Source organism: Hyaena hyaena, unplaced genomic scaffold (assembly GCF_003009895.1).
Source record: "Hyaena hyaena isolate Hyena2069 unplaced genomic scaffold, ASM300989v1 scaffold_192, whole genome shotgun sequence".
In the NCBI taxonomy this organism is placed as follows: Eukaryota; Metazoa; Chordata; class Mammalia; order Carnivora; family Hyaenidae; genus Hyaena; species Hyaena hyaena.
The window spans coordinates 2,486,303-2,549,115 of NW_024080825.1; the positions used below are offsets into that span (position 1 = coordinate 2,486,303).

General features: G+C 55.3%; 4 protein-coding genes across 8 annotated transcripts in view; all 4 read left to right on the forward strand.

Annotated features, from left to right (window-relative positions):
- Positions 1-651, forward strand: part of TAMALIN (trafficking regulator and scaffold protein tamalin) — a 6,946-nt gene extending 6,295 nt beyond the window's left edge. Inside the window, exon 8 of the mRNA XM_039241404.1 lies at positions 152-651. Coding sequence (XP_039097335.1) covers positions 152-651 — 500 coding nt within the window. The remainder of the gene's footprint in view (positions 1-151) is intronic.
- Positions 652-23,905: 23,254 nt separating this feature from the next.
- On the forward strand, positions 23,906-45,114 carry NR4A1 (nuclear receptor subfamily 4 group A member 1). Of its 4 annotated transcripts, XM_039241418.1 has the most exons (9): positions 23,906-24,025; positions 28,155-28,276; positions 30,242-30,348; positions 39,925-40,802; positions 41,614-41,743; positions 42,026-42,177; positions 42,521-42,723; positions 42,824-43,002; positions 44,315-45,114. In XM_039241418.1, the coding sequence occupies exons 4-9, from the start codon at positions 39,927-39,929 to the stop codon at positions 44,569-44,571; spliced, it is 1,797 nt and encodes a 598-aa protein (XP_039097349.1). In that variant the 5' UTR covers positions 23,906-24,025; positions 28,155-28,276; positions 30,242-30,348; positions 39,925-39,926; the 3' UTR covers positions 44,572-45,114. The 4 variants fall into 4 exon arrangements, with proteins under 4 accessions (XP_039097349.1, XP_039097351.1, XP_039097350.1 ...); XM_039241420.1 differs by lacking the exon at positions 30,242-30,348; XM_039241419.1 differs by lacking the exons at positions 23,906-24,025; positions 28,155-28,276; positions 30,242-30,348 and adding an exon at positions 36,132-36,234.
- Positions 45,115-53,804: 8,690 nt separating this feature from the next.
- Positions 53,805-59,198, forward strand: ATG101 (autophagy related 101). 2 transcript variants are annotated; one of them, XM_039241406.1, is made up of 4 exons: positions 53,805-53,907; positions 54,190-54,315; positions 56,988-57,315; positions 58,510-59,198. In XM_039241406.1, the coding sequence occupies exons 3-4, from the start codon at positions 57,064-57,066 to the stop codon at positions 58,912-58,914; spliced, it is 657 nt and encodes a 218-aa protein (XP_039097337.1). In that variant the 5' UTR covers positions 53,805-53,907; positions 54,190-54,315; positions 56,988-57,063; the 3' UTR covers positions 58,915-59,198. The 2 variants fall into 2 exon arrangements, with proteins under 2 accessions (XP_039097337.1, XP_039097338.1); XM_039241407.1 differs by lacking the exon at positions 53,805-53,907 and adding an exon at positions 54,034-54,094.
- Positions 59,199-61,119: 1,921 nt separating this feature from the next.
- The window catches only part of SMIM41 (small integral membrane protein 41), a 4,140-nt gene continuing 2,446 nt past the window's right edge, over positions 61,120-62,813 (forward strand). Inside the window, exon 1 of the mRNA XM_039241408.1 lies at positions 61,120-61,503. Coding sequence (XP_039097339.1) covers positions 61,120-61,386 — 267 coding nt within the window. The 3' untranslated portion in view covers positions 61,387-61,503. The remainder of the gene's footprint in view (positions 61,504-62,813) is intronic.

Sequence of the window (62,813 nt, forward strand, 5' to 3'; positions counted from 1 at the left end):
GCGGTCCTCGTGAGGACTGTAAAATTCCTGTTTTACAGAGGAGGGAAGGGGGGCCGAGGCCAGGGCCCACACGGATGGTCAGGAGGAAGGAGCTGAGGTCCCCGCTCCAGTCCCTCTGACGGCTCTTGCTCGTTGTCTTCTGCCCCCGCAGGCCTGGTGGTGAAGGACCCGAGCATTTATGATACACTGGAGTCGGTGCGCTCCTGCCTGTACGGCGCGGGCCTGCTTCCAGGCTCGCTGCCCTTCGGACCCCTGCTGTCCGCGCCCGGGGGTCCCCGCGGGGGCGCGCGGCGGGCGGGGGGCGACGCGGATGACGCCGTCTACCACACGTGCTTCTTCGGGGGCGCGGAGCCGCCCGCGCCGCTGCCGCCGCCGCCGCCCCCAGCCCGCGCGCCAGGCCCCGGCCCCGCCAAGGCCCTGGCGTCCGCGTCCCGGGCCGCCCTGAGCCGCAGCGCCAGCGTGCGGTGCGCGGGCCCCGGGGGCGGAGGCGGCGGCGGCGGGGCGCCGGGCGCGCTCTGGACTGAGGCCCGCGAGCAGGCCCTGTGCGGCCCCGGCCTGCGCAAAGCCAAGTACCGCAGCTTCCGCCGGCGGCTGCTCAAGTTCATCCCCGGACTCAACCGCTCCCTGGAGGAGGAGGAGAGCCAGCTGTAGGGGCGGGGCGGGCGGGGGAGGTATTTATTTATTTATTCGTTCCTGCCAGTGCAAAAAGGGGGCGGGGGGGGCGGGTGCCGGGTCCGAGGGGACCTCAGGAGCCCTGCGCGGCAGCGGGAGAGGGTCTTTGCCGGCCCCAGTCGGCCTGCCGGTGCCTGGCTGCCTCTGCGGACCGCTGACCCCAGGCCCCGGTACCCTTTACTCCTCCTCCCCTACACCACAGTGGGAGGCGGGGCAGGGAGAACCAGGCGGGCTTGGGTTGGGAGAGGTTTGGGGGCGTTCATCCTACATCCGGGTCAGTAGTGCCTTGTGGGGTGTTCAGGAAAACAACTCCCTTGGAGGGGAGGAACCCTGTCCCACGAAGCCCTCTCCTCAGCTTTACTTGCTCCTCACCCTTGGCTGGGGAGGCAGTGGCCTGCGGCCGGTCGTTCCCCACCCTCCACCCTCCACACACACACACTTCCAGTTAACTGGTCTGTGGCCGGTCGTTCCCCACCCTACACACACACACACACACACACACACACACACACACACACACTCACTCACTCACTCAGTTAACCGGTGGGCCCCTGAAGGGGACTAAGGTGCTGGTCCCCCTCCTTCCCGGCCTTGACCCCTAAGGGCTTGGCCCCCTCCCAGGGGTCTATAACTAAGTTGGGTCCTGCCGGCAGGGGTCCTGGGTTCTCTAACCCTTGGGGGACAGGAATGGGCACGTCCTGCTGGGTGGGGGCAGCACAGACTGTTCAGCATTTTGCATACTGTTGCTTCTGAACCACAAACTGTATAAAATTGATGGTTTTTTGCATCTGTGTCAGCGTGGTGACTGCCTGGTGGGGGGCAGGATTGGGGTCCAGCATGCTCTGACTCAAACAAGCACCCTGCCCCCCAACACCCCCCCCACACACACACACTATATTTTACATCTTATTTGCTTGGAGCCTGCAGCCAGGGAAAGAGTCTGGTGGATTTCAGTTTACATGTATGAACCTGAACTAGAGGCCCCACACCCTCTTCAGAGCTTGGGCCTTTTGTTTAAGTGCATCTTGAACCTCCCTTCCCAAATAGGCACAACAGGTGGTGGCCAAGGCTGTCTAAAGTCCTTCACTATCCCTGTGCAAATAACTGCCTGGAACCTTCTACCCCCAGGGCCCGAGTTGGCCACGGAGAAGACCTTAGATACCAGCCACCCAACCTGTGACAGGCCTACTCACGGCCGACTCCACTGTTCAAGGACACTTCAGCGGGTCCCCAGCACTCCTACAGTAGGGTTATGTGACCCCTGCCCGCCTCATTTTCTTGTTTCCCTTCTTGCTTCCTGCTCTGGCCCCGTTGCTGTACCTGGTACATTTCAGACCCCATCCACCCGAGTCCTCTGCGTTGGCTCTTCTCATAAGTGGCCCCTTCAGTACTCAGCCCTGCCTCCCAAAGGCCTCCACACCCAGTCCAAAATACAGTCACACCTTCCACTGTGGCAGAGCCCTGGCTGTTTCTGTCATACTCCTCACCATCTGCAAGTGTCTTGACTGAAGTGGATTTTGGTGTTTGCCTGGCTCCCCTCCCTGTTAGGACCCACACTCCTCGTAGCAGAGCCCAGAGGCCTTTCCTGTCTTCTCCGCTGCTTTATTTCATGCCTGATGCCAGCTGGTGGAAGATACTAGCTCAAAAGCTATAGTGTGTGCCCACAGCATCCACCAAGAGGTGGACACCACCTTTCTTTGAAGTGACCCAGGGCAAGTGACCTGTCTAGGGTCCTACAGAAAGTAAGCAGCAGAGCTAGGCCTGAGACTGAGGCTCTGTGCCAGTGCCCCTCCCTGGCAGTAACCAGCATGCAGGGGTCTAAGTGGCACCCTCCCCCAGCCAGGCAACCTCCTCCCCTCCCTCTCCTGCACTACTGCACTTGAATGGGCTCCCTGCTTCCCCTCTTGCCCCTGGACCATCCCTTCACATGGTATTAGGGTGAGCTTTCCAGAAAGGAAATCAGATCACAATCCTCCCCACTTCAAATCCATTATGGCTTCCCCCTGGAATAAAAGAATAAAATCCAAACTATTTCCTATGCTTACGCATGATACGTTGTCCCTCTGGGCAGACAAATTACAACAAGGCGTCCCTTCCTCTGAGCTGACAGCAGCCACACAGGTCCCAGAATCTGGCAACTGGGAGCCTTTGTGCAGTGCACAACCTCTGCAATCGTATTGGGATGCCTTGTAGGAGGCCCTCTGGGGTCAGGTCCCTATCTCTCTCTTCAAGCTCAAATTGTTTCTCTTTCCATGTCACTTGTCGTGTTTAAGCCACACTATTCTTCCTAGTCCTAATCTTCAAATATGCCAAGCTCTTTCTTGTCTCTGCCCTTTGCCTCTGCTGTGCTCTCTGCCTGGACCACTCTTCTCTTCTTCAGCCTGAGTCCTCCGTCCTCTGCCATTAGCTTAAACACTTCCTCAGAGAGCTCTCCCAGATCAGCAGTTCTGTGTCCTCAATATTCTTTATCTTGATCCCTCTAGTTATTTATTTATTTATTTATTTTCTTTACAGCACTTACTCCCCATGGGTAACCACACTGACTTCTTTTGGATAGATCTTTGCCTTCCTAAGGCAGGAAGCTCAGCCTTGTTGACTTTGTGCCTCCAGGGCCTAACACTGCTGTGGTACACAGCAGGTGCTCAATAAACAGGAATGCTTCCTTAGGGCCAGGCCAGCAGAGAGTGGACGGCCACTTCCCCAGCTCTCAGCCCTGGGGCAGGGGCAGTGAGGAGGCCCCACCTCTGCTCCAGCTGATGCTGGCAACTACCCTGATATCCCCTTGGGGCTGGGTGTCAGCCCCAGCCAGGGTCCCTGCACCTCCCTCGTTCTTTGATTAAGAAAATGGAGCCTCCCCCAAGCTCCCTGTTTGAACAGCTGCTCTGCAGCCATGACAAACAGCAGCTCCTAGAGGCTCAGGGCTAAGCGAGGGGCCCTCTCATACCTTTGTTCCCAGAGCCTGCAACCGCAGGGAGACCAGCTGCCTGGGCACCTAACTGGGGGTGGGGTCTGCAGGCGCCTCCCTGGACTTTCGCCTCCTGGACTACCCAGCTCCTCTCTGACCAGCCCGTTCCTCCCCTCCTCCCCTGCGGCTGGTCTTGGGGGTGATGTGGGTACCCCTCATCCAGGCCGAAGGGGCTCCCGGAGGAGGCTGAGGGGGTGCCCAGAGCGGGGCTGGATCCCACCTCACAGATGATGGGATGACGGCACCAGCACAGCAGCCTCCTGCCGTGTAGGTGGGTGACAGGGAGTGACTAATGTACGAGCTGCGATGCTAAAAATTAACCCAGGGATCGTGTTTGGTGGAGGGCGGGGGTGGATGGGAAGGGGGCAGGGACAGGGATGGGGAATAGTGTGTGGTTGGTATTCCCCTGCCCTGCCTCCCCTCCTTCATCTCCCATCACCCTTCTGGTCCTCTCAGTGCCTCAGGGGACTCTGTGGGAGCTCTTCCCCGTCCCCAGGCCAGAAGGGGGCCCGAATAACCCCAGGGACGAGAGTGGACGCCATTCTAGGTTGCGACACAGCCCTGCAGATGGAGAGCTGGTCTGAGGTCCCCGCAGAGTTCTGCTTCTGCCCCCATCTCAGCAAGGTGGCGGCAGGCCCCTGAGCCCCCTAGCTCTCCCCGCCCCCCTTTGCCCGGGCTGCGGCTCTGCTCAGAAGTGGGGGGAGGGGCAGAAGTAGCCAGTGCAGAGACAAGGGCAGGTTTCCATTGGCAGGTGGAGTTGGGGTGGGGGGGCAGTGGAGGTAGCAGCTGTACCTGTAGGAAAGGACGAGGGACCATATCCCAGAACACCTCTACACACTGGTACTGTGCTAAATACCTCCAAAGCCATCAACTGCTTAGGCCTCACCGCATATCCAAGAGCCATTTGCTACTGTCCCTATTTTACAGATGAAGAAACTAAGGACTGGAGAGGTTAAGGTAGCATAGCTGGTACCTGGCAGAGCCAGCATTCACTCATATATGTCTGTCTCTAGAGCTTGGATCGGGCAGAGGGAAGGCTTCCTGGAGGAAGGAGTGTGAGGACAGGATGTCAAGTTGGTAAGGAAGCAGGGGGCCCTGGTGGCTCAGTCGGTTAAGCGTCTGACATCTGATGTCGGCTCAGGTCATGATCTCACAGTTCAGTTGGTGAGTTCAAGCCCTGCATCAGGCCCTCAGCTATCAGCATGGTGCTTGCTTCAGATCCTCTGTGCCCCTCTCTCTGCTCCTCCCCTGCACTCTCTCTCTCTCTCTCAAAAATAAACACTAAAAAAAAAAAAAAGATGGTAAGAAACCATTTAGAAGAACTGAACCTCTAAGGCTGTGCAACTCATGTGTGGGCAGGGAAAGTGGGAGCAGGGAGGGCGGATGAAACGTGGGACCTGAGGGAGCAGCGTCTGATATATACCCGAGAGCAAAAGGAGATCAGGTCCAGAGGGATCAAGGCTCCATGGATGTGGGTGCTATGCTGGAGTGAGGTGAGAACGTTCCCATCAAAAGATGGAGGGGTTCTTGACACTGGGTTCTGGGGGCCACAAGAGGGGCTTGGGCTTGGAGAAGAGCTTTGCTGACACACATAAGAAAATGCGTTAGAAGGAGTAATCCATAAGGGTGCCTGGGTGGCTCAGTCAGTTAGGTGTCTGACTTCAGCTCTGGTCATGATCTCACTGTTTGTCAGTTCGAGCCCCATGTTGGGCTCTGTGCTGACAGCTCAGAGGCTGGAGCCTGCTTCAGATTCTGTGTCTCCCTCTCTCTCTGCCGCTCCCTAGCTCACGTGTCCTCTCTCTCTCTCTCTCTCTCAAAAAATAAATAAAACATTAAAAAAAATTTTTTTAAAGGGAGTAATCCATAAACATTCCCATTTTGCTTGGAGACAAAACCAGAGAACTCAAGCTGAATGGCGGCAGGAGAAGAGATAGGATAGTAGAGTGAGCACTTTCTGCTCACCAGTCAGTCCTAAAACTGGGGGGAAGTGAGAGGCTGTGGGAGTCCCCACGGGTCAGGAGAAATGCCAAGCTGTCTAGTTGGGAGGCTGCTTGGCCCTGCAATGATGCCTGGATGGGATGGCCTACAGGAAGGAGGGTGGGCTGAAAGAGTGAAAGAGAAAGGACCCTGAGGCTGAGGAGAAGGCAGGGGACCAAGGAGTCCTCCCTGCAAGGAAATAGCCAGAGTAGAGCAGGTGCGCCTGACCCCTGGTGGTGGCCTCAGGACACTGCATCTCTCTCAGCCCTGACCTTAACAGGCAGCAGATGTGGCAGAAGTGGGGTGCCCCATCAGCCTGGTGCCCGGCCCCATACCCTCACAAAGTGGAGTCTCCTCCAAACCACACAACCCATCTGAAGCTCTCTGACGTCTGAATTTGCCCAGTACTGAGGGGACGTTCAGTCCACTGAAGGACTGAACAACATCGACTGAAGGCAGGTGTGTCTGAATGAATGAACAATGCATTTGGAACTTATAAATGATCAAACTTAATTTATTTCAACCAACACACCTTCTCTGCATGGACCCCCACTTAGTCTGAAGGCTTAGAGACCGGGCTGGAGAGGGGGAGTCGCACCCACTAAACTGCAAGACACAGAATTTTTGCCATAAAGGAGACCTCCTAGACTTCAGTGACTGTTTCGTTCCTGGAGTTTACAGAACACACAAATGTATGCAAAAAGTAAAAATTATGGAAAAGAAGGGGTGCTAATTAGTAACAAGAAAACACATCAGAATACATCTCATTGGAAAAGTAAATATATAGTAAAGGTAGTAGATTAATTATAAAGTTAATATGAAGGTTAAAGTACAAAAGTAGTAAAAATAACTATGATTACAATAATCAGTTAAGGGACACAGATGTAAAAAGATGTAAAATGTGGCATCAAAAACAAAGTGTAGGTAGGGGGAGAGTAAAAATTTTGAGCTTTAGAATGGGATGAGACTTAAGTTATTGATTTAAAATGTTATGATATGTAAGCCTAATGGTAACCACAATGCAAAAACTATAGTAAATACACAAAAAATAAAGAGAAGGGTAAGTCATCAAACCACAAAGAATAAGAGCAAGAGGAGAAGAAAGGAACCGAGAGGAAATACAAAAACAGCCAGAAAACAATTAGCAAAATGGCAATAAGCACATATCTATAGATAATGACTTTAAATGTAAATGGACTAAATTCTTCAATCAAAAGACATACAGTGGCTGAATGAATTTTTTAAAAAAACACAAGACCCATCTATATGCTGCCCACAAGACAGACTTTCATTTATTTTAAAATGTTTGAGAGAGAGCATGCTTGTCCCTGCAAGTGGGGGAGGGGCTCAGGGAGAGGGAGAGAGAGAATCTTAAGCAGGCTCCACACTCAGTGGGGTGCCTGACACTGGCTCAATCCCAAGATCTTGGGATCATGATGTGAGCTGAAATCAAGAGTTAGACGCTCAACTGACTGAGCCACCCAAGCACCCCAAGAGACACATTTTAGATGTAAGGACACACACAGACTGAAAGTGAAGGAATGGAAAAAATATATTTCAGTCAAATGGAGACCAAAAGAAAGCTGGAGTAGCTATGCTTATATAAGACAAAATAGGCTTTATTTTTTTATTAAAATTTTAAAATGTTTTATGTATTTTTGAGAGAAAGAAAGAAAGACAGAGTATGAGCAGGGGAGGGGCAGAGAAAGAGACACACAGAATCTGAAACAGGCTCCAGGCTCTGAGCTGTCAGAACCTGATATGGGTCTCGAACTTGTGAACTGCAAGATCATGACCTGGGCCGAAGTCGGATGCTTAACTGACTGAACCACCCAGGTGCCCCCAAAATAGACTTTAAAACAAAGACTATAATAAGACATAAAGAAGGCTGTTACACAATGATAAAGGAAGGGGTCAGTCCCACACGAGGATGTAACAATTGTAAATATTTACACACCCAACATAGAAGCAGCTAAATGTGGGGCGTCTGGGTGGCTCAGTCGGTTAAGCATCCGACTTCGGCTCAGGTCATGATCTCACGGTTCGTCGGTTTGAGCCCCGCGTCAGGCTCTGTGCTGACGGCCAGCTCAGAGCCTGGAGCCTGCTTCAGATTCTGTGTCTCCCTCTCTCTCTGACCCTCCCCTGTTTACACACTCTCTCTCTCTCAGAAATTAATAAAAAAATTAAAAGGAAAAAAAAAAGAAGCAGCTAAATGTATAAAGCAAATACTAATAGACCTAAAAGGAGAAATTGACAGCAATATAATAATAGTAAGAGATTTTAATACCTCTTTTACATCAATGGGTAGATAATCCAAATAGCAAATCACTACGGAAACATTGGCCTTAAATGACATGTTAGTCCAGATGGCCTTAATGGATATTTACAGAACATTCCACCCTAAAGCAACAGAGTACACATCTTCTCAAATGCACAAGAAACAGTCTCTAGGGTAGATGATATGTTAGACCACAAAACAAACCCGAGTAACTTGAAGAGAACTGAAATCATATCAAGCATCTTTTCTGACCACAATGGTATGAAACTAAGAACTAATTACATTAAGAAAGCTGGGAAATTCACAAAAGTGTAAAGATTCAACAACATGCTACTGAATAACCAGTGGGCCACAGAAGAAACCAAGGAGAATAGGGGCACCTAGCTGGCTCACTTGAAGAGTGTGCAACTCTTCATCTTGGGGATCATGGGTTTGAGCCCCAGGTTGGGTGCAGAGATCACTAAATAAACAAACAAACAAACCTAAAAAAGGAGAAATAAAAAAATACCTTGAGCGGCAGCTAGCTGGCTCATTTGAGGAGCTTGTGACTCATGATCCTGGGGTCATGAGTTCAAGCCTCACATTGGGTGTGGAGCTTACTTTAAAAAAAAAAAAAAAAACCTTGAGACAAATGAAAATGGAAATAGAACATACCAAAACTTATGGATGCAGCAAAAGCAATTCTAAGAGGGAAGTTCATAGTGATAAGTGCCTGCGTCAGGAAACAAGAAAAGCCTCAAACAACCTAACTGTATGCCTCAAGGACCTAAAAAAGGAGAAGCCCAAATTTAGTAAAGAAAGGAAGCAACAAAGAGTAGAGAAGAAATAAACGAAATAGAGACAAAAAAGCCAATAGAAGAGATCAAGAGCTAGTTCTTTGAAAAGATAAACAATATTGACAGGGGTGCCTGGGTGGCTCAGTTCCTTAAGTTTCTGACTGTGGCTCAGGTCACAGGTTCATGGTTCATGGGTTTGAGCCTCACACTGGGCTCTCTGCTGTCATCGCGGAGCTCGCTTCAGATCTTCTGTCTCCTTATCTCTGTGCCCCTCCCCAATTTGCTCATGTTCCCTCTCTCTCAAAAATAAAGAAACATTTAAAAAAAAAACAATTTTGGGGTGCCAGGGTGGCTCAGCTGGTTAAGCGTCCGACTCTAGCTCTTGACTCGGGTCATGATCTCCCGGTTCATGAACTTGAGTCCCGCATCGGGCTCTGTGCTGACAGTGCACAGCCTGCTTAGGATTTTCTCTCTCTCCCTCTCTCTCAGCCCCTCTCCTGCTCACACTTTCTCTCTCTCTAAAAAACAAATAAATAAATAAATAATTTTGACAAACCTTTAGCTAGACTCACCAAGACAATAAAAAGAGAGGAGTCCAATAAACGGAATCGGAAATGAAAGAAGAGACGTTACAAGGGACCCCGGCCAAGGTCAAGGCTCAGAAGGAACTACCATGAACAATTCTATGCAACGAACTAGACAACCCAGAAGAAGTGGTCACTTTCCTAGAAACTCACTACCTACCACAACTGAGTCATGATGAAATAGAAAATCTGAACACACCGATTACCAGCGAAGAGATTAAACCAGTTGTCAAAAACCTCCCAACAAACAAGAGTCCAGGACCAGAAACCCTCACTGGTGAATTCTACCCAGCATTTGAAGAATTAAGAGAAATCCTTCTCAGATGCCTGCAAAGAATACAAGAGGGGAATTCTAAACAAGGTTTACAAGGTCAGCCTTACCCTGATACCAAACCAGACACAAATGCCACAAAACAAGGAAATTCCAGGCTGATATCCCTGATGAATACAGAGGCAAAAATCCCCAACAACATATCAGCAAACTGAATCCAACAGTACATTAAAAGTGTCATACACCATGGTCACGTGGGATTAATTCCAGGGATGCAAGGGGCGCTCCGCACACCACACAAACAGAGTGGGGGGTAGAACTCATGTGATTGTCTCAACAGATAGAGGCAGAAAGAGCATTTGACAAAGTTCAACAACGATTTGTGATAAAAACCGTGGACACAGTGAGTACCTCAAAGGCCACACATGAAAAACCCACAGGTAACATCACACTCAACAGTGAAAAGCCGAAAGCTTTTCCCCTAAGATCAGGAATATGACAAAAATATCTACTCTTGCCACTTTTATTTAACATAATATTAGAAGTCCTCGTCTAAGCAATTCAGCAAGATAAAGAAAAACAGGTATCCAGTTGGAAACGAAAGGGTGAAACGGGCAGTATCTGCGGATCACATGATGTTTATTATATATAGAAACCCAAAAACTCCATCCCCAAACTGTTAGAACTAATAAACAGATTCAGTGAAGTTGCAGGATACAAAATCAATACCCCAAAATTTGTTGCTTCTAAACACTAATGAACTATCAGAAAGAGAAGTTAAGAAAATAATCCCATTTACAATTTCATCAAAAAGAATAAAATACTGGGGGTACCTGGGTGGCTCAGTCGGTTAAACGTCTGACTTCGGCTCAGGTCATGATCTCATGGTTTGTGAGCTCGAGCCCTGCGTCGGGCTCTGTGCTGATAGCTCAGAGCCTGGAGCCTGCTTCAGATTCTGTGTCTCCCTCTCTCTGCCCTTCCTCTGCCTGTGCTCTCTCTCTCTCTCTCTCAAAAATAAATAAATATTTTTTTAAAAAAGAATAAAACACTTAAGAATAAATTTAACCAAGGAAGTGAAAGATCTGTATATTGAAACCCACAAGACATTAATGAAAGAAATTGAAAAAGACAAATACATGGAAAGATAGTCCATGCTCATGGATTCGAAGAATTATATTGGTAAAAGGTCTGTACTACCCAAAGCAAACTACAGATTCAATGCGTTATCAAAATTCCAATGGTGTTTTTCATGGAAATAGAACACTCCTAAAATTTGTGTGGAATCTCAAAAGACCCTAAACAGCCAAAGCAACTTTGAGAAAGAACAAGGTTGGAGGCATCACACTTCCTGATTTCAAACTATATTATCAAGCGATAGTAATCAAAACAATATGGTATTGGCATAAAAACAGACACATGGGTCAAGAGAATGGAATAGAGAGCCCGAGGCATAAGTCCATGCATATAAGGTGAATTAATTTACTACAAAGAAGCCAAGAATATTATTCAACAGAAATAAAAGGTGTTGGGCAAACTGGACAGCCACATGTAAAACATTAAAAATGGACCACTCTCTTACACCATACACAAACACCACCTCAGAATGGATTAAAAATATGAATTGAAGACCTGAAATCACAACACCCCTAGAAGAAAGCTTAGGCACTAAGCCCCTGACATAGCTCTTGGCGACAATCTGACACCAAAACCAAAAGCGACAAAAGTAAAAATAAACAAGTGGGGTGGACCACATCAAACTGAAAAGCTTCTGCGCACTAAGGAAACCATTAACATAAAAGGCAACCTGTGGAATGGAAGAAAATAGCTGCAAATCACATATCTAATAGGGGGCTAATATCCAAACTATATAAAGAACTCATACAATTCAATAGCAAAACAAAACAATCCAGTTTATAAATGGGCAGAGGATCTGAACAGACATTTTTCTGAAAGAGACACACAGATGGCCTACACACGCAGAGACCCTCAACAGCACGAATCATCAGGGAAAGACAAATCAAAACCGCAACGAGCTATCTCTACACACCTGTCAGAATGGCGAGTATTAAAAAAACAAGAAACAAGTGCTGGTGAGGATGTGGAGAAAAGGGAACTCTCACACACTGTTGGTGGGAATGTAAACTGGTGCAGCCACTGTGGAACCCAGTATGGATGTTCCTCAAAAAAATTAAAACCAGAAATACCATATGACCCAGTAATTCTACTACCGGGTATTTATCCAAAGAAAATGAAAACAGTAATTCAAAAAGCTATCTGCACCCCCGTGTTCCCTGAAGCATTATTTACAATGGCCAAGATATGGAAACACTCTAAGTGTCCATCAATGGCTGAGTGGCTAAAGAAACTGCGGTACACGTATGTATTACTCAGCCATAAAAAAGAATGAAATCTCGCCACTTGCGACAGCAGGCATGAAGCTGGGCATTACGCTAAATGAAGTAAGTCACACAGAGAAAGACAAATATGGTATGATCTCTCTTAGATCATGGAATCGCAAGGAAAAAAAACAACAACAGCCCAAGCTCACAGGTACAGATAACAGGTTGGTGGCTGCAAGGGGGGGGGGGGGGGAACAGTGGGTGAAATGTTTTGATTTTTTTTTAGATTAAATAAATTAAACTTTTTTTACAAAGTAAATACTATGCAAATACTGGCCCTGCATATTCAGCTGTCTCCAAATCTCACTCTGATTGAAGGCCTGGCTCTAACCCCTCTTTCTGGGAACCTGGCCTCTGGTTAAGTGAATGCAAGACCCGGCATTACCAACTACACCAGAACTCACCTGCGAGACATTTAAAAGTAGCTAGGACCCTGCCCCTTCCCTTAAGATTCTGATTCACGCGTTTCGGGGTAGGCCGGAGCGTCCCTATTTTAAAAACACCCCAGATGTTCAGTAAAGAATTACTCAACGGAAGTTGCTTGACCTCTGAGCCCCCTCCCAGGTAGAATCGCGGCACCCCAAACACGGACAGAACTCAGGCTCCCCTGAGGTCCTATATCCACAGGGAGCTGATGACCTGTGCCTCCCACTGCCATTTCTGGTCCATGGTGTGGTGGCGGGTCCCCCATAGACTGGGAGCTCTTGGAGGGCAGGGAGATCCCATCGGAGAAACGTGTGGCCCCACCCTGGCTGGAGCGGGCGTTGGCACACGACAGACAGAGGCATCCGGGACCTGCTGGCTGTGCGCGGCCTGAGCTCAGGGGGGAGGCAACGGAGGGGAAGAGGAGGCTGGGGCCTGAGGGGCAGGCAGGCTACGTCTTCCCTGCAGGCGCCTGCTCCTTAAGGGTCCTGGTCTAGACCAACTGTTGGGGGTTAGCAGGAGAAGATCAGACTCGCCGTGGTGCTGGGGAAGGGGCCCCATGAGCTGCCTCCGGGCCTGCAAGATTGAACTTCAAGTTCTGGATTTGCTTTAAGTGGGGTGGGGGTGCCACTTCGGTGCACCAACAGGAATCGCCGGCGTACCTCCCCCCTCGCCTACCCTGAAGCCGAGAGAGAGGCTGAGGGCTGATTTTGCAGAGGCAGGTTCCAGCTTGGGGGTGCAGCCGTCATTAGCCGGGGTGGGGGTGGAGATGGGGACTCTGGGTGGTGTTTGGCTGGAAGCTGGGAGGGAAGCAGGTGGCAAAGCTTGAGTGAGTAACCGCCTCCCCAGAGCAGCAAATCTTGCCGCCCCAGGAAGTCCCACAGACATTCTGCACCCCCTCCCCCCGCCCACGCCAGGACCTTCTCCTGGCAAACGCCCACCCGGGCTCCGCACCTCCAGCTCGCTTTTCGCGCTCGCTCTTCCGGCGCAGACGCGCGGCGCCCCAGCACACTTGACCCCATTGCAGACACCCACACGTGCCGCGGGCAACCTCTCCAACGGATCTTCCCTTACCCTCTTGCCCCGCCCCACCCACCGCCCCTCCCCTCCCGTCCCCTAGCCCTGCAGACCCGTTAGAATCCCAGGAAGGGCCCCCGCCGCACCCCCATTGGCTCCCGGGTCCCGGGTCCCGGGAGGGGCCGGGCCGGACAGGGGGCGTGGCCTGGGCAGGTTTGCGGAGCTTTGGGGTGCTGTCGCCCTCTGCTGGGCAGACTCGGGAACGGCTTCACCTCTTTGTCGTACCGTCTTTTTCCTGCCCCCTTGGTCGCCTGGTTTCGGATCTTCCTTGACCTCTCTGTCATCTCTATTCTTTCCTTGACCTGACCCCTAGAGGACTTCGAATATGTAGGTGTCGGTCCTAGTCTCAGGTCTGCCACAGGCTAGGCTCGGGTTTCTTCCCGGTGAGAGCAGTCATGAAGTCCAACTCAAAGGGAGGATCTGGGTCAGAGGTGCGGTTGTTGTTAATGCTAAGGGAAGTCTCTCATACTTTGTGGGGTGTGTGTGGGGGGGTGGTGGAAATCCTTGCTCCCCCTGTCCTTGGCCCACGGTGGAACTAGAGACACAAATCTCTAGGGATCATTACATTTTGATATATTGCCTTTCTGTCTTTCCCCCCATATACAGAACCATATATATGTGAATTTTAATACAAATGTGATCATACTCTACATGCTGTTTTATGTCTGGCTTTTTTTCCGCCTTCAAATGCACGAGTCATGGTTAAAAGCCTGGATTCTGGAGTCAGACAAACCTGGATTCAAGTTCCCCTATCCTTAGGCAAACCGCATAACCTCTACCGTTCTCAGACTCAGTTTCCTCATCTACAAAATGGGGCTAATGCAGGGAATACGTGCTTCACAGGCCCTGGGCATTTCCAGCTCAGCCCATATTAGCAGGTGTTATCTCATGCTTGTATTTTGTTTTAAATGTTTATGTATCTATTTTGAAAGAGAGAGAGTGCACCGGGTGCATGAGCGCACAAGTCGGGGAGGGGCAGAGAGAGAGGGAGACAGAGAATCCCAAGCAGGCTCTGCACTATCAGAGGGCTCGACCCCACAAACTGATCACGATCCCACACGATCATGAGATCATGACCTGAGCAGAAATTAAGAGTCAGACGCTTAACCGACTGAGCCACCCAGGCACCCCCTGTTCCTTGTATTTTGAGCAAGACTCTTCTCCAGCCCATTGATTCTCAGAGCCTGCAAGATGTTCTCCCCTCTACACGTGCCATCATGGTAAGAAAGGGAGATCTCCGTCTCTGAGCCTGCCCCCCACCCAGCACTGCTCTTGGACACATGGGTCTCATTATCCTTCAAGCACACTCAGAATTTCCCCTTCTTTGTGCACTGCAACTGCCCTCCACCTCGCTGGCCTTTTCCCCAGATTAGGGCTCCTTCCCTCACTTCCCTGGGGTTCCTGCTGCCTGTTGCCTCTGCAGAGAAGCCTCTCTGACTGTTCCTTTAAAACCGGCAGCCGTGGGGCACCTGGATGGCTCAGTCGGTTGAGCTTCCAACTCAGCTCAGGTCATGAACTCACAGTTTGTGAGTTCAAGCCCCGCATCGGATTCTGTGCTGACAGCTCAGCATCTGGAGCCTGTTTCAGATTCTGTGCCTCCCTCTTTTCTGCCTCTCCCATGCTTGCACTCTGTTTCTCTCTCTCTCTCTCTCTCAAAAATAAATAAAACATTAAAAGAATATTTAAAAATAAAAATAAATAAAATCAGCTGCCTTAGTCATTTTCTAGCCACTTACCTGCCCTGTCTTCATAGTACTTCTCAGTATGAGGCACTATGTCATATATGTTTTTATCAGTATCTCCTCTTTCCCCACTAATATGTCTCCAAGGAAAGTAGAAACTTTCTGAGTTTCTTATTTCTCTCCCATTTCTGCGGTCTCCCTCAGGAGGACACAGTTTCCTAGAGGCCACTTGTGCCCAGCAGAGGGCGCCACTACACAGCATTTGGAAGTCTGGGCTGGTGCTAGGCTGGGAGACATTTATGAAGGCCACCCTGTGGGCGCTCCGTGGAGCTTGGGCTGCAAGAAAGAGGGCCTCTTTCACTAATCTGTCCTGACAGCGTGGAGCTGGCAAGCCCCGGTCACATCCTCCAGTGCGCTCTGGTGCCCTGACCGCTGGACACACACATCCCTCAGCAGCTGATGCTTCTGGGTGGATCACACCCTCCCCTGGGCTGTGCAAAAATGAGGGCAATGGCATGAAGCACATTGCTTGTCCCCAGGTGTGCTGCAAGGCCCAGACAGAGGTGTGTGTGAAATGTGTGAGTGTCAACACCAGGCAAACGTAATTTACACACGCTCTTGCTGGTAGCAGTAGCAGCAGATCAGCCATTGAAGAGGAGAGATCAGAGAGCTCTTAAAGGGGATTGCCAGGCTGAAGGAAGGTGGGCTTGTGAAGAAGCTCAAGACCGTGAAGGAGAATGAAGAAGTTAAAAATAACAAGTACCTTTCACCAAGAGCTTATCAGGAGCCAAGGCTAAGGAAAGCGACCTCCAGACGTTGTCTAATTATAGCTGACACTTAGATGGTGCTGGCCTGTGCCAGGCACTGTTCAAGTGGTTCATGCACACGAACTCATTGGATCCTTACAACTCAGGGAGATGGGTCCTCCGTATCCCCGTCTCCATTCTACGCATGAGGGAAATGAATCAAATAGCTCAAGTAACTGACCCGAAGCCACACCGATAGGGCTGGGCTTCAGACCTAAGCAATCTCCCCTCTGAAATGTGTTCCCAAGCCCTCATGGTCACAACCTCTCTGAAAAGAAGGTATTCGTGTTCTAGTTCCTAGGTGGGAAACTGAGGCTCAGCAAGCTCACCAAGGCTGCCCAAGGCCATGATGCAAATAAGCATATCTGAACCCTGCTTAATCACCAAGGGGTCCCTCCCGGTCCCCATGGAGTCAGGAAAGGGGGTACAGAGATGGGGACAGGGTTCTCCCACATGGGGCTGGCAGCTAGCCTGCCCGCTTCCTTCTCTGAAGGACAGGGCAGGGTGAGAGAACAGAGGCCGCGTAGGGCTGAGTGGCCGAAAGAGAGGTGGCTTGGTGGCCTTGGATTCGTGGAAGGAAGGAGCCTGGGCCACCTTCTGGGCCAAGATGGGAGGGGAGGGAGGAAGTACAAAGTGTGCTGGTAGATGCCAGGCTGTCCACCATGATTCCCCCCAGGTCTATGGTCTCCCTCTTGCACCCCACCCCCCACAGGTAGAAAAGGGACACTGAGTGGCTGGCCTGACAGGGCCAGGTGGGCCAAGCCCCATTCCTTGCCACTAGAGCCCCCAACCCAGCCCCTGGCTCCCAGCCTGTTACATAAGCTGCTCTAGACCCAGGGACTGGAAATAGCTGTGGCAGTGTCGGGCTGGGCGGGGGGCATGATGAATGGTCCCTGGGAGCATCAGCTGATCACTCCCTAAGTGACCTGAGGGCAGCGGCTCAGGTTACCCAGCCCTCCCTGGGAGGAGGCCCTGCCCAGCTTGCAGAGGACAGTTCCAAAGTGACTCTGCGTCTGGACATTTATGGTGTGAGTGTCTGAAGGATCATCCTACTCACAAGCCTGAGTGGCTCAGGCAGTTCGCAGCCACACTGGGTCACTGCAGTCCCCCCCGCCCCCCCCCCCCGATGCTGGGAGCCAGAACCTTGCCCCAAGAAAGTGCTTCCGGAACCCTGGAGCCAGGACCAGAGATAACTGAAGCTCTGCTCCTCTGTAAGGGCACCAGCAAAGAGCAAGAGGAAATTGAGAAATTGGTGCGGGGGGCAGGCTGCTGGAGGCTGCAGGCTCCATTATCCCAGGGCTGCCTGCTCCACTCCATCCCCACACCTCCCATTTCACAGCGTGCTCGGACACTGCACTTACAGCCCCTCGATCCAAGGAGATGCCCATACACCCTGATGCCCACTGGAAAGGGCAGAGCCACATGACCACTCCAGTTGCCAGGCACACACCCCTACTCCTGAAGGGCACTTGGGCAGATTTTCCCAGACCCCCCCCCTCCCCGGGGCATGGGAGACCATTCTCCCAGCTGCACAGTGCTCACGTGTTAAGAATTAGGATTATGGCTACTCCAGTTCTGTGCCTTTAAGATACCTACTCCTCAAAACCAAACCAAAAAAAAAAAAAAAAGAGCCCTCACTGAAACCAAAAATAAAACCTTCTCCCTAAAAATATAAAAGTAATGCCTTATATTATCTACACCAGTTAAGTCGCCTAATTATTCTCCCCCAAATCCTCCAAATCCAGGGAGTTAGGACCTCTTTGCTCCATGACTCCAGAACCTTCTGGCAGGTAGGGGCGCCCCAACTGGAAAAGTGTGGGAAATTTTACAAAAGCAACAGAAGGCAGGTGAGTTCTTGCCCAGCCTTCCTGATGAGAGGTCCCCTGCTCAGTGATCAGATGGTCAGGAGCACACGCAGAGCTACTCTTTCATGGTGCTCAGGTGTGGGGCAGGACTCCCCTCCAAACTCCTATAGGAGCACTCTCCGGAAAGGGGCAATGCCCCTGTCTCGGCCACCCTCCTCGGCCTGTGGGTCCTGGCCTTCTGAGCCCATAGAGGGGGCATAGGAGAGACAGGCCCTGAAGGTACACACACCTGCGGGCTACGGGCTACCCACCCCAATGCCAAGGAAACCTGTGTGGGAGAAGGGCCGGGCCCCTCCTGTTCCCTCGTCTGCCTCCACGTCTCTCCCGGCGCTCCCCTCTCCTGGGAGTCGTCCCGGTAACCTAACCGAAGCAGGCTCTGCTGGCGAGAGCCAGAGGAGGTGTCTCTTGGCAACAAGGACAGCACACAAGATCTAGCTAATCTGGGTTGCCGGGGCAGGGCAGGCAGCTGCCGGCTGGCTAGCAGCAGACCCCCGGACACAGGTGTTTGAAAACCTCTACCTATTTCCATTTCAGCAAACCTCAAGTTCCAGGCAAGTGCTAGCAAACCCCAAGGTCTGGGCAAGGAGGACACTTTCCCCATCCTGCCTCCCCTCCCCTTCCCCATCCCTTTTCTTGAGCCCTAGCTCCCTTCACAGCACAGTGAAAAATCTACAGCCCTCTCCGGGATCTCAGGCTCTGTTGCAAGCCACGAAATTGGAGGCACATCTGTTCACCTGTCTGAAGCTTACACTCCAATCTGGGAGGCAAGAGCCAGTGGTTCAGTGCACAGCCTTTGAGGCCATAACGGCCTGGACATTGATCCACAGTCTATTTTTCAGCTGTGTGACATCCGGCATGTTATTTAACCCCTGGGAGCCGCGGTTCCCTCAAGACTAGATAGTATCCGCCTTAGAGGGCTATGGAAAGAAGGAAGAGACAAAGTAAGGAGAGTGCTTGGCCCAGTGCCTGCCTGGCACTGCCCCATACCATGTGGCCAGGCCCTCCTCTCTGACCTCACATACAGCACTGTTCCTTAGTCACTGGGCTGGGGCACTTACTCCCTTACTCCCCTGCTCTGGACCAAACTCTCCCCCCCCCCCCCCCCCCCCCCCCCCCCCCCCCCCCCCCCCCCCCCCCACTTTGGGCTCTCTTGAATATTGTTTTCTCTCCCTGGAATACTTGGCCTTTCGCCCCACTCTCCACATGAGAAATACTCCCCTTTGAAAAATTACTTCCTTGGTGGGGCACCTGGGCATCCATTAAATAATTCATTGGCATCCTACATTTAGTTCTCTGTTTCTGTCTCTCTCTCCTCTCTCTTTTCCAGGCCTCCTCAAATGATTTACTGCACACTACTTCTTATCCATCAGGCCACCCCTGGAGGGGCAGCCCTCCCATTTTCTCTTTATGGCACTTGTGACTTATTGGCGAGATAAGTCTCCCCTTCTGTGCTGTAAGAATCAGCGGGCGAGGGCAGGGGCTGTGCTGTGTCTGTTTTGTTCTTTGCAATGTCGCAAGTGAAGAGACTGTGGCTTAGGTAGTCTCCAAAGTACGTCCTAGCTTTCTGTAGCTCTTTATTTTTTCTTTTTCCGTATCTCTTAAATGGGCCTAAATAATTTTTGCATCATTTCTCAGGTTCATTGAATCTCCAAGAAACGGCGTCTAACTGGAAAGGCACCTCAAGACTTAAGGGCGCTTACCCTTAATTCCACTCCATTCCCCATAGGACTGGCTGGACCAGATTTAGGACCAGCCCCCAGCGGACTGCGCGACCCCTCTTTTCCTCCTCGCGGGGCGCAGGCGCCACCCCCACCCCCCACAGTCGCCAAGGCGGCTATTTGCATGCACCAGACCAGAAGGAAGCAAACGCCCAATGGCTTATTTGCATACAATCGTGTTATTGGTTGGAAGGGCCGCAAGGTAGCCAATGGTTTGCGGCGGCGTTCGCCCCGGCGCGGCTCCGCGCCGCCGAGTGATGTAATGGAAGCCCGGCTGGACCGGCGCGGGCTGCCTCCCGTCCGTCTGGTGACGTAGCGGCTTCCCCGGCCCCACCCGGCCCAGCCGGGCCAGGCGCGGGGCGGCCGCCCCCGGGACGGTGGCGGGGGGCACGGCCGAGGCTGCCGTGCTGCGGCGGGGCCCGGCCCTGTTCCTTCCGGCCCGGCGTTCCGGTCCCGGCCCCTGGGGGAGGGCCCGCCGGGCCAGATCTGATCTCTGGCGACGTGGAGAGAAATCTGGAAGGGACACCGGAGGATTACCAAACCCTACTCCTTGGGGAGTTGATTACCAGCCTCTCGCTTCATAAATCAAGTAGTTCTGTAACGTTTTGCATTTGTTTACACCGAGCCTGTTTGATTTTGTAATTAAAAAAATAAAGTTATAGAGGTCTTCAGCTTGTTTTTAATAAAGAGCCTGGCTTAGAGTTAGGGGAAAGCTTGGCATTAATTCCAGCTCTGTCACTTCCAGCCTGTTGAACTTGGTCACTTTTTCTTGCTAGCCCTGACGGCCTCTCATGGCAACCAGGGAATAGCAAATGTGGAGGTACTTTCGATAAAGCACCCAGCCAGGCCGCCTCATCCTTATGTAATTCAGAGTATGTAACCCCATCTGGGTGGTGTCCCTGGAGGGCCCTTGGTCCCTGGGACAACCCCAGAAAGGGCTTGTCCTTTCTTTGTGCTCCCACTTTTTCCCTTTAATTGCTCCTAAACCTGGGGAGGGGTGGGGAGACCCCTGCAAAGTATTTCTCCATCCTCAGGATGAGGAAAGGACCACGAAGGGAATCCCCTGCACAGCCCCTCTCCTCTCTCAGGGCCAAGGCCTGGGCAGGGGAGCCCCTTCCGGGCACAAATGGGCTGGGGAACCCCCTTGACATACTTTTATTCATAACCCCATTGGGCCAGGGTGGAGGTATGGTGGAAAAATGTCTCCCTCATGGGGCTGAGTTGCATCAAGGGTTTTCTAGACGTCTGGCTGATTGTCTTGGGTCTCCACCCTGCCCCCACCCCATATCTAAGAACTCTGAAGTCAGCCTTTTTCCTCCGCAATGAGCTCCCTTCTCTGTGTCTTGCCTGGTCCCCTCTCTCCTTTCACACAGTGCCCCATGTTCTCTTCTTCAAGGGAGGCCTCTCAGATTAACCCTCTGGAGTCCCACCCCAATGTCAGCTGGAGACCTCTTGGAGGCTACCTTTTGGGTCTTCCGGCCATGTTTTCATAACCGTTCTTGTGTTCTACCTCCCCATCAGACTAGGAAGCAACTTTCTGCAGCAAGATCTTGTCCTCCCTTAAAAATTTCCCAGAACGTGTCACAGCACTGACACTGACTAGGGTGCCCGCTTCCCCACTGCAGTCCTAGCTCCTGAGCCATTCAAGTGGTTGAACTTCTCTCTCATCAGTTTTCCCATCTGCAAAAGGGGCTTGTGTGGTAGTTTCTGGAGTTTGTGTAGAAAGAAGAGGGGTTAGGCATGAAGGAACAAGATGGTGAGTGGAAACTAGAACACGGGCCTGGGAGTCAGAAGACCCGGGCTCTGATCCCGGCTTGGACATTGGTAGCTGAGTGAGCTGGGTCAAAGAGGCAAGAAGGGGGCCGGAATTTACTGGACATCTGTAATGACACTAAAAGGTGGTATTGCCTCCATTGCCTGTACAGAGCTCTTCAAGACCCCAAATAAATATACCAGCTGGGCCAAGCTATGGTGAGTAATCTGCATCTGCAGATTCAAGACAGGGTCCGGGGTCCCCAGGCCTGCCTTCCCCCAAGGCCTCCTGTATGGAAATAGCAGGTCTGCAGGTCTACTATGTGGCAGACTACTTGCTACATTCTTTATATCTACTGCCAAAGATACACTCTTCACAACAACTCTGTGACACGGGTTCATTTTCATCTTCTTGTTTCCAGTGAAGAACTTGAAGCCCAGTTCAGGTGAGTAGCTTCCCTGAAGTCACACAGTTGGTAATAGGTCAGTGTCAACCCCAGCCCTCTTGAACCTAAGCTCCTTCTCCCATCTCACGCTGCCATCATGAGCCGCACAGGTGTGTGTGTTTTGGCATGACCTATTTTAGTATACGTTTTACTTGATTATAAAACAGGAGGATATATAAGAAAGCCAAGTTGTGCTAAAGTATTTATGGAAGGGAGAGACCTCTGTGGGCTGGAAGGCTTCATGGAAAAACTGGTAATTGAGCCTTTTCTTTTTCTTTCTTTTCTTTTCTTCTTCTTCTTTTTTTTTTTATATTCTTCCTGTCCAAATAAATATATTTCTCCTACACAGGCAAATATTTTTAAAATGTATTTCAAAAGTTAGATTTCTGGAAAAAGAAAAAGAGAGGGTGGGGATAGCGGCTTCTTTAAAATGCCCATGTGGAAAGAGCTGCTGGGGTAGGAAGGAGAAGGGGGGATCTAGTCCAAACCCCCCTCCCTTGCTAGTTTGAAGCCTCAGTTTCTTTATTTTATGTCTACCAGATTCCATATCAAATCTGGGTAAAGAATGGAAAGGTTCTGAGAAGAACCTTGATTTTGAGACAAACCAGAGATTCTTGGGATCATTATGAGGACTGAGAGAAAGGGGCTTCTGAGTTGCGGCAGTTCAGGACCAGGTCCAGAAAAGGATTTCTGCGGGTGGGCAGGGCGGTGGGGAGAGGAATGTGGCCCCTGGAATGAGGGCTGAGTGGGGTGTGGGGCCTCTTTTGGAGAGCTTTGAATGCAGAAGAGATTCTTTGTTGCGTGGGGCCTGGCCTCAGAGCTGGGGATATGATAGCATGCTTGTGATTTAAAGTGGCTCCAAAAACGAGCAGGGGGTGGTGGCTGGTGTGGCACGCCACGGGACTGGGTCCTGCCTAGTGGCTACTCCCTGGTACCCTCGCCTGACATTATAACACTCCCCCCCCCCCACAAGCCCCCAGTCCCACTGCTCCAGCCTTGGGCTGGCTTCCCTGAACCAGCCACTCCAAAAAGGGGGGGTGGGGGGTGGGGGCTGTTGGCAGAGAAGGATATGCTCAGGACAAGGAAGTTCTCCCATTTCCAAAGAGTGTTCCAGTCCAGTGGGAGAGAGAAGCCTTCCAAGTACTCCTGCCCCCAGGAAGGTTCTTACTGAGGGGACTTGGAGACCTATGGCCAGAAGAGTGTGGACCACTCAGGGCTTCCTGGCCACTGCAGTGAGCCTCCGTGTTATTTCCTGCACTAAGCACTCCAGTGGATTGGGGGCAAGTCAGAGTCCTAGAAGAGAGTGGGAAGTACGAGGCATCTGCACAGCTGTTCAATCTCCTGATAACCAGAGAAGGTGGATAATATTATCACCCTCATTTCATAGGTAAAGAAACCCAGGCTCAGAGAGGTGAAGCGACTTGCCCTTGGTCACATGTAGCATAGGAACAGCCTGATCAGTGAATCCACCAGCAGCCTCGGCCTTGCACTCCCACAGCCTCTGGAAACGCTTAATCGGGAGAAATTTACCCTCTCAAGTTCTCCCTCTGGTGAAGCTGGGCGCCCTGCTAATCGGGTTCCTTGCCCTTAGGGTGGGACGCAGGCCAACCAGTCGATGCTGGTGGGGGTGCCCAGGACTCAGAGGGCCAGGGCCCTGTCCTCTTAAGCCAGCCTAATTGCTGTGTGACTTTGGGTCGCCGCGGGGCCTCTCTGGGCCTCACTTTTCCCACCTCTGTTTCCGGGGAAGCCCCTAGTTAAATTATTTATAACCCAGCTCCAGGTTTGCTGCCTCGGAAGGTGTTAGCAAGGCCGCAGAACCCTCACCTGAAAAACAGCTCCCCCACCCCAGCCACAGCGAGGCGGATTATGTAACTGGATGTGCGGCGAGTTGGGGGGGGGGGCGCGGGGCGGGGCGCTCACGGCTATTCCGGGCGCCGCTATTTTTAGCTCCATTGATGAGGCTGCGTCGGCCGCCGCCGGGATTCCGGAGACGTCAGTGGGCGCGCGTCACGGTCCCCGCCCGCCCACCGGGGGAGGCGCGCCCGGGGCTGGGACGGCTGCGCTGGCGGCCTCGAGCCGCGGGGGCGGGGGGCGCGGCTGCGGCCGGAACTGCGGGGCGGGGGGCTTCCCGGGGTGGGGGGCGCGGAGCCGCGGCCGCGCGGCTGCAGGAGCGCGCTGCGGCGGCGGCGGCGGAACTGGTGGGGGCCCCGCGCGGCGCCCGCGACCCCCAGCCTCCAGGAATGGGCGCCCCTGCGGCGCTGAGCGGCTCCCCGCTGGCCGGTGCGCGACCCCAGAAGGCGGGGGTGCAGAGGCGAGCAGAGCTCGGCCAGCCAGGTGAGCGGGCCCCGGGTGGGGAGCGGTGACGGGGTCTCCGGAAGCGGCCCTGGGAGAACGGGGTCTCCGCGTGTGCGGTGGAGTGGGCTGGGAGCCACGCTGGGAGCCCTGCTGGGGGGTCGTGGGAGGGTGGGGGCGGGGAGGGACCGGATTCCCAGCGGAACCTGCTCGCCCAGACTCAGCCCCCGAGTGCGGCGGCCAACGCTTTTTCTCCCCGGCTCGCCAAGGGTGGGGTTTGGCCCGTGAGGGGCGCTGGAGATGTCCCCGCCGGAGACATTCCTTCCAATCCCTCCCCGCCCCCCCTCCGGCGGCTGCGAGAAATGGGTTCCAGGAGTTCGGGAGCGGAGGCACCAGGACCAGAATCGCCCGGTGCAACCCCTTTGCAGGACTGAGTGAAGAAATGGAGCCCGGAGAGGTTAGCAGAGAGTCAGACGCGGACCTGGGGTTAGAAATGCTGCAGAGGTGGCATTTACAATGGTTTACGGTGAAGGATGCATTTGGTTTTGGGGCTAGCGTTCCGGGCATGCTGGGAAAAGGAAGACTGGGTAGAGGTAGGTGGCTTCACAACAGTTGTGCCCAGAGGGTGCTGATGGATTAGGGGGCTGATAACAGCCCGGGCCGGGCCTCCAGGGGCGGCTACAACAATGGTCCTCCACCCACTTCAAGTGAATCTTTAGATCCGGGATGGATGAAGACTTAAAGGGGAAGCCGGCTGACTGTAAAGACCTAGGGCCAAGGGGAATGACAAGTGGACAGCACGATAAAATCAAGATTCGGAATGATGGCAGCCAGGCAGAAGGATGGCCCAAGACCGACAAGATGAATAGGACTGATTATAAATGTTGGGGCCTGTGCTGGAGTGAAAAAAATTAGCTCGGGAGTTCAGGCCTAGCACCTGGCTCTAAGGCGCAGCATCCTAGGGCCGGGAGCTTCTCACTTGCTTTCTGGCCTTAGCTGCCAAACTGCTTTGTGCAGTCTGAGGCCTCTACCCACCAGAGGAGTCCCAAGGTGGGGAGCCCTGGGCTTGCTGGTTCGGCTCCCAGGATTCTTTTTAATCCCAGTTTTGGCACTTCCTAGCTGTGTGGCCTTCGGCAAGTTGCTTGACATTTCTGTGCCCTAGTTTCCCCATTGTTCATTCATTATAATAATCTCTTCCTCATAGTGTCGTGAGGCTGAAATGAGAAGATGCATGTTGAGGGCTTAGTGATGTGTCTAGCACATGGTGTGCAGTAAATATTATCTGCCATCTTTTTTTTTTTTAAATTTTTTTTTAAAATGTTGTATTTATTTCTAGGAGACACAGCGTGAGCAGGGGAGGGTCAGAGAAAGAGGGAGTCACAGACTGAAACAGGCTCCAGGCTCTGAGCTGGCAGTCAGCACAGAGCCCGACGCGGGGCCCAAACCCACGAACCGCGAGATCACGACCTAAGCGAAAGTCGGACGCTCAACCGACTAAGCCACCCAGGCGCCCCATATCTGCCATCATTTTTGTTGATAATAAGCAATGCACTCATTTCTGGGTGGGGACTTGTTTAGTGCAGAGCTTAGGGGGCTGCAGAGGGTGTGTCAGCCTTGTCCTGTGGCAAGGAGTTTAGTTAGGGGAAGATTCAAATACTTGATAGGAAGGAGGTTTTGGGTGGGCCCAGGCAGAGCTGGGATCCAGGGCTGGGGCTCTTGGAGTCAAGGTTGTAGCTCAGCATTGGGAAGAGCCCACAGACTTTGGATCTGCCTTCAAATGGAAGGGACGGTTCCTTAGCGACAGTGCTCTCCTAACCTCCTTCCAGGGTAGCTGGCGATTCTCCCAGCCCAGCTCTGATACAGGCATGTGTGAGTCGTCTTCTCCTGCATTCCACAAATACTTTCTGAGTACCTACTAGTGCTGAGCTGTTTTGGAGACTGAAGATGACAGCGATCGAGACAAGACATGTGAAGAGGTGAACAGCATTAGTCCTACGGAGATAAGATCAATCGGTTAACGTGGTAGGGGTGAGGTGGAGGCTCTCCACGGAGATGGACTGGGACTGGAAACCTGACTGATGACAAGGAGCTAGCCACACAGACCTACAGGGCAGCGACTTTCCTGGAAGAGGATGCAGCCGGTGCAAAGACCCTTGCTGGGGAAAGAAAGCCCATGAGCTTGAGGCCCAGCAAGGTGGGGGGCCAAGAGCTGGGTCCTGAGGTGTGGCCTGATGTTCCCACCCCTTGACAGAGACATTGCTCTCTTGTCTTCCAAACCCGCCCAGTCCTGTGGCATACTCAGAGGTTTGCCCTCTGTGCCGTGTTGAGTGTAGTTGACTTTGATCTATTCCCCTGGAGGAACCTCCTGGGGTCCAGAGATGTTGGTTTACTCCTTCTTGCATCTCCTGTTGTTCATGGCTCACTGGCTGGCTCACAGTAGGCCCTCAGTCAATGCTTGTGGAGGGAATTTTGATCTGAGACAGGAGATGGGGTCACATACCTCTCTAAGATGTTATGAAGCACTTTCCAGGCACTACCTGTGTCCCCGACTCTGCCCCCTGTTCTCAGAGAAAGGGGAAGGTACTTGGGGAAGTCCTGGGCATCCCGAGGTGTTGGCCCTTGGCCTTCCTCCTTGGTGTTGGCTGGTAGGGAGAAAAGGGAAGGTTGGGGAGGGGAGGCCTTACTATAGACCTGTTCCTGGGGCATGGGAAGATGACAGCACCATTCTGGGAAGCAGGTGTAGCCTGTGGGCTGGGGCAAATTTAAAGCCTGATTTTGCCTTCTTTATGGAGTTGGAAGCCTTCCATATTTCTAGACTGTCCCTATCTTTCCTGCAGCCTGGTCTCCATTACCCACAGGAACATCGGGGTTCTGGTAGCTCTGTTTAAGAGGAGAATCTGGGCACCGTGGGCCAGAGTAGCTCCCTTGAGCCTGTGGACCTTGGGGCAGGGGTCAGAAGGGCAAGGAAGCCCATCAGCCACCTTCTGGGGCCCTCCTTCTCCTTACTCCCTCCACCTCCCATCATGGAGACATCTACTGCTCTTTTCCCAGACTTCATCTCGGCCTGAAGGCACCTGGTCCTACTCTCACTCTGGGGCCCGGTTGAGAGAGGAGAGGCTGAATTAGGGCAGAAAAAGATGTGGGGTCTGGGGTGCCCTGATTGAAGGAGACTTCGGCAGCAGTGAGGGGGCAGGTGAGAGCTTAAGGAGGCTGAAAGGGTGGTACCGCACTTGGCTCTGGAAGTGGAGGCCAGGTGCCCAGAAGTGGCTTGGAATAAGAACCAGGGTCTGGGGCTGGCTTTGATTTGTCCTCATTTGATTTTTCCTAATAACGATAGCACATACTGGTATATGTGTATCCAGTATTGTTCTATGTCCTTCACACATGTGAGCTCATTTTAAGCTCCATGATAGCCCTGTGGTTGTTAATTTCAGAGATGTCAGTTACAGAGTATCCTTTTCACAGTTGAAGACCAGGAGGCAGGAGAGGTTATGTAACTTGCCCAAGACCATAAGTGATAGAGCCAGGATTTGAACACAGGCATCTGGGATCTTGCACCTGTGCCCTTAACCACTTTGCTCCAAGCTGGGCCTTCCTGTTAGGGGACTGGAGTGCCTTCACAGAATATTTCCTGGGAGTCCCCACTGTTCCGGTTGGAAGGCTGGCTGCCTGGAGATGGGACGATGGAGCCCCTGCCCTGTGGGGTCGTCTGGGGCTTTGGGGGCTAAGTTGGAGTCCCATAAGGAGAGAGAGGTATTCTACTCTGTCCTCACAATAGCTCTCTTTTCTCTGCCTACGAAATGCCCTTTTGTACACATCAGGGCCGAGTGCTTGACTAAAGCCACTCCCCCCACCCCGATCCAGGAGTGGGGCATGAGGCAGAGGGGCTGGGTGCTGGCATGTGTCCCCATGGCCCTGAGATGCCCCACATAATGTCAGCTGTTCCTGTCACACCTCACATCCCCAAGAGCCATTTGCCTGGGGTGTGTGGCCCCAGGTTCTGATGCCCAGCCCAGGAAAATCCTTGGGCTGGCTTGTCAGCTCTTGCGGCCTGGGTCCTGGCTCTCTTCCCTCTCCTGTGTTTCCTGGCTGTGCTGCCTCCAGGGAGTCTCCCTGCTGGCTGGTTCTTCCTCTCTCACACGGACTCTGTCTGGACTCTCTCCCTCTGTAGGCTTCCACCATGGACAGAGCCCAGCCCCGGCCCTTCCCTGGTGTCCCAGCTCCTCCTGGCAGGCCCTGAAGGCACAAGGGATGTTTGAGTCTTGTCTGAGGTCCATTGGTTCATCCAGATTGGTACGTGCTCTACTGTTGTCCTTTGTACACATCTGGGGCCTTCCAGCAGGTCAGGTTGGGGGACAGAGGTGGGTGTGGAACTGCCCTAAGTGGATGTGGTTTGGGGGATGGAGGGGGATGCCCTGTAGAGGTGGTGGGTGAGGTTCTGCTCTGCTTGGGGAGATCTGATTTCTTCAGTGATGGGGGCAATGTGGGGGTGGGGAAGCAGGAAGCCAGGCTTTCTCGGCAGGATAGGCTGGGGAGCATGGGCTGGTGTGGGAGGGGAGGGGCAGGGGTGTGGGTAGATGGCCGTCATGGCCAAGACAGCATGTGTCTGCTTCCAGGAGGCCAGTGGGGTAGGATTGGATATCTCAAGGCCAGGACGAGGGCATGGGGGGATGGGGGCCAGACATGGGGGATGGGAAGCTGGCTTGTTTCTAGGGCATGTGCAGGAGAGTGCACAAAGGGAAGGCTGGGATCCTCTCCCCCGCAAAAGGGGATGGCCACCACCTTCCTACTATGGCAGGCTTTTAGGCCCTGTGGGGTTTGGTATCAGAAGGTCTTTCTATGAAGGGGGAGGATCTTGCTGACAAAGGCTAAGGACAGACCCCGCCCCCCCCCCACTATTCACATAGCATCCCCAAGGGGGGAAAAACATCGCAGACCATCTAGGCCATCTAGTTTTCCTCCTTCTCTTATGGCTGAAGAAACTGAGTCACAGGGGGCAGAACTGACTTTTCAAGATCCTGTAGCGAGGGCATAAAGAGCCAAGTTTAGAATCAAGGTCTCCTGGACTCTGGGTGAGCCCAGAGGCCTGGTCGGCTGGTAGAGGACACACTCTCCTTGCCTGAGGACACTTCTGGAGAAGGTACAAGCAGATCCAGGGGTGAGGAGTGGAGTGTGGGAATGGAATGCCCCCTAGGCCTTTCCCTGGGAATCTCAGAGACTAGGATGGGGCCAAGGGCACTGTGGTCCTGGTTACCATGTTTACTTGTGAGAGCTGGAGTTCAGCCTGGCACCCCAGCCGGGGCTCTGCGATGCCCTTCTTCCTTCCCTGGAATGGGGGCTATCTCCGGGCCACAGCCCCCTTCAGTCCTTGAGAGATCCCTAGATGAAGCAGAGCTGGCTTTGAATCTCCCCCAGGTCCCCCAAACACTGTGCCTCATGGGGAGCTGGTGTTCAGGGCACAGGGAGTCCCACAGAGGTGGCTGTGACGGGGAAGGACGAGGTGTCTGGCTTGAGCCTGGGTAGAAGGAGGGGAAGCCCTGGGAAGCAGGGCCTCCTGTTCCAGAGGCTGAGCTGGGTGTGCACCTGGCTGTCTACTGGCACCAGGCTCTGTGCCACCAACCTTGGGCTGGGGGCAGGGAGAGGAATTACTGTAAGTGGGAGAGGCAGGTGTCCCTGGTCAGCCAGGGATCTGGACTGGGGAGGCACGTGAGTGACGATGACAGCAGCGGGCCAGATGGCTTCCCCTAAGCCGGCCCCCACTTCTACCATCAGCTCAGACTGCCTCCTGAGTGCCCAGCCTTCCCTTGGGTACAGAGCGGCCCCCATGGGCAGAATTCCTTGTGTTCACCTTGTTGTCTGGGTGATGGTGGTGACTGGGTGTAACTCCCATGCCATCTACACTGCCAGGGCCACCCTGAGGGGCTGCCAGCCGGGGCCCCGTGAGTGCTAGAGCCACTGGTCTTGTGACGTGGGCACCTGTCTGCCAGGCCCGGGCATGGGCCCAGGGTCACGCTCACGCCGGGGCTCCCGTCAGCTGACTATTTTGGGCTCTTGCTGACCTGGGCCAAAGTCAGGCCTCAGCCAAGAGGGCCCCGAGGCAGCTCCCTCTGTCCCCAGAGGCCGGCTCTGGTTTCGGCTATATAAACAGAGGAGGACATGCTGGCTTGGAGACAGCTCCACGTCCTAAGTCCGCTCAGCTGGTGCATAGCCTTGGCCGGGCAGGCCGGGCCGACTGGGCAGTCCTGTCTCTTCCCACAGGGCTCCCTGAGGCCGCCAGGAAGAGCCCCTGACCAACCCCACGATTCTCGCCTGGTGCAGCTGTCCAGGACCTCAGGGAGCCTAAGCAGATCGTGAAGAGATAGCTGGTGAGTTGTAGGGAGGGGGAAACTGAGCCATGAGAGCTGGGCTGTTTGGCTGTCTTTCCATTGTGACCATCTGCATTGTGGTTTGTTCGGCCTTGGGAGGAGGGGTGTGAAGGGGGAAGCAAAGGTGGCCAACCTTCCCGGGGTTGAGTGAAGCTTGACCTGAGTTGGATGGTGGTGGGGGCTGAACTTGGGAGCACGCTGCCATCCGGCGCTGGGAGATGTGGAGATAGACAGGTGCTGCTTCTGCCTCTCCCCTTCCTTGGAGACTTCCAGCGCAATCTCAGACCTCCTCTCCTGTTGATCCAGCCTGGGTGAGGCACTGGTCTGCTCAGGCTTGTGGGGGGGAGGTAGACGGGAGGGGGGAACGCTGGAATGAGCTAGGTGTCCATCCGGGAGCCTTGGCCTCGGTCCCTGAGTAGGCTCCCCGCCTCCCGGCCGCAGCTGATTGGGGCTGGGGAGCTTGGCTTCCCTGAGCCCTCAGCCCCTGACCCGCTCTCCTTTCCTGGCCCCCCAGCTGGTCTCGGTGCCTGAGAAGCCCGGCTAGAGCGAGGTCCGGCAAGTGCACCAACCATCTTGCCACAAACACGCTCCCTGGGCCCCGGGCCAGGGGCTGCAGCCCGGCTTGGAATAAGTAGCAGCTCCTTACGTGGGAGGCTCTTCTGCCCTCCTTCTCCTTTCTCCAAAAAAAAAAAAAGAAAAAAAGAAAAAAAAGAAAAAAATTTCCCCCCTTTCTGAACGTGAGTCTCTAAATGAATCCAGAGCCTGTGACTAAAAATACTTTAACAATAGGAAAATGCATCAGTCTTTCCGGCTGGGGCTCGTTATCAGAGGGTTTTTATTTTGGAATTTGAAATTCTGCCCAAGGAGGCTGGGTGGAGACCTTGGGCAGGGCCAGGATGATTTGGTGGGTGGTGATGTTCTGTAAGGTGGTGGGAGGCCCCCCAAGGGTGGATGAGAGGAGCTGGCCAGGGGCTGAGCGGACTGAGGGGCACGGAGGGAGGCTCGAGTTAGGTGCTGATGAGGCGTGGGCCGACCTTTCCCGAAAGCACTCCGCGATCTCGTCTGCGTTTTTCCAGCACTGTCTGGCTCTCCTTCCCGAAGTCTGAGGTTATTCTTTTGTGCCGTCTGTTAATTCCTCCCAGCTTGAGAAGGATATGAGGGTCGAGAAGTCACTGGACTAAACATAGCCTCTGTGGAGAGAGGCCTGACCTCCTCAACTCGCAAGCTTTCCTCCAGAGCATTCATTGAGCGCTTGCTGCATGCAGTGTCTGAAATCTTCCCAGTGCTAGGTGGAGCCCCACCTCTGACCACCCTCTCATTTCCTTTCACTCAGCCATGGAGGGGGAGAGGTGTGATGGGGTTACTGTTCCCCAGTTCTTGAAGAAGAGGGTGCTGGTTTCCCAGTCCGGCTGAAGACCCTGATACCTGCTTTCCCTGCCTGTCCCCAACCCCCTCCACCCCCCCCAACCCCCCCCCCAACCCCCGCCCCGAGATCCTGCTGCAGGTCCCTAGAGTCTAGGCCCTCAGGCAGTGCTCGCTTTCGCTGTGTGGCTTCTCCCTTCCCTGCACGAACTGAACTCTTATAGCCCCGGGAGTGTGATGTTGTCTGCACTGGGCAGGTGAGGAACAGTCTTGGAGAGGGCAAGGGACTGGCCCCAGGGAAGACACCAGGCTTGTGGCTCCTGGTCAGAGATCCCTCTAAGAACTCTTCCATCTTTTGTCCCTGCTGAGGGCTGGGGCAAGAGGTGGCAGGGCCTGCATAAGGGCCGGGAGACCACAGCCCAGACGCCTGGGCCTCACCTGAGACCCCCAGTCCCCAGAGCTGTCCACGGGAAGCCCCCTGAGGCAGCTGGCACTGCTTCCGCACCCATGGCACAAATCCCCCTGCCCATTGCCAAGGCAGGAAAAGGAAGTGGCCAGGTCAGGGCTGGCAGTAGGTCCGGGGACCGAGGAGGGGAAGCTCCCGTGGCCACTTCTCAGTGGGAGGAGGCAAAGCTCACTCCCTCTGCCTACCACTCGGAAGGGCGTGGAGGTCTGTGGGTGGGGATGGTCTTGGAGAAAGTAGGGCAAGTTCTTGCCCTCTTCTGGGGGGTGGGGAGGGGTGGCGCAGCCCAAGGCTGGGTGGGGGAGGGGGACAGTGTGGGAAAGGGGCTGTACGCTTCTACTTCCTCCATCCCCTGTTTACCCAAATCCACACCAGCCCTCCTGGCTGGTGAACGATGGTGGACATCGGCTGCCCATTTGGGGCCTGTCCTGGGACAGTTACTATTGATGCAAGAAGGCTCCCCCCCCGCCAAGGTTGGGGAGACAGGGCCTTGCCCTCATGTTCACACATAGGTGGAGGAGAGGATGAGTCAGCACATAGGTCCCCAGGCCCCATAAGATTGGACTAGGAGGGGCCATGGCCTGTGAGGGCTTCAGAAAACCTACAGCATCGACAGAAATCATACTGTGTGAAGACCCCTTTCTAATGTCAGATATTACAGCCTCTTCTAACTGTAGCTGTGCCCTGAGTAGTCGATAGGACAAATACGTAATGAGAAACAGCCACTGTTTCCCTGATTTCAGTAACACACACTTGAATGAGTCTGTGCTCCATAAATTGCAGCGGCATCTGCCTGCATTTGAGTAAATAAGTCTCTCCCATTTAGGCGTGGCTATTTTTTAAGTAAACTTTTGTTTTTGAAAGTATACATACAGAAAAGTGCATAAATCATAGGCGTGACATCTTAAGAGTGTGTAGTTTGAGGACTTTTCCAGAGTGAACAGACCTGGGTGATCGTTGTTCAGACTGGGAACTGGAATGCATCCTCCCCCACAGGCACTGCTGTTTTCAGTTTACAGGCTGTGTGTGTGTGTGTGTGTGTGCGCGCGCACGTGTGTGTGTACCTGGTCCTGGGGTTGCACTTAGAAGCATCAAGGTCCAGAGGGCCAGAAGCCACAGTCTTTGCAGGTCAGAGTCAAAGACAGTGGGTCCAGCCCCAAACTGGGAGTTACCGGACTTGCATTTGAGTCTTGCCCCTTAGCTTCCATCTCCTCGTTCATAAAACGTGGATCACAGTTCTCAACCTGGAAGGTTGATGGAGGTTTTAGTGGAAGAACCCACGTGACGTGCCGTGGACTAAGGCCTCACCCTTGGTTGGGATTCCCCATGACTCCCTCGACCTGGGAGAAGGTGCTTAGCATTATGAGTTAGGCTGGGGGAGGGCTATGGCCAGAAGGCACTATGCCCACTGAGTGGTGGGAAGTTTAGTCCAAGGTCCTTTATGGGAGCAGTGGGGAGTGTTAGGGGGTAATGAGGGCAGATAGGTGGGCTGGGCCAGGCCCGGAGCCCCATGTGGACTGTTGTCTCATTCCCAACTTGACCTCTTCTCTCCCTGCGCTTCCTATGTTATCATGGTAGTGCTTTACCTTCTGGCCCTTGCCCATAGTTTTGGATAACTCTCCCATCGTTACCTCCTTCATCATTACCTGTCCCCCTCCCATCCCACACCTTCCCCCACAAGAGGCTGTTCCCTCTGACCTTGCTCCTGAGGGCTGGACTTGGGAATCCCTTGGGAGCCTGGGACCAGTGTATGTTCTAGGCCTCCCAAAGTCTGCATGAATTATGCCTTTCCCCAGAGTTCTACCTTAACCAGATTCCACCCTCCTCAGAGCCCCAGGGGACCCTCCCTGGAGAGCCTTTGGTCAGCAGGGATGAGGCCTGGGGTCCCAATGCTCCTCTTGCCTCTCCCCTGTGCCTTAAGTGAGGTGCTCCACACGAGTGCCTCAATGGGTGGCCCTGGCTGTGCTCCCACAGAGGGACTTTCCCTTTTTCTCCTTATTTACTCACTTTCGGAGCGTAGTAGATTCAGACCCCCCCAGCCTCCTTGCCTCCACCTGCATGGCCCAATGGCGGTGGTGGTGTCTTCCCCTCCCTCTGCTGTTGGGTCCCTGGGGAGGCGGGGCCTGGGCTGCAGGCACACATCTGGAGGCTACCGGGTGAGATTTGGGGATTCAGTCCAGGGCCCTGGGCATCTCCTCACCACACTTAGTTCCCTGAGGCCCCTGGGTCGACTGATGCCATAGAAGGGTAGGGATGGTCTGTGTTGCTTTTTGCAAATAGCTGGGTAGGGCAGACGGGGAGGTGCCAGGGCTCAAGGCTGGCTCAGCTTGAAAAAGGACTGGTAAGGCCAGGCTTGAGCACAGATCGGTCAAGCTGTGGCTAATACACCTGTTTAGCCGGTGCAGGATGGAGTGAACATTGACTTGGCTAGTCCTCCTTTGCTTACATTAAAATTGTTTTTCGTTTTTGAGGAAGGTTCTGTTGGGGTAAAGGGAGGCATTCCAGGTTTGGGTGACAGGCTGGGTGGGAAGCCAGCCCTTGATGTGGCTGGGGCTAGCGTCACCAGCCCAGACTTGCTGTGCACTTCTGAGCAAGTGCAGCTCCTCTGGGAACTCTTGGGTCCTAATCTGTAAAATGGGAGGATGTGAATTATATTAGCAGTTTTAAGGTCCCCCCCCCTTTCTTCTGTGGAATCTTTTTTTCCAGCAAAACCAATTGCAAGAGCCCAACACAAAGGAACACAAAACTTTGGGGTGGGGATCCCACTGCATTATTCTGCCCATGCTTCACCTTCACTTGGGTGGCCTTGAAGGGTCTCTGGGAGATGGTTTGGGAAAAACCAGAGCACTCTGAAGACTGGTCCACATTGAGGTTGTATGCTGAGGTGGGGGCGCTATGTCAGATTGTGATAGGATCACTGAATGAGATTGGTGTTGCATGAAGACCACTCCACTTGGGGAGCAGGAGGCTTTGGGAAGAGGAGACAAGCTTGTTAAGGGGCAGCTTCCTTATTGGGTGTGGGCAAGGAGAAGTGGAGGTCACTGGCCTCACTCAGCTGGTCTGCTGTTTACATGCACCAGTGAGGCTAGGCTGTGGTAGGAGTAGGAACATGCGATCCAAGAGATGTTTCAAAATAGAATTTCAAGAAAAAAAATGAGAAGTTGCATGTGGGGCATCAGGAGCAGAGGTTGGGGTGGTGGGCCCAGAGTACAGTAATGACAAGCTCTGTCTGCAGGACCTCTGAGTGGGGGTTGGAGACAAGGGTGTGGGAAATCTGAGATGGGAGGTGAGAGTGGAAGTGAGGAACAGGAAGTGAGCGCCTCAAGGGTAGAGGAAGTGCTGTAGGATGACCAGATGAGGTGAGAGTTGGGCCGCCCCTAGCAGGCTAAGGCTAGGCGCAGTGAAAGTAGAAGCAGAACCCTTCAAATTGACTTACAAGGGAGAAGGGGACTGGCTGGCTGGCACCCAAGTGTTGGTGCGGGCGTCTCTCCTCCTTACAAACATTAGGCCTACTTCCCCTCTCTCTTACCTAGCAGATCCTGGCCTCCCCAGATCTGGGGGCAGAGTGGGGGTGGAGGGGTTACAGCCAGACCAGAGAAGGCTCCAGGTGGCTGCAGAGTGGTCTGTGCCCAGATGCGGCCTTGGCAGTCCCTTCCTGCTCCATGGGGCAGATCAGAGCCTCCCTCTCCACGGGTGCCACAGGGGAGGTGGGAGTGTGGACAGGGGAGGTCGTGAAAAAAAAAAAAATCCCCCAGAGATGGAATCAGAGGTCCTGGGTTCCACCCCAGTGTGTCACCACCTCACTGTGTGACCTTGAGCAAGTGCCATTATTTCTCTGAGCTTGTTTATTTATAAAATGGGGAAGAGTCGCCACAAATTTGATGAGATTTCTCAGGCTCCACCCGGTTCTGAACTTCGGTAATTTCCCAACTATAGTGCACCGACTTTGTAAGGGACTGGGAAGGGGACTGGTGAGAAATCAAGTTCAGCGTGTGGAGCGGAGCCTGTTAGCCCATCTCGGGCCTGGAGAACCCCTGCCCTCGAACCCCTGCCTTCGGAAGGTACTTTGCATGGGAGAGAAGGGGGCGGAAATATTCGGTGGGCTCTGATGTCCCTGGGCCAAACTCTGAGCCAGCGACCCTGCTGGGGAAGATGGGTCAAGTGCATTTGGCTGTGCCTTGGGCTTAAGTGGGGGCGCAGGTTGCCCGAGATGTGTCCCTGAGTTGCCTGCCCCAGCAGCCCAGCTGCGGCAGTAGGTGACCCAAACCCCCTCCAGGCCTCCAGGAAGGGCTGGGAGGGTGCAAAGGCGGAGCCGGGTGTGGAGGGAGCCGGAGGGAGCGGGCGGGGTCGTGGCTCCCCGGGGCAGCCGGAGGCTGAGGACAGCCTAGTCCGGGGAAGCCCTGCGGCTGAGGCTCTAGAGCGCCCCCTTCACGGGCTCTGGCCCTCCGGGCCGGTTATTTCGGACCTGGGGGACCCGGCCCGGGTCCTGGGTCTGACTGGGGGAGCCTCGGGAGTCCGCGAGCAGCTATTTTTAGCCGGCCCGGCGGGCGCGAGGGGACTATTTATAGATCAAACAATCCGCGCTCCCTGCGTCAATGGAACCCCGCGTGCGTCACGCGCACAGACATTCCAGGCCCCCTCTCGCCCCGCCTCCTCGGGCTCCCCGTCCCGCGCCTCCCCCTGGCCGCCTCCCGCCGGAACCGCGCCGCCCCCCGCGCCCTTGTATGGCCATAGCTCGCCGGGCCGCGTGCGTCAGTGGCGCCCCCGCCCCTCTCCGTGCGTCACGGAGCGCTTAAGAGGAGGGTCGGGCTGGGCCGGGGAGCCCCAGTGGCAGAGACTGCGGAACTTGGGGGAGTAAGCAGGACCGCGGGAGCGCACGAGGGACCAGACTGCGACTCGGGGTGCCGGTCCCGGGCAGGGGGAGCAGGAGCCAGCCGGGTAGGTGTCCCCTCGAGGAACGTGCATCTCAGCGGCGCTCTCTGCTGTGGTTATCAGGGGTGTTGCATGAAGGAGATGGGCGTACGCGCGGGCAGAAAGGATGTTGTGGGGTCAACGTGCAGGAGGGCAGGAGGACGAGTGTAGGGTGCAACTCTGACGTGGGGGGTGGGGGGCGCTTGGAACGGGATGAGGACCCGGATCGGACTTTAATCTGCTGGGCCCGGGGTGGGGGCTGGGCTTGGGGGAGTGTCTGTGCAAGGTGGAAGCCGCAGGGGGTTAGAGTTGGCGCCAGGAGTGGGGACTTGTTTAGTAGGAGGCTGGCTGTAGTTCAGTCTCCAGGGTGCCCAAGTGGCAAAGGGCGCCGAGGATGGGGGTGTTGATGGGGTCTCAGTCCAGTGGAGGAAAAGATACATGGAGCTTTAACTGCTGGGATCCATCGAACTCCTAACAAGATTGGAATTCCAAAAGGGTCTTCTTCCTCCCCGCTCCTCCTCCTTCCCTATTCCTAGTTGTTTTCTTAACGCTGTAGAGGCCATGGCATAGTTTGCCAGCGTCCCCAGCCTGAAGTTGCTGCCTGAACTGTATTAGGAGACTTCTGGATTGCTGAGGGAAATGGCCAGGATCGGTGGCTGAACTGCAGAGGGGTACTACTTGTGTTGGACTGAACGAGCCTTCCTAGGGGCAGGACCTCTGGAAGTACAGGGAAGATTGTTTTAGCTGTAGCTTGGAGCGTGTGTGTATGCGTTTGAGTGAGAGAGGGATGTGGAAACATTGGTCCTCGGGGATCCTGTGTGGGAGCTGCTAACATTGGAATCTCCGGTGTGGTACTACCTGAAGGATACCCCCCCTCACCGATCTGGCCTCACATGCTGATCACATCTGTACCCCCTCCCCCCAGTCCCTGTTGGATCATACAGGTAGAGTGCAGCCTGTAGCTTGTTCAGCATAACAGGTGCAAACCACATTGTTGCCAGGACCTGCCTGAAGCCGGATTCTCCCTGCTCCCTCCTTCAACCCCGCCTCTTCCTCCTCCCTGTGGGACTGCTTCCCCGCCTCCCCCCCCCCCCCAGGCTAGATGTGGGTCCATATCTGGTGTAGTTCAGTACCTGTACAAAGCGGGGGGGGGGGGGTTAGGTTGGTGGGGGTTGATCCGGATGTGGGACGCCCAAGTGGAGAAACAGGATTTGAATAAGGCTGGAACGCCCAGCCCTGCGTGGCTGCCACCCTAAACCCATCCCTGCCTAGACAGTCTTAGTGCAGGGAGACGTGGCCACCCTTATCTCCGGCAGGTGCTGTATGTGCGTGCAGATGGGCACCGCTGGGTGGGTGGTGCCAGAGCTCCAAGGGGCTCCCAAGCCAGGGCTGGTTGTGGGAGTGACGGGCCAGGGGTGGAGCTGCCCTGTCGAGGGCCCATGGAGGTGGGTGAAAGGCTATGACCAGAGGACCCCCTGGGCTCTTGGCCAGGAGCTGGTGCCAGCCTTTGCCCCTCTCACTGTTTCCTTGATTATGACACCCTGTTCCCGTTTGCCTTCTTACCCAGCCTCCCTCCCTGATTGGGGGTGGGGGGTGGGAACAGAGCTGTGCAGACCCCAGGCACGGATGTGGGGTAGGAAACTGTCCCAGAGCCTTCTCCATGTTAGTCTGCAAACTTAAGGATTCCCCCCTAAATGGTGCCATCTCTGCGCCTTCAGGCTTCTCAGGAGTGAGTGAGGGTTAACCCTTTTGCCTGAGCTCCTGGGTTCTTGAGGGCACAGACATTCCTCAGTTGAGGGACTCCGGTGAGGACAGGATGTCTTCCATCTGCCCCCCAACAGGCTCCTTCTCCCTGTAAAGCCACCTCAAGTCTGCTGCGCTCCGAGAGTTCTCTTGTAAACATAACAGGGGAAATGCTTTGGGGATCGCAGCGAAATTCTTCTTAGGGACTGCCCATTCTCCTAGAAGTCCAGGGGGGCTGTTCTCTCCTCCCTCCTATCCCCACTCGGCCTCCTGCTAGCATATGGCCTTTAAAGGTCTGGAGCCCGGTTACTTGATCCCCCAGGGAGCTGGGAACTGGGTGAGGAGGTCTGGGCTCCCTTCCTTTTTGCTTTTGGGAGCATCGCAGGCAGCGCCGAGTGGGTGCCCATCCCCAGATGGCAGGACTGGGGTGCGCGTGGGAGCTGCAGCCTTTGTTCAGTGTGCAGGGTGGGGGCGGGGATGGGGGACAGGCTCACGGCTGCTCAGGCCCCTTTCTTAGGCAGCTGGGCCTTCGCTCCCAGCTCCTCTTCCATTTTGAGGATGTCCTTCCCAGGCACGGTGTGGGGAGGAGGCAAGGGGGTTTTGCAAAGGCTGGGCCGTTCCTGGGAATATTCCCAGAAGTGCCAGGTTGGAGAAACAACATCTCTGCACCCAGAGAGTGGGCTAAGGAAGGCTGTGCCCGCCTGCCTCTCCTACCCACCCTGCTCCCAGCCCCCACCCATGCCTTACCCGGTGCGGGAGGGCAGGGGGCTGGAGGAACACAGCCTCCCCCTGTTCCAGCCGAGAAATGCTGGCTGGGTGCCTTCCCTAGGGTTCCCAGGCTGACCGGGGTGTGGCTGGCCTTCCAGCTGAGCCCACTCTTGCTGGGCCACTGGCCAGGGGCCTTGTGCCGTGGGGGCTGAGATGGTACTCTGTCCAGGGACCAGGGTTCCTGGGTTCTGTGGTGGGCCTCGGTGTCCTGCATCTGGCCAGGATTCCTGCCACCTGGCTGCTTAGAGACCTGCACTTATTTAGAGGTCAGGCTTCAGGCTTCTTTCACTGACTCTCGCCCCCTCAATCTTGGTCTTCTCCCTCTTTAGAGATGCCCTGTATCCAAGCCCAGTATGGGACACCAGCACCGAGCCCAGGACCCCGTGACCACCTGGCAAGCGACCCCCTGACCCCTGAGCTCAGCAAGCCCACCATGGACCTGGCCAGCCCCGAGGCAGCCCCCGCTGCCCCCACTGCCCTGCCCAGCTTCAGCACCTTCATGGATGGCTACGCGGGGGAGTTTGACACCTTCCTCTACCAGCTGCCGGGCACAGGCCAGCCCTGTTCCTCGGCCTCCTCCTCGGCCTCTTCCACGTCCTCCTCCTCGGCCACCTCCCCTGCCTCGGCTTCCTTCAAGTTTGAGGACTTCCAGGTGTACGGCTGCTACCCCGGCCCGTTGAGCGCCCCCCTGGATGAGACCCTGTCGTCCAGTGGCTCCGACTACTATGGCAGCCCCTGCTCGGTGCCGTCACCGTCCACACCCAGCTTCCAGCCGCCCCAGCTGTCTCCCTGGGACAGCTCATTCGGCCCCTTCTCCCCCAGCCAGACATATGAAGGCCTGCGGGCATGGACAGAGCAACTGCCCAAGGCTTCTGGGCACCCCCAGCCACCGGCCTTCTTTTCCTTCAGCCCCCCGGCTGGCCCTAGCCCAAGCCTCGTCCAGAGCCCCCTTAAGCTGTTCCCCTCACAGGCCACCTGCCAGCTGGGGGAGAGAGAGAGTTACCCCATGTCAGCTGCTTTCCCAGGCCTGGCGCCCACCTCTCCACACCTCGATGGCCCGGGGCTGCTGGATGCACCTGTGCCCTCGGCCAAGGCCCGGAGCGGGGCTGCCGGGGGAGGTGAGGGCCGCTGTGCTGTGTGTGGGGACAACGCCTCGTGCCAGCATTACGGCGTCCGCACCTGCGAGGGCTGCAAGGGCTTCTTCAAGGTACTGGGCTGCCCTGGGTGCAGCTTTTTATGGGAAGCGGGCGAGGCTGGCCTCTTTGCCCAGTAGGGTCCGTGCGGTGGCCTCCCTGGGGTTCTCTTCCCAGCCAATCCTGCCCTTCGGGAAGGGGTCGGATCTGAAGGTGGCATGGGGCTGGGATGTTCGTGCACCGTTGGGGCTCCCCGTGGAGGGCCGTTCGGACGGTGAGATACGGGTGAGGGTGCAGGCGGCAGGGGTGCCCCCCGGAGGGCCCGTTCTAATAGCCGGCTCTGGTTTCCCTGTGCCTGTCCTTCCCCAACTCAAGGTCCTGCTGGGAAGGGGCCCCCGGGCACTCATGGTCCTGGCGGGAGATAAAAGGATCTGGGGACGAGGGCTTGGTGCTTGAGGGCGGGGGGCGGACTGGGGAACAGGCTGTATGTTTGTCCCGGTTCTGGGTGCCTGCTCAGCTTCCCGTCCCCACCCCCCACCCCTCCTCGGCTCTCTCTCTTGTCTGCCCCGAGGAGGCACAGTTAGAAGTACAGGTACCTGGACTGCCTGGGAGCCCCGAACCCCCGGCCCCTAATCTTGTGTCCTGGGGGTCTCCCTCCTGAGGCAAAAACCTCCCCGAGTGTCCCCAAGATTTTCTTTTTCCTCCCCCCCGTCAGCCCCCCCCCCCGCCATCTCTCCCTCCCCTGCCACCCAAATGTTAGAAAAATAGCTTCGAACAGAGAGTGCTTTTGTCTGTGATGGCAGCAGGATCTGGACGGTCCCCTCCCCTGGGCTCCCCCCCCCCGCCCCGCTCTGACAGCCTGTTCCGTGTTGTCCCCCCATCCAGCGCACAGTGCAGAAAAACGCCAAGTACATCTGCCTGGCTAACAAGGACTGCCCTGTGGACAAGAGGCGGCGCAACCGCTGCCAGTTCTGCCGCTTCCAGAAGTGCCTGGCCGTAGGCATGGTGAAGGAAGGTGGGTGGCTGGGATGGGCTTGTGGGAGAGAGGCAGGCCCGAGTGGGGTGGGGCCCAGAGTGTCCCCAGACATCTGTCCTAGTGGGCCCCAGCGGATGGCTCATCTCCACTGCACCTCTGGTCCACCTGCCTGGCTCACGGAGGGGTGCCCTCTGTAGGGTCTCCGGGGCTCTAGGTCCTTAGTCTCTGGGGTACTTCCCAGCATGACATGGACAGCTTGGGCTGAGAGTCCCTTCCCTGGACCCCTTCCTCCCTTCCTCAGCCCTCCCCATTTCTCTGCAGTGGTCCGGACAGACAGCCTGAAGGGGCGGCGGGGGCGGCTCCCTTCAAAGCCCAAGCAGCCCCCGGATGCATCTCCTGCCAACCTCCTCACTTCCCTGGTCAGGGCACACCTGGACTCAGGGCCCAGCACAGCCAAACTGGATTACTCCAAGGTGAGCCCCGCCCACTGCACATTCAGTGCCTTCGTGTCCACTGGCTAAGGCCCCTCCCACTGGCTAAGGCCCCTCCCCAGTTGGACAATTTGAAAAACGAGGAGCCCCCTTTGGGCTGGCCAGATGGAAAAATGTACCTCCTCGGGTGGGTGGCCAATTAGAAAAAAATGTGCTCCTTCCAGCAGCCTCAGCCCGGGGTGAGTACGGGAGAGCTGGCAAGTGAGGCCATGGGCAGAATCTCAGTTCCTCCCTCGCCCCCGGGATCTGGCCGTCATCCGGGTGCATGACGTGGCCCTGGTGCAGGACCCTTCATGGGGTGCTGACCCCGCCGGCCCCCCCTCAGTTCCAGGAGCTGGTGCTGCCCTGCTTCGGGAAGGAAGAATCTGGGGACGTGCAGCAGTTCTATGATCTGCTCTCGAGTTCCCTGGAGGCCATCCGCAAGTGGGCCGAGAAGATCCCCGGCTTCTCGGAGCTGTCCCCTGGCGACCAGGACTTGCTGCTGGAGTCAGCCTTCCTGGAGCTCTTTATCCTCCGCCTGGCCTACCGGTGAGTCGCTGTTGTGCGTTCAGGACCCCCGCCCCACCGCCCTTGCAGCCCCATCCCCAGACCCTCCCCTCTGACCGACATCTGCGTCCCTGCCCACCAGGTCTAAGCCTGCCGAAGGGAAACTCATCTTCTGCTCAGGCCTGGTGCTGCACCGGCTTCAGTGCGCCCGTGGCTTTGGCGACTGGATCGACAGCATCCTGGCTTTCTCTCGGTCCCTGCACGGCCTGGTGGTCGATGTCCCTGCCTTTGCTTGCCTCTCGGCACTTGTCCTCATCACGGGTGAGTGGCCAGCAGGGAGCTGGGGAGGGCTTGAGGGTCTGGCCCTGGGTGGGCCAGCATCTGGCACTTGGTGGGTCCCTGCATTGTGAAGTGAGGGGACCAAATGCAGAGAGGGGCGCAAGCATTTGCTCAGAGCGACACAGCTGGTGGGCAGCAGAGCTGCGGTTTGGGCCTCGTGGCACCTGACTGTGGAGCCCGAGGCAGTCTGAATTGCCCCGTGCTCCCCAAGGTGCAGACTTGTGTAAGTCTTGTGTGTGTGGCCTAGGGTTGTGGTTTGTATTTAAAGTCTTCCTGAATTACGTCATGAGCAGGAAAGCACGCGAATGATATGTTTTCACACACTAAGCACACTCACATAACCGTTACCTAGATCAAGACAGACGTGGTCAGTACCCAAGGGGTCTTGGGTCCCCTTGTGCTCATCTGCTCCCCTGAGGGTAAAACTGCTACCCTGACTTCTGTCAGCATAGATTAAGTGTGTCCGTTGCCTACTTTATGTAAGTATGATTTTTCAGGATGGCTGTTTTTGGGGTGAACGTGAAGGTTTTCAGATCTCTTTTCTGACTTTTTTTTTTTTTTTTAAATATTTTTATTTATTTCTAGGAGACAGAGAGAGAGAGACAGCGTGAGCAGGGGAGGGTCAGAGAGAGAGGGAGTCACAGACTGAAACAGGCTCCAGGCTCTGAGCTGGCAGTCAGCACAGAGCCCGACGCGGGGCTCGAACCCACGAACCGCGAGATCATGACCTAAGCGAAAGTCGGACGCTTAACCGACTAAGCCACCCAGGCGCCCCTCTTTTCTGACTTTTTAAAGCACCGGCATCTGCCCTCATCCCCTTTTGCGCTTAAATTTCATAGGGGACCCAGCCACCTAGGAGAGAATCTGAGGCACTTTGGGCTGTAGGAGTGGTGGTTTTGAAGCCAGCTCTCCCTGGAGGGGGCCTCTAAAATGTAGTGCTTAATTCCAGGGCTGCTTGGAATTGGCTCGGGGGAAGAAATACTACTGGCCTAGTCTGAAAATCTGGTTAGGGTTTTATTTCGTTTTTGTGACCTAGGGCAAGTCATTTAACCTCTCTGGGCCTCCCGTTTGTCATCTGGAAGCTGAGGATAATGAGTATTACTGCGCTACAGCTAGACTTTCAAAGGGGCTTAAAAAATGGGCTCGCACGTGAACTTGCTCTTGCAAAGTGCCAGGGGCGTGTGAGAGATGGTCAGTGGCGACAGTTCTAGAGCAGGGAGCTCGGGGGGAGGCCGGGTCTCCGGCCCAGGGTCTGCCCCGTGGACAGGTGGCTAATCCTTCACCTTCCTCGCAGACCGGCATGGGCTGCAGGAGCCCCGGCGAGTGGAGGAGCTCCAGAACCGCATCGCCAGCTGCCTCAAGGAGCATGTCTCGGCCGTGGCGGGCGAGCCCCAGCCAGCCAGCTGCCTGTCGCGCCTGCTGGGCAAGCTGCCCGAGCTGCGGACCCTGTGCACCCAGGGCCTGCAACGCATCTTCTACCTCAAGCTGGAGGACCTCGTGCCCCCTCCACCCATTGTCGACAAGATCTTTATGGACACGCTGCCCTTCTGACCCCAGCCCAGGAACACGCGTGCACTATGTGTGCGCGCTCATACGCCACCCCACGTGCCTTTAGCCCACGGACCCTCGGAGCACCCCCACCCTGGCCTGGGCCTTGGCTGGCCTCCCTACTCTGGGTGGTTGGCAGGGAGCTCATGCCCTGGGGGTGGGGAGTACATTCGTGGGGGTGACCCCTACTATTTGTCTTACCCCCCCTAGACCAGCCCCGGCCTTCATGTTTTTGTAAGATAAACCGTTTTTAACACACACCGCCATGCTGTAAATAAGCCGAATGCTGCTGTAAATACAGGAAGGAAGAGGCCACGTTGGGAGAGGGGGTCGGGAGGGAGCGATGGCCCCCACCAGCCTGGGCGAGCCTTTCCCCCCTCCCTGCACCTGCTCTCTCTTCCCGCGCTCTTTCCACATGTACAGAAACTTACTCTAGGAAGAAGACAAATGACAGATTCTGACATTTATATTTGTGTATTTTCCTGGATTTATAGTATGTGACTTTTCTGATTAATATATTTAATATATTGAATAAAAAATAGACACGTAGCTGAAACCGGGCCCCTGTCTGTGTCTGATGCCTTCCCCCACACCATCCACGCCCCGTAATTACTTAAGAGACAGAAGTGACTCTGGATAGATCTTGGATGTTACCAACCCCGAGCTAACAGGACTCTGTTTACTCTTTTGGTAAGAGATAGATGATAATGGCACCTGCTTCTTGGGATGGTTACAGGAAGCACTCAGACTGGTTTGGGAGGGGTGGAGAGCCTGTGATAAGCCCATGAGGAAGGGGCCTGTGGTGAAGCCCGACCTGCTGACGGGCGGGAGCACCACTCTGGGTATCAGTTCCTCACCTGGGGCGTGATCTCTGATTTGGCTTCTATGTGTGTAAAACAGGATGAGGGGCAGAGCCAACCTCACGTTGCTGCTGGGGCTACAGGAGCGTGGGTAGGGGGCTGGGTACGGGGCAGCCTGGGATGCCGTTATTTGTACAAGCTGTTGTTTTCCCTCTGGGTTTTTGACGTTCCCCGCCCCCGTCCAGCCTCGGGGCCCTAGGAAGAGGATCCAGGTTGCATGTGGCCCTTGCCCTCTTGGTAAGAAGACTGTTCTGGGCTTCCTACCTGGGCCCAAGTGCCCCTGTGTGGGTCCTCCCAATTCCCAAGTTCATCAGTTGCTTAGCTGGCATGAAATGCAGATTCCCAGGAGCTTTTATTATTTAATGTTCATTTATTTTTGAGAGACAACTCACACAGAAAGGCAGAGAAAGAGAGGGAGACACAGAATCCAAAGCAGGCTCCAAGATACGAGCTGTCAGCACAGAGCTTGATGCAGGGCCTGAACCCACAAACCGTGAGATCACACATGACCTGAGCCGAAGCTGGTCGCCTAACAAACTGAGCCACCCAGGTGCCCCCCAGATTCCTAGGATCCATGTCAGAAATTCAGATTTGGTGAGGGGTAGGGCCCACGAGTCTACACTTCTACTAAGCGCCTGCGGTGCTTGTGATGCAGGTGGTCTCAGGGCCACATTTTTGAGAAACACGAACCCAGATCAACCCCAACCTGAGGCCCAAGGTAGCTGGCAGCCATGCAGGGCCCAGCCCCCTTCACTGAGCTCAGTCTAGCTGCACTGATTCCTTCTCAAGGACGTGGCAGGAGACCTGAAAGCAGTGCCCCTTACACCCGTTTCTCACAACCCTTGGCCCAGGATTCTTGAGTCTCCACCTTCGTGGCCCCTGGCTGGCTGGAAGTCCTATAAAATAGGGCTTTTCTTCCAAGGAAGAATCGCGTGCCTTTCCCAGAGCTCTAGCCATAGCCTGCAGGTTCCCCAAGGAGCCTTCAGCCACATGCTCTCACTTGGGATCTAGGAAGTCGAGCCCCAGGCCTTCTGAAGAGTCCATGTGTAGTTGGGGTGGGGAGCCCTTGGCTCTGTGCATGGTGACCACCATCTCCAGCAGTGGGTGGACTTCCAGAAGCATGTGTTCCTAGAGCCCTTTGCCTCCCGCCGGCATTCCTGAGTGAGCCTTTGTCAAAACAGGCACTTCGCAAGGTGTGGGGTGCGGGGGTCAGTTTCACTTAGGAGATCTGCTTTTATTCTCAGCCCTGCCTGCAACTCCATGCTGCTCTCTGAAAAGCCCCTCTTCCTCCCTGAGCCTTGGTTTTCCCATCTGCCCAGTGGGGAGATGGGTCGGGCAGTATTCTGGTTACGAGCAGAGCTTGCTGGGAAATCTCCCACTCGCTGTGGTACAGAACTGAGTCCTCTCCTTTTGGGTCACTCTCTTCTGTATCTCTGACTTTGGCACAGATAGATGTGGAGGCAGGCCCTTGGGGAAGGCAAGAGAGCCACTTAGGTGCTTGAGCACGGCCAGGGGATGGGCATGGGGTGGGCAATGGAGAATCTTGGTCCGTATAGACATCTAAGCCCCAAAGCGATAATAGCTACCACATATAACGTTCAGTCACCCACTAAGTTCTTTCTGCACGGTATTTGTTATTCCTAGCCCTCACCACCACGCTATGAGGGCAGCAAAGTAGTAAAGAGCAAGGACCTTGGAACCAGGCTGCCTGGCTTTGAATCTTGCCTCCAGCTCTTACTAGCTGTAGAATTTTGGATAAGTCACTTAACCTTTCTGCGCCTTCAGGTCTTCAGCTATAAATGGAGGAAATAACTGTATCTATTTCATAAAGTTACTATAATGATTATACGGATGCAGGCATACAAAGTGCTTCAAACGGTGCCTGGTATGAAGCCAACACCCAATAAATAAGAGCTGTTGCTTTCACAAGAAAGGAGGAAAGGAAATGACTTTCCCAAGGTCACTGGCTTCTAAGCCGCTGAGCAGGGTGTGTCTAAGTACCTCACCGCTAATGCTAACCCGCTAGGTCTCCCTGCCCCAGGCCTTGTAAGTGAAGGAAACTCCATCCTGGATGGTGGCTTCTTTCCAGGACTCTGGTGATTGGGGTCCAGGGTGGGAGGCTGATTCCCCCTGCCCCGCCCTGCCCCACCCTGCCCCGCCCAAGGGCTGGAGCCTGGAGGAGGCCCTTTCTTTCCACTGAGCAACTGGAAGAACTGGCCTCCAAGTCTTGCTAGGGGCTGGGAGGGCAAACAAGGGGGCATTGAGCCTGGTGGGGCCTCACAATGGCTGCTCTGTCCCGGCTAGCCGGGGGCTGGGCCCATTTCCGACGGGGACAATAGTCAAAAGGCAGTGACGCCGGCAGGGCCTGGAATCCCAGGCGGGATTTTCCAAGGCCTCAAAGCCTGCTGTTTGTCCTCACATGGAGACCCAGGAAGCTTGCCTCCCTGTCTCCCCCCACCCCACCCACGCTGGGCCCTGTGCCCAGAGGCCCTGGCCCCCTCCCCAGGCCTGAGGTGCCATTGTGACTGGGGTTGGGGTGGCTCTGAGGTCTAGGATCTGAGTGGGTGCTCTGTACCCCAGAGTTTGTGCCTAACTAATGACCCTCCTCTGGGGCCTGGAACGGAGGAAACGGCTTCATACCTGGGTTCTGGTCGCCAGGACTTGGTTATGGAGGGAGGTGGCAAAGGGTGGCCTCAAGGAAGCTGGGAAGCTTCTGAAGGTCACGGGCAACCACCCTGTGCTTGAGGCTTATTGTGCCACACGGTCGGCTGCGGGCCTGCAGTGTGCCAAGCTGTGAGGCAGCCGTTCTATGGCTGCAGAGGGAGGCCCACGAGGGCCCATCAGAGATGGGAGGCTGCCTGTGGTGGCTGGACAGTCTGCAGGTTGTTAGTGATGTCCCTTCATAGACCTAAGGCAGCTGTGTCAGGCATTGTCCTGCTGTGAGAGCCAGGCCTAGGGATTCCCAGGGAGTTTTGGCTTAAATCTGAACTAGCCCCAGCCCCCACCAAAGTCTCTGACTCCCAGTGGAGACCCCAGAACCACTCGGCCTCCTCAGAAGACGAGGCTGATGGGGTGAGCTTCTGTGCTTCCACCTTCCAGCCCTGTTCAGGCCTGGCCTCCCTTGCAGCACCCCCCCCCCCTTCACCTGCCTTCACCCCTGCTCCAGGCTCAGGTTCCTGCCCCGCTCTGCCTTGGCCCCAGGTTGGGGACTGTTTGGGTAAGGCCTAGGCTGGCTGGTGGGACTTTAAAACCTCCAGGCTCCAGTTGTGAGGGCCACAGGAGTTAGTGCAAGGCTGAGCCAAAGCCCCTTCCACTCCCCCAGTATCTCCTTCCCCACATAGCCAGGGACATCGTGAGGGCAGGAGGCCAATTCCGGGGGCCCCAGCTAGATTCAGAGTGGGTCTGAGGACTAGGGGGCCCTGGGGCCTTTAGCCTGGGCTTCTGCCTCCTTTCCCCCACCCCTAGACCCATGCTTTTGTTGTTCTCTCTACCACTCTGGGTCCCTTCTGCCGCCTACTGGGCCCTGACTGGCTGTGGGGGGGGGGGTGGCACTTGAGGCCTCCTCAAGGTCTGAGACCCAGGCACTGGCACTGTCCGGTCCCTACTCAGGCACGGCCTTCCCGTCGGGGTGCAGGCAGGGAGGGGGATCCTGTCCTGGTACATGCTGTGTTAGCAGGGAGCGGCGCCCAGCTGCAAGCCAGGCAGGCGAGATGCTGACTGTAGCTGGCTGGCCTCCCAGTCTGGCACATCAGAGGGTCGAGGCCCCCACTCAGCCCAGCCTTGGAGACCTGGACCCCAATCTAGGTAAACTGGGGTATCATGAGGATAGACAGATGCCGCTGGCCTGACAAGAAACCAGGGATACACAGAAAGACCCCCTTAATTGCAGGGGGGGCGGTAAATAGCAACGACAGTCACAAGGAATCCTCTGGCCCAGAGAACAGATACACACATGCTTCCCAAAGAAACAGATGCGTAGACCTTGCAGGACAGAGATGACAGGCCCCTTAGCCCTGAGGACAGACTCAGAAATAAAGCCCATCCCCATCCCAACTTGGCCAGAGACAAACACACAGACCTTCGCAGAGAAGGACACCCGCCACCCTTCCCCAACACAGAGGGACAGATCCCCGCAGCCTCAGGGAGAACAGGCTACATACAGACATACTAACTCGGGAGCCGGGGCCAGGTCTAGAAGCTGCCTGATGAGGTCGGGGCTGGGAGGTGCCTCTTTCTCACGCCCTCTGCCACTCTGTCGGAAGCCCAGCCATTTCCTCTGCCTCGGAGGAGGGGGTGTTGGGGTGGGAGACGGAGGAGCCCCTGCCCAGGGTTTCAGGGGGCAGATGTCAGAAGTCGACAGCTGATTCCCCTCAGCCCCACAGCCTGGCCAGGGTTAGAGGGTCAGCAGACAGCGTGCTGGCTACCTCGCCAGGCTAGGCACCGTCAGGAGCCCCCGGCCTGACGTCAGTCCCACTCATTGTTGTTGCTGGGGCTTGAGTCACTCCCTGTGACGCCACTGGGGTCAGCTCCGGAGCGACTGGGGGTGGCCTGCAGGGCCAGCTTCAGGGCTCAGCACTCCCCTGGGCACACGCTAGGATGGGGTGGGGCCATCCAAGGCCACACTCACTGCGCAAAGCCAGCTGCTTGCTCCCAAGGTCTTGGGTTGGCCTTCAAGGGCCCTTCACAGGCGTCTGCTGCTCTCTGGCTCTGAGGGCCTCAGCCGGCCGCCCGGCTGCCTGGCTGGCCATGGTGCTGGGCTCTGACTGAGAAGTCCGCTCTCTCTGTCTTTGCCTCTCCTGCCTCAGAAGCCTCAGTTTCCACCCTCTGTTCTCAACGAGACCTCTCCTGCAAGCCTTTTTGCTTCCCCTTCTTCAGGAAGCCCACCCCCCATAACTCCCTGTAGTTCCACTTCTTTCTGGAACCCCTCCCCCCTTCCTGCCCATCCCCTCACGTTGCTACCCTGGGCTCTCTGCAGCCTTCCCATCTTTCTTCTGGTGTCCCGTCACCTCCCACCTTGCGGAGAGCAGTGTTCGGGCTTGCTTTTCCACTCTCAATGTGTCACTTTCTCTCCCACAGGGATCTCTCGAGACTGACAGTAGTAGACGCCATCTTGGCCCCTTCAGGTCCCGGTAGAGACTGCTGCCATTTCTTTCGACCATGTCTTGTGTTCTCTTGCTGAGATGGATGCCTTGGTCCATTTCCTCTGCCAGACTTTGAGCTCCCAGAGGGCCGCATTATGACTTGTCCACCTTGGTATGGCAAGTGGACAGTTACCTCTGTGTGGCATGAATGAATAAGTGAATGAATAAACAACTGCATCTTGAAGAAGCGCCTGGCTGGCTCAGTTGGTAGAGCATGCGACTTTTAATCTTGGGGCTGTAAGTTCGAGTCCCACAGATAGGTGCAGAGATTGCTTAAAAATGAAATCTTAAAAAAAAAAAAGATTACATCTTGCTTGCTCATCAAGGGAGGGGTTTAGGGTGGGATAATTCATTCCACATGGCTCACTTTTTGGGCCAAGACCCTCCGTCATCCCTGACAGGATCGTCCGCATGGGCATAGGACCCAAAGTCTAAGGTGCAGTGAGAGCTGCCTTGAAAGAATTTGGGGAGGTACAAGGAGGCAGCATCTGGCCCCAGACAAGCAAGGTGAGAGGGCTCAGTTTCATCCTCAGGCAGGGAAGGCTCCAGGGATGGGATGGGTTTTGGAGGATGGACCAGAGTGGGTATAATGAGGCTGGAGAAGCATGCGGCCTTGGCTATTGTATTTGCCAGGGTTCTACAGGGAAACCTAACTAATAGGGTGCAGATCTATAGGAAGAGATTTATTATGAAGAAATGGCTCATGTAATGATGGAGGCTGACAAGTCCCATGATCTGTAGCCAGCAAGCTAGAGACTCAGGGGGGCTGAGGGTATAGTTCCAGATGCTGACAAGCTGGAGACCCAGGAAGGGCAGATATTCCAATTCAAGTGTGAAAGTGGAAAAAAAATACCAATGACCCAACTTGAACTCGAAAGCAGTCAGGCAGAAGGCGTTTTCCTTACGCACGGCAAGGTCAGCCCTTTTATGCTAGTCGGCCCTTCAACTGATTTGATAGGGCCTGCCCTCATGAGGGAAGGCAGTAATCTGCTTTACTCAAGTCTACCAGATTCAGATGTTAATTTCATTTAGAAAACACACTTACACAGATGCGTCCAGAATGTCTGACCAAATGTCTGGGCACTATGAGGCATAGTCAAGTTGACACATAAAATTAGTTATCAAAGTAAGTTACAACTTTATCACTGAGCTTCAGTTTCATTATCTGTAAATTGAGGGCAAATCCTATTTACCTTCACACGTAGTTGGAGAAATCAACACAGTAGTGCATTTGAACTGCTGGCCTTGTGCCTTGTAAGGATCAGTGTTAGGTAGTAGGGATGATTATGAAGTCAGGATAGTGGCTTCGAGGGACCTTGAGATGGAGGGTGTCAAGGGTAGAGGAGCGATCAGCCACTCCCTTCACTGACAGTCTCTGGGAGTTAAGTTCTGATCCCCCCCACCCACCCAGGGGGGTTCTAACCTCCTTGGGCCCCCCTCTTTTGGCTCTTCACACGCTCTCCCCTCCCAATATTTTATGCTGATTCCCTCCTGGTTAAGCTCACGCTCCAGAAGAGGTTGCTGGTCTGTAAGGCAGGGAGCTTTCTCCTTGCTGAGGCTCTAGAGTTTTCAGAGGCTGCCTGGGGAGAGGTGGCTGCAAAGACAAACCAGACACCAAGACTTCACAACTAGGGGAAGGCAGGGGAAGAGATAGGGAACAGATGAGGAGGGGGGAAAGGTCAGCCAGAAAAGGAGTTGTGCAGGGGGAGGTTAGAAAATCTGGATGGGAGGGAGGAAGCCTTAAGTGTGTGTGCGGGTGTGGTTAGTGGTATCCTGGAGCCAGCTGCTGCTGGTACTGATACTCGGAGCCCATTTTATCTCTGATGATCAAAATGTGATCCTTTCTTCATTCTGGACCCTGCATTCAGTGATGTCCTGTAGTTTTAAATCGGCCATCACTGGCAAACGTTGCTAATGAAGGTATTTTCCCGCTAGAGAGCTGGCTTTGGATGGGGAGTATTGGAGAATGGTATTGTGTGGGGAGGATTAGGGTGGAGAAACCAGAAAGAGAACTTGGGTAGTGGTATCGAATCCTGCATTTGATTCCCAGGCTCTGTCACTGGGTGACCTTGGGCTAGTTAACTTAACCTCTCCCAGCATCCCGTTTCTTTATCTGCCTTCTAGGTTTGATTGATGTCAGGCTTACATTAATTAACATACACAAACCACTTAGAATTATGCTCTGCACAGTCCACTCAATAAACGTGATCTGTTATTATTTTGGGAGAGAAAATGCATGTTAGGAAAACGAGCATCCTAATCCCCAAATAAACAACACAGGGGTGCCTCCTTTGGGGCATGCCAGGCTCTGCGGCCATTAACAAAACAAAGGATAAACTTCTGCCTGCCCTGGGCTTACAATCTACATGGAATACCAGATATGCTCCCAGGAATTACAGAGCACTAAAAATGCACTCACATTCGCTTAACACTTTGCATTCCACAAAGGTCTTTTATATGAATTATCTCTCGTGATTGTCACAACAGCGCCTCACTTATACAGGAGAAAATCAGAAAGCATGGGTGGCGTCAAGAGGCTCACACAGGGGGTATGGCAGAATTACGAGGTTTACAACTATCACCGGATCGGTCATGGTAGAGCATCAAGTGGTGCTCCTGTATGAAGATAACCGAGTAAGGTTAAGACCCTTTCTCTCTCCAGCATTGTGGGGCCAGGCCAGGGACCCTGTCTATTGTGCACACTGGATAAGCTAAAGTTTTGCCATCCGTTCACCATCATGCAGCGCACTGGCTTGGACTCATCTCCAGACCACCTCTCCAAATGGCACGCCCTTCATCTTGCGGGATAGGTGCCCCGTCGAGGGCCCTGCGCCCCGAGTTGGGGACCAGGTCTGCGTCCCAGGAGCTGGCTCGCCGGCGATGACTCCTCTCCCCTTTGGGAGGCGGCACAGAGCTCACTGGCCTCTCTTTCCCTCTCATCTCTATGGCGGAAGTGCGTCGTCCCAGCCGAAACACAACATACTCGGTGGTGGGAGTGAATGGATTCGCCTAAACGAGGGGGATACTTCTCACTCTCAAATCTTAACATCCGAAAGACAATCAAGAAAAAAAGTCGCATGTTTTTACGGAGCAGTATGTGGCTCCCTGCGTCCGCCGGCGGGACTGTAAGGCGGAGCGGGCGGCTGCGCTGGCGGCGGGGCCCGGCCGGCCGGTGTTCGCGCCCCCGCCTGAGGCCGACGGAGCAGGTGGAACCCGCCCGGCCGGCGAGGGCCGAGGCCCGGACTTCCGCCGCCGGCACCGCCTCCTGCCGCGGTGGTCTGGCGCTAGTGGCTAGGGCAGCTGAGCGGTCGTGGGCTTTCGGACGCGGACTCGGGGAGGTGGGGGACCGTTCCAACCGTCTGCCCCCTTCCCCGGTGCAAGCGCGGGAACTCCCCGGGCCGGCGGCAGCGACGGCGCGCCTCGAATTCCCGAGCGCTGCCGGGGTGGGCGCGGGGCGCCGCCCCCGGGACCTCGGCAGGCAGTTCCTCCCCGACCCTGGACCTTGGAGGGTCGGGAGTAGTGGCGGTGGGAGAAACGGGATCCGGGAGGAAAGGCCTTCCCGCGGCCCGCCAGCTTGTCGCTGAGCGTGTTGACGCTGAGCCTTCTGTTTTTGCTTTCAGGCCATCCCTAGCGCTCAGCCGCGGGCGCGGAGTTTGGAGCGCACCTGCGGAGCGGACACCTGCGCGTGTGGAAGAGGAGGAAGGGCATGGTCAGCGCCTGAGTCACCCGCGCACCAGCCTGTACGCGTAAGTGGGCATGGGGTACCCTGGGCTCCAGCATGGCCAGTGCTCTGCAGACCCCCACCAGAGGGGTGCGACTTCTCGGGCCCTGCCCTGGTGGTCTCCCTGCTCAGCGGAGGCGGGGGTGACGGGAGGGGACAGACCGGAGGTGGCTTGCGGTGTTGCTGGAGTTGGTCAGTACTGGCTTCCTGCAGGAGTGTTTCCTACAACAGTGCTTAGAAAGAGCGAAGAGCCTGGGTGTGGGGCAAAAGAAAAAAGTGGCCTGGTTTCTTAAAAAAGTTTCTGAAACATGTTTATTTTTGAAGAGAGAGAGAGAACACAAGGGGCAGGGGGGAGTGGCAGAGAGAGAGGGAGATGCAGAATCAATCTGAAGCAGGCTCCAGGCTCTGAGTCGTGAGCACAGAGCTGGATATGGGGCTCAAACCTATAAGCTCAGAGATCATGACCTGAACCGAAGTCCAAGGCTCACTGACTGAGCCATCCAGGTGCCCCAGTGGCCTGTTTGAAGGTTTGTGGGGGACACTAGAGGGGGAAGTGGTGGAAGAAGGGGAGCTGGACCGGAACTGGGAGTATGATTGGAAGGACATGAGTAGAGGGCAGAACTGAGTGGGAGAACCCTCTTCTTCCTGAGTGTAGGAGCCAATCTAGCAGCCCTCAGAAGGACCTGGAGCTCCTGGGTCAGGGTGAATTGAGCAGTTACTTTGTACTGGGTTCCAAGTACTAAGCTTCCAGTTTTGAGTATGATCCCGTCCGTGCCCTCAAGGAACGTCCGAGTGGGAGAGACGAGACAGGATAACAGCTGTGAAGAGATGACTGTTGGTCGCCAAGTGAGAGGTGAAGCAGCTTGATCACTCACACTGCCCCGTGCCTACTGCTGAGCACTGCTCTTTCATGGGGATTCAGACAAACTGAAATACACCTAGGAGAGAGCTGCCAGATTAGATGTCCTGTCCAGCTGGCGTGTTGATGGGGACTGGGGACCCTTAACCCGTGGTTGGGGTAAGGGGTGACGGAAGGTGTGTCTCCAGGTATCAGAAAGGCATATTAGCAGAAAAGGGGTGAGATTTATTCCGTGTGGCATCAGACCTGTGACCAGTAGTTAGGAGCGCCTGGCTGGCTCAGTCAGTAGAGCACGTGACTCTTGATCTCAGGGCTGTGAGTTTGAGGCCCATGTTGGGCGTCAAGATTACCTGAAAGTAAAATCTTTGAAAACCAGAACCGGAACAAAAGCTACTATAACCAGTGGTTTGAAGCGGCAGATATTCTGTAGGAGGAATAACTGGGGAGAGCTGTCCAAAGATGAAATGGTCTGGTGCGAGAGGTGGCTGAGCTCCCTGTCCGGGAGGTTTGTAAGCTGAACCCTCAGCAGGAAACTTGACTGTACCTTGTCCTTCAGGGCTCCTATTGTTACTTACTGAGGTCTGGTTCTCAAGTCTGGTCTTTCCTTTCCACTCTGTTCCCCAGTGCTGTATTGTAGCCTGTATCATTTCCGGCAAAAATGATATTATAATGAATCATAGCGGCTAATACTTACTGTTTACTTCCTGCCAGGTACTGCGTTAAGCGCTTTACGGGTGCTGACTCATTCAAACCAAGATAGTCCTTTCAAGGTAGATTTCATTAATATCCCCTTTATATAGATTTGGGGAAACTGAGGCACAGTGGAGTCCAGCAGCTTGCCCAAGATCACAGAGGGAGCAGCTGGGGTTCCAGCCTGGGCTGTCTGGCTTTAGAGCATTGTCCTTAACCACCATTCTGCTGCATTGTACGTATGTAATTTGACTTGATCCTCACAAGAATCCAAATTTACAGATAGAACACGCTCAGAGAGGCTGAGTGATTTGTGTAAAATCACAGAGCAAGGTAGAGGAGGGCCGGGGTCCAAACCAGGACTGTTGGACATGAAAACCCCCACGCTTTGCACTTGACTCCCCCACATCCCATCGTGCTGCCTTCGTAACTGTCCCTACTGTCATGGCCTCTAACTGGACTTCTTGCCCAGCCTTCCTGCCTTCAGTCTGGGAGTTTCCACCTCAGAGTCTGTGGATGGCCCTGGAACTAGGTGAGATTTGCGGTGTGTGTGCATGTCTCAGTCAGGTGTTAGAGCCCGGTCTTCATAGTTTTTACTGCTTGCTCAGAGCAGTGTCTGACCACAAAATAATTCCGAGCCGTTCTCTGGCTTTTATCCAGAGTTAACGTTCTGATGCCCAGATTTGACCTTGGCACAGTGACGCATCGACTCTTCCCTGCCCTCAGCACAGTCCAGATGCCTTAACCTGGTCATTCAGGGCCCCAGTCAGACTCCACTCTCCCTTTTCTTCTTACTCCCACCTTGTACTCTTGCCACTCCGGTAGCATTTACCTGCCTTTCTCTCCTGCATTCCTGCGGCCTCTCCAGGGCAGAGGCTGTGCTTGCCCTTGAACGGCCAGTGCCTGACGGATGTCGCACAGCTATTGTTTGCTGTCAGCTGGGCTGAACGCTGTACCGGGGACAAGCCATGGCTGGTTGTTTGGGCTGTAACTTTGAATCTCTCGCCCTTTCTGGTCCCAAGAATCTTTCTGATGGAACGTGTTGTCAAAATGCAGAGAAGGGCCACGCAGGAGGAGCCTGGCTGGGCCGGGAAGGACGCGACAGGTATTGAGAAGGTGTCCGCCTTCTGACGTGGCTGCTCTTGCAGGGTGGCCCCTGGCTGCGGTGAAGAGCCCCTGTCTTTATTCCTGTCCCACACCGTGGTGTGGGCCACCAGCTGCGGGATGAACTGTCGCTCGGAGGTGCTAGAGGTGTCGGTGGAGGGGCGGCAGGTGGAGGAGGCCATGCTGGCCGTGCTGCACACGGTGCTTCTGCACCGCAGCACCGGCAAGTTCCACTATAAGAAGGAGGGGACCTACTCCATCGGCACCGTGGGCACCCAGGATGTGGACTGTGACTTCATCGACTTCACCTACGTGCGCGTCTCCTCTGAGGAGCTGGACCGTGCCCTGCGCAAGGTTGTCGGGGAGTTCAAGGTAGGGGTGTGGCACGGGGGGTGGCAGGTGCACCTCAAATTCCTCTCATCCGTGGCTTGTGGTTGGACCCTTTCTGGGTGGTCCTGTCGGCTTCTTCCAGGTTCTAAGGAGCAGGCATGGTCAGCGCTTCTTGGGGAGGGGGTGGGGAGTGATGGCATCAGGTCCCCCAGAGTGATCCCTGCCCGCATGGTCTTGACCTGTCTGACTGTCCAGCTCTCTCTGCCGACATCTTTTCTATGCTCCCACTTCTCACTTCAGCAGTCTGGGCCTTTTCCAGGCAAAGTTCCCTGCCAGGGAGGGTTGCTGGGGCTCAGGTGATCGCCATCTCGCCATTGGGTGGAGTGCCCCTGGGCAAGGGAGGGCACATGAGGCTGCGGCGGGAACGGAGATGGGGTTGTTTTAGGCTTTAAAGTCAGAGGGAATTTTTTTAAGGGGCTGTCTCTGAGGTCAGTGGAGGAGGGTTGCCTGCCTGCCTTCCAGTCCACACACGTTCGGAGAGCCCCCACACTGTGCCAGGCATCCCGTGCTCATGGCAGGAGGTGGACCCCGTCGCAGGCCGCAGTGTCTCCCTGCCATCACTCTGCAGCCCCTCTGAGACCAGGAAGGGCAAACTCATGAGTTTCCCAGTCCCTCAAGGGAGGCAGTGGTAGCCTGGCCTCTGTCCTCCAGGCGCCCACGAGGCATGTGGAATGTAATGGTTTAGAGCGTGGATTCTGGAGCTAGGCTCTACCAGCCAACAAGCCTGTGACCTTGGGCATGTGACTCCACTTCAAGTTTATTTATTTTGGGAGAGACAGAGACAGTGTGAGGGAGGGAGGGGTAGAGAAAGAGTGAGACTCCCAAGCAGGCTCCGAGCTGCCAGCACAGAGCCTGACGCGGGTTTGAACTGAAACCGTGAGATCGTGACCTGAGCTGAAATCAGGAGTCAGACGCTCAACCAGCTAAGCCACCCTGGCGCCCCTCCTGCATCTCTCTAGTGTCGGATTTTGTTGGTTGGCTTGGAGCGCTCAAGTTTAGGCCGGCAGGCTGCTGTGTCATTTTACATGAATACTTTACTGTCTGCGGGTCTCCTTCCCTACCCTCCTCGAAGGACTGAAAAAGCCAGGAGAGCCTGCTTCCCTGAGGTGTAGGAAGCGCACAGCAAGAGCTCCCCCACCGCCGTGGCCCACTCACCCGTTACCCCTCCCTCCCCAGGATGCGCTGCGCAACTCTGGGGGTGACGGGCTGGGGCAGATGTCCCTGGAGTTCTACCAGAAGAAGAAGTCTCGCTGGCCTTTCTCGGACGAGTGCATCCCTTGGGAGGTGTGGACGGTCAAGGTGCATGTGGTAGCCCTGGCCACCGAGCAGGAGCGGCAGATATGCCGGGAGAAGGTGGGCGAGAAGCTCTGCGAGAAGATCATCAACATTGTGGAGGTGATGAACCGGCACGAGTACCTGCCCAAGATGCCCACGCAGTCGGAGGTGGACAACGTGTTCGACACGGGCTTGCGGGACGTGCAGCCCTACCTCTACAAGATCTCCTTCCAGATCACTGACGCACTGGGCACCTCGGTCACCACCACCATGCGCAGGCTCATCAAAGACACCCTTGCCCTCTAGGCCTTCCTTGACGGCCTGCAGACTTCGGCTTCTGGGGGTTGTACTGTTGGGCCCTGGGCGCCTGGGACCCCGACCCAGGTGCTTGATGAGACTTGGGATGGCCACCCCTGGCTTCCTTGTTTAGCGGTTGCCGGTCTCCGGTTATCCTTCCCACCTAGGCTGATGGTCGATTCTGGCCCTCGCTGTCTCTGCACGCCCCTGGAGGGGGTCCCCTTGCTCCTCCGCTATACGGGAGAGCCGTCGCTAGGACGATGAATAAAGTTGAGAACGTGAGTTCGGGTTGAGCCATCTCTCCCTTGGCGTGCATTCGGCCTGGAAACGTTCACACTTCCTGACAGACCTGGGGGACACAGATGTGTGTTGAGGGTGTTACTCCAACATGAAGGGGGGATAGGATTGAAACTGACCAATTTAGTGCTTTGTGGGACCTTCACATAAGTGGGTGGTAACCATTCAGGTGTCACTGTGTCCCTCCTCTGAATGATGACACAGGTCGGGATCTGTTGCTTTTGGATGGGACTGCGCTGTTTCTTCTCCCTCCCTAAGGTAGCTGTGATATCCCCGCCCTTTGTATTATCTGGTCTTGTTTCATGATGGCCTCCAGAAGGACCTTTTCTGGCTTCATAGAGCACGGACAAGTCCCCACGTGCACCAGAAAGCTAATTTGGTTTGGGCTTCCTTTCTTTGGAGATTGAGACTGGTGTCTGAGAAGTGGTCCAGGTGGGGCTGGGCCTGGCTGGTGGTTAGGACACTGCTTGGTTAACATACTTGTTCCTGCAACAGCATACTCACCATCAGTGAACGCCTTGTTGGGTGCTTTTTACTGATTTAGTCTATGTTTTACAGCCCTTTTGGGTTGTATGTGGGCAGTTCTGCCCGGCCAGATGGTGTGGGTGGGCGGGGGTCTTGGGTCCTGGAGCAGGTAGATAGCCAGATGGCCAGGAAGTGTTCGCACGTTTTTCTCATTCCAAGTCACCGGGCCCTGTGATATTTCACCACAGATCTGGTGTAGTCTTGCCTTTGATCTCTGGAGCATTGGGAGACTTCAGGAGGTTGTCAGGGCTTTGGAGATGGGGAAGGGCACTTCCTAGCAAGCCCTTGATGGTGTGTAATCCCTGTCTGGCCCGCTGCAGCCCCAGGGACCATTTTCCTCCTAGCTGGCCATCAGCTAATCCCTTCTGAGGGGTTGGTTGACTGATAGAGGTGTTTGTTGGCAGTGACTTTGTTTTTAAACAGCCCAGGGTTGCTGTCTTTTCAGGAGACCTGAGCAGGAGGGTCTTCATTCCATCGCAGCCTTTTGAGACTTTCTACTTTTCTGCAGCCAGACTTTGCTTCCCTGCCCTGCCCCCCTCCAGGTTGGCTGTGGGCCACCCAGCGGGCAGTGAACTCCCCTTGGTGGACCTTGGTGGACCGGCAGCAACATTTCCATATTTCCATTCCTTTTGGCATTATAATTTCCTGCAGGTAGGGGACTGATTGACTCAAGGTCAGGGCAGGAGCCCTGGTGACTCAACTATGTTTTCTCATTGGTTGGGTAACTCCTTGACCTCTGGGATCTGCGCAAAAGAATGGGGGTAGGACTTGAAGCCTTCCTAATTGCCCCTCCTTCCATCTCTTCTTGCTGCCGGCCAAGGAGGCACTGGCCTGCTTGTCCAGCTCTGAGAGGCTCCCAGAAGGCATGACAGAATAAGGACTCTCATCCCTCAGGTCCTAGAGGCTGCTCATTTGTCCCCTGTTCATGTGGCCACCTGGGCCACTTAGCAGAATTGAGCTTTGGCCCAGGGACAGCCCAGGATGCTTGCTTGTGTCCTGCTTAGTGGGGGGCACCCTAGCCAGCACCTGGGGTGGGGTCTGGAAGGCCTTTTCAGAGTTTTGAGGGAGGTTCTATCTCTTGACTTCTTTGCCAAGGGAGAGGGAAAGTCTTGGGGACCCGAATTCCTGGGTTTGGCTGGTTGAGTGCATGGGCCAGATTCCCATGTGTGGCTGTAGAGGCCTTTGAGACCGGGAGAAATAACCCCGCGGCCTGGGAGTCTGGGCCATAGTCCACCCCGGAGGATCCTGAATGCTCAGTGTGGGGTGGGAGCCTACAGCGCCTGGGACCCGCCCCTCGGGGACCTCCCCTCTGCAGCCCAGCGAGGCCCGCCCTCCTGATTGGGCTCCCGCACATCTGGCCCTCCCCTCACATCTGGGCAGCCGTGCCTTAGCATGAACGGCTCCCGGGCACCAGCCACCTGGCTGGGCTGCTGCAACCAGTCGGGGGTGCTGCCTGAGCCCCCAGAGGGGCTGCGCGTCGTGCAGGCGGTGGTGCTGGGCGTGCTGTCACTGCTTGTGCTCTGCGGGGTCCTCTTCCTGGGTGGCGGCCTCCTCCTCCGTGCGCAGGGCCTCACGGCCATGGTGCTCCATGAGCGGAGCGCATCCCATGAGGCCGAGTCCAGTGGCGCTGGTGGAGGCGACGACGACGATGACTCCTAGGCACCCCTGTGCTCCAGAATGAGGGTCACGGCCTCCAGGCGGCCCATGACTTGGCGTCGGGAGGCTGCTGTGGAGAGCGGGACTCGGCGTCCTCCCCCTGAGCCTGGTGCCGAGCAGGTGAGAGTGCACGGGGGCGGAGTGGGGGGCAGGTCTTCAGCGACTCTGGCTAGGCTCTGCACATCCGCAGGGTGGGGCCTGCAGCCACCCCAGATGTGCCAGGACCTGAGGGAAGAGGCTGCCACCCTCTCTTCTCCTGATCTCATGTCTCCTCTGGCGGCACTGCACCCCAATGTCTTTTTTCTAGAAGAACCAGTCACATGTGTGAGGGGGTGGATCAGAGGGCCCTTCTTCCCTGAGCCCACCCCCAACACTGCTCAGCCCCAGGGGAACTGAGGCCCAACTCTGCAGTGCCCCGGCACTGCCTGTGCCACTGGGAGGCCCAGGAGAGATACTGCCACTGAGACAGACAACCCAGGCCTCTGACCGCTGCTTCCCCCTTCCTTCCTGAAGCCTAGTCTCTAGAAGGGGCTTTGAGTGAGACTCCTCACTATGCCCTCTCTCGCCATAGGGGTGGGAGTGTGGGTCCTGGTTTATGGTGGAGCTAGGGGGCCTGGATGCCTCTGGGGGGGTGCCGGGGAGGTGTGGCGGGGTCCCCCCTCTCCCAGCCCCTGTTCTGGGTGGGGTGGGGGACAGAGGTGGCTGGGAGCAAGGAGCTTTGTGGCATGTGTGGGGAAGGCGGTGGATAGCAAGATTCCTGACAGCTGGGGGGTCTCAAGAGCACATTGCTGCAGGAAGCCGGGGCTGAGGCTTCCCAGCTGCAGAGGCCGCGCTTGGCTTGCCAAGGACAAGAACCATCTGGAGGGAAGGGCCTGGGTGGCCTCAAGACGAGGTAATTCCAGGCCAAGGCCACCTCGGGCAGAGCCACGGCAGTCGGGCAGAGAAGCTTTCACTTCTCTGTCGTCTGCTCGGTGTTGTGCCCATGGGCCCCTGAGAGGCTTCTGTGGGCACGGCTGTTCTTTGGGGGCACCTCTGACCTGTAGCTTGTCACGGGCAGAGGCAGGACCCTAGCTTCCTTCTGGGAAGAGAGTCCGTGCACGTGAGGAGAGGCTGGTGAGGGGCAGGGGACAGTACGGGTGGCATGAGGCTGAGCAGCTGTGAAGCCGACGACGTGTGACCCATGCACAGAGCAGCCTGGGGTTTAGCGCTAATCCCAGGCAGTTGTGCCACTCTGGCCTCGCTGAGCTGTGGACTTCTCACCTCGGGGACACCACTGCCACCCCCTTGGAGAGAGAGGGCTGGCCAGGGCAGTGGGGGCTGTGTGTGTGTGTGTGTGTGTGTGTGTGTGTGTGTGTGTGTGAGAGAGAGAGAGAGAGAGAGAGAGAGAGGGCTGGCCAGGGCAGTGGGGCAGTGGGGGGTGTGTGTGTGTG

Bases quoted from the DNA above. Each gene is read 5' to 3' on its own strand.
- NR4A1 (XM_039241418.1), top strand. From the start codon at position 39,927: ATGCCCTGTATCCAAGCCCAGTATGGGACACCAGCACCGAGCCCAGGA. The intron at 40,803-41,613 runs GTACTGGGCTGC...CCCCCCATCCAG, and splicing joins GCTGCAAGGGCTTCTTCAAG to CGCACAGTGCAGAAAAACGC. The intron at 42,724-42,823 runs GTGAGTCGCTGT...CCTGCCCACCAG, and splicing joins ATCCTCCGCCTGGCCTACCG to GTCTAAGCCTGCCGAAGGGA.
- ATG101 (XM_039241406.1), top strand. From the start codon at position 57,064: ATGAACTGTCGCTCGGAGGTGCTAGAGGTGTCGGTGGAGGGGCGGCAG. The intron at 57,316-58,509 runs GTAGGGGTGTGG...CTCCCTCCCCAG, and splicing joins AGGTTGTCGGGGAGTTCAAG to GATGCGCTGCGCAACTCTGG.